This window comes from Phaseolus vulgaris, unplaced genomic scaffold, assembly GCF_000499845.2.
Source record: "Phaseolus vulgaris cultivar G19833 unplaced genomic scaffold, P. vulgaris v2.0 scaffold_88, whole genome shotgun sequence".
NCBI lineage: Eukaryota > Viridiplantae > Streptophyta > Magnoliopsida > Fabales > Fabaceae > Phaseolus > Phaseolus vulgaris.
In genome coordinates, this window is record NW_027174129.1 from 2,539 (window position 1) to 73,572 (window position 71,034).

General features: G+C 47.5%; 3 protein-coding genes across 3 annotated transcripts; all 3 read left to right on the plus strand.

Moving 5' to 3' along the window:
* Positions 1–16,802: 16,802 nt before the first annotated feature.
* On the plus strand, positions 16,803–20,979 carry LOC137817494 (uncharacterized). The gene is made up of 7 exons (XM_068620774.1): positions 16,803–17,156; positions 17,297–18,076; positions 18,189–18,356; positions 18,953–19,526; positions 19,620–19,891; positions 20,142–20,223; positions 20,834–20,979. The coding sequence occupies exons 1-7, from the start codon at positions 16,803–16,805 to the stop codon at positions 20,977–20,979; spliced, it is 2,376 nt and encodes a 791-aa protein (XP_068476875.1).
* A 5,408-nt stretch (positions 20,980–26,387) lies between these two features.
* Positions 26,388–27,869, plus strand: LOC137817495 (uncharacterized). Its single transcript, XM_068620775.1, has one exon. It carries the CDS (start codon positions 26,388–26,390, stop codon positions 27,867–27,869), a length of 1,482 nt encoding a protein of 493 aa, XP_068476876.1.
* Positions 27,870–68,103: 40,234 nt separating this feature from the next.
* LOC137817496 (uncharacterized) lies at positions 68,104–68,586 on the plus strand. The gene has a single exon (XM_068620776.1). The coding sequence runs from the start codon at positions 68,104–68,106 to the stop codon at positions 68,584–68,586; it is 483 nt and encodes a 160-aa protein (XP_068476877.1).
* Positions 68,587–71,034: the final 2,448 nt, after the last annotated feature.

Consider the following 71,034-nt stretch of genomic DNA (forward strand, 5'->3'; position numbering starts at 1 on the left):
ACCCTAACTCGCCAGTTCCAGTAGAGATCGCACTCCCAAGTTGCCTATGTACTGGGTAGTACCACGCATGGGTAACTTAGTAAAACAAGAGTAGAAGCAGCGCCCAAGTCAAGGAGGCTCCAGATGATGGCACGTGTACAGTTGGATACGAGCCACGTGTCCAAGTCTGTAACTGCCAGGAGAGAGAAAGTAACCAGGTATATAAGAGTTCTCAACGAACTTTCTAAGGTACGCACGTTCAGATTATACTCTTTACGCTTGCGAGTTATAGAGCTGACTGTGAGAGAGGATTTGCACGGTTCTCGTTCTCTTAGTATTTGGTGATTCGGTCACTGACTTGGGCGTTGGAGTGCGATCGGCCGCAGCGGCGCCGCTCTCTTTCTTTTGCAGGTTCTTGAGGTGGATCTCGAAGAGGAACGGAGGTGTGAAGCGGTGCACACGTCGATCCTTTGACGAGGCAGTTTCCAGCGTTCTGGTCAACAGGCAGGATCATCAGGCGCCCACCGTGGGGCCGTGTAAAACTTGCTCCCATCCACAGCGTGAGTTCTTGGAGGTTTTCGAAGTTTTCTGCGTCGTTGTGTGCTGGTGCAACCATCATTCGCTGTTTGCTTGAAATTTGTTCGGTGAATTCGCGTTTTACACCGTTCGCTCGGGTTTTCGATCGGTGAAGTGAGGTTTTCCTGCTGTTTTCGCGCGATTTGTTCGGTGGAGTTGAGTTCTTTCATCCGTTCGGTTGTCCGCGGGAAGAGCAGTGGTTGCTGGTGAAGTTACAAGTTTCTTTGAAGGTTTACGGTGTTCTTGAGTTTTCTCCCAGAGTTTCGCACAGTTTTTCCGATTGATCGCTGACTCAATCGTCGCTGAAGTAAGTGTTGTCCGCTTCATTCTGTGATTCGCTGAGTTTCATGAGAAAAATGAGAACCAATCGCTCAAGTCCAGTTGCGCCCGTCGCTGCCGAAGGCGCCGCTGCCATGACCATGGCGCAGATGGCAGAGATGATGCGTTCGTTGCAGGCAACTGTGGAAGCCTCACGCATAGAGCAGGCGAGAATGCATGAGGACCTGGTCGCCTCTCGCGCCAGGAATGAGGAGCTCAGCAAGGTGACTGAGGAGCTGCGTCAAGCTCTTCAGGAGCAGCAAGGGCGTTCTTCTGCTGAAGAGGTGGCGCTGTCATCGCCACCTCGCGTTTTCCCTATGCCTTTTGTTCAGGCGATTACTGACACGCCCATTCCTACAAGCGTGGTCCCTGTCAAGGCTGTCTTTACCGGCGTGGAGGATCCAGAGGCCCATCTGACCACGTTCCATACGCAGATGATGTTGTCGGGAGGGTCAGACGCCGTGTACTGCAAGATGTTCGTAAGCACGCTCCAGGGAACGGCGTTGGAATGGTTTGTGAGCCTACCTAACGGCCACATAACCAGTTTCCAGCAGTTCTCGAAGGTTTTCGTCGAGCAATACATCGTGAACAAGGCACCGCCCAGGGTGTCTTATGATCTGTTTGATATAAGGCAGTACCAGGGAGAGTCCCTCAGAGACTACCTGAATCGCTTTGGAGCGCAAATGGTCAGATCGCCGGCCAAAGATGAAGAAATGCTGGTCTACGCATTCAAGAAGGGCGTGCTGCCGGGACCATTCTGCGAGGCCTTGATCAGGGCTCACCCTGCAACGTTTGCTGAAGTCAGGCGACTTGCAGTGGCTCACATCGCCGACGAAAGTGAGGTCGCTGAGAAGAGGGGGAGCGTGGCTCCCGCTAGGCCACGCGCCCAGACCAGAATCCAGCCGCAAAGGGTGTTGGAAACAGCGGCGGAGGCCAGGAAGGACCAGAGGACTCGCCATCCTTACGATAGGAGGAACAAGGGGAGGAGCCAGGGGCGCCAGCAACCAGCACGCCGGGAATACAATCGCCCGCCTAAGCACAAGTTTGTTATGGGATTAGCGGACCTGATCGCCATTCCCAACATATCTGCCAGGTTGAAAGTGCCTGAGAAGGTGGGCGACAAGGTGCTGGGACCAAAGCCAGATGCCTGGTGTGAGTTTCACCAGGGCTTTGGCCACACTTTGGACTCGTGTTTGTCCTTAGGGTATCAGCTCGATGATCTGGTTAAGAGCGGATTCCTAAATGACTATCTGCTGGATAGGAGGACGGGGGGAGCGTCGAGTTCCCAGCCAGGAGGTGGAGAAGCCCAGCAACACGAAATGCCTATCCACGGGGAAATCCACACCATCGCAGGAGGCTTCTAAGGTGGTGGATGCACCGCATCGCAGAGGAAGAAGTACGCGCGGTCGGTGATGATAGTGGATATGTTTGAAGATCATTCGCCGGAAGTGGACATTACGTTCACCAAGAAGGATCTTCGGGACGTTGTGCCCCATGACAACGATCCCATAGTCATTTCGTTGGTTACGGCGGGAAGGAAGGTCCACCGAGTTCTGGTGGACCAGGGAAGTTCGGCAGACGTGATGTTCTGGTCGACTTTCACGCAGCTGGAGTTACCCCTTGACCAGCTAAGGCCCTATGGAGGGTGCCTATATGGGTTCGCTGGTGACCAGGTGGAGGTCAGGGGATATATTGAGCTGAGAACCACGTTTATAGATGAGGCTGGTTCGAGGACGGAGAAAATCAAGTACCTCATCGTAAACGCTCCTTCAGCATATAACATCCTGTTGGGAAGGCCCACGCTTAACAGGATAGGCGCCATTCCGTCGACTCGGCACATGAAGGTAAAGTTGTCGTCTATGGAGGGGGTGGTGATCACGATCAAGTCTGATCAGAAAGAAGCAAAAAAGTGCTATGAGAATAGCCTGAAAAACAAGAGATCAGTGAGTTATGTAACAACCACCCCACCTCCCGGTGTGAAGCCTAGATCGACGGTAGCGGACGAGACCGCCGGAAGGGACGTGGAGATGGTGGACGCTGAGCTAGTGGAGGGAGACGCTGGTTTGGAGGAGGAAGAGGCGCGGAATCGCCCTGAGGAAGCGAGAGAACAGGGAATCGCCAGGGCGGTGATCGCCCGAGAATCGAGGCCAAAACCTGTCGAGCAGTGTCTCGAGAAAGAGATCGGGGGAAAAATCTTCAAGTTGGGAAGATCTCTAGAGGTCGAGCTCCAGGACCAGATCGCCAAGGTGATTGAGCGGCATTTGGACGCGTTTGCATGGTCTGCTTCGGACATGCCCGGGATTGATCCCGACTTCCTGTGCCATCATCTGGCGATGGACAGCTTGGTGAGACCAGTGCGACAAAGAAGAAGAAAATTCAACGAAGAAAGGAGGCAGGCGATTAGAGATGAAACTCAGAAGCTCCTCGCTGCAGGCCACATCAGGGAGGTCCAGTACCCTGAATGGCTGGCGAATGTCGTGCTGGTAAAAAAGAGTAACGGGAAATGGCGCATGTGCGTCGATTTCACCGACCTGAACAAAGCTTGCCCAAAGGATTCGTATCCTTTACCAAGCATAGACGCCCTGGTGGATAGTGCTGCGGGGTGTAAGCTGTTGAGCTTCCTGGATGCCTTCTCGGGGTACAATCAGATTAAGATGCATCCCATGGACAAAAAGAAAACAGCCTTCATGATGGAGAGGTCGTGCTACTGCTACAAGGTGATGCCGTTTGGGCTGAAGAACGCGGGGGCCACGTACCAGAGGCTGATGGATCGAGTACTTGCACCGATGCTGGGAAGGAACGTGCAAGCGTACGTCGATGACATGGTCGTGACCTCGCCGGAAAAGAGCAAGCACGTTGCCGACTTAGAGGAATTGTTCACGACGATCGCCAAGTTCAGATTGAAGTTGAATCCAGAGAAATGTATTTTCGGCGTGGAGGCTGGGAAGTTTTTGGGTTTCCTCTTGACTGAAAGAGGCATAGAGGCCAACCTTGATAAGTGTGCCGCCATCTTGGCGATGAGGAGCCCAGCTACGGTGAAGGAGGTTCAGCAGCTAACAGGTCGGATGGCAGCCCTGTCCCGTTTCGTGTCCGCTAGCGGGGAGAAGGGCCATCCCTATTTTCAGTGCCTGAGGCGCAACAATAAGTTTGTTTGGACGAAAGAGTGCGAGGAAGCTTTCGTCAAGCTGAAGGAGTATCTGGCGAGCCCGCCGGTTCTGTGCAAACCGCTGGCGGGAACCCCTCTCAGGTTGTATTTTGCTGTAACTGAGAGGGCGGTGAGTGCGGTGCTCGCCCAGGATCAAGATCAGGCTCAGAAGCCTATCTATTTTGTGAGCAAGGTGTTGCAGGGCCCCGAAACGAGGTATCAGGCCCTGGAGAAGGCTGCGCTGGCTGTGGTATTTTCGGCGAGGAGGTTGCGCCACTACTTCCATAGCTTCACAATACTGGTGATGACTGACCTGCCCATCCAGAAGGTCTTGAAGAAGCGTGACGTTGCAGGAAGGATGGTGAAGTGGGCAGTAGAATTGTCAGAGTTTGATATCAAATATGAGCCCCGAGGCCCGATTAAGGGGCAAATCTTTGCAAATTTCGTGGTCGAGCTCTCATCTGAGGCAATGCGAGTTGAAGGGGACGATTTCCGTTGGGTACTTTCGGTGGATGGATCGTCGAACCAGCAGGGCAGCGGTGCTGGAGTCATATTGGAAGGACCCAACGGCGTGCTGATCGAACAATCTCTGAGGTTTGCCTTCAAAGCCAGTAACAATCAAGCGGAGTATGAGGCGCTGATCGCCAGAATTTTGCTGGCCAAAGAGATGGGAGCTAGGGTGCTGATGGCTAAGAGTGACTCGCTGCTAGTCACATGGCAAGTAACAGGCATGTTCCAGGCTAAAGATCCACAAATGGCGGCCTATCTGGAATATGTGCAGGAGTTGAAGAGTTCTTTTGCCTCCTTTGAAGTAGTGCATGTGCCCAGAGAGCAGAATGCCCGAGCTGACTTGCTAGCTAAGCTCGCCAGCTCAGGCAAGGGGGGTAGGCAGAGGACGGTGATTCAAGAAACTCTGAAGACGCCGAGAGCATTCGTGGCAGATCACCTGGTCCTTCAAATCAGCAAGTCGACGGAGAAAGCCGCGAGGAGCCATAAGTCCCTAACGCAAGAAACTCTGAGATCGCCGAGAATTAGAGCTTGCTGGGGAGAAAAGGTGAACGTGATGCAGGTCTGCGCTACCCATGAGCCAGACACTTGGATAACCCAGTACAAGCGGTGCCTGGCGGATGGCCTTCTCCCGCTGGATCCGACTGAGGCTAGGAAGGTAAAGAAGAATTCTAGCAAGTACACCCTGATGGCGATCTGTACAGGTTTGGGTTCACTCACCCGCTCCTGGAATGTATACATGGCGAGAAGTGCACGAGAATCATGGCGGAGCTCCACGAAGGTATATGCGGAAGCCACGTCGGGGGTCGAGCTCTGGCCGCGAGGACTCTCCGTGCAGGATACTACTGGCCATCCATGAGAGAAGATTGCAAGAAGTATGCCCAATGTTGCAAACAATGCCAGCAGCACGCCGATTGGCATAAGGCGCCTCCCGAGGAGTTGAAGTCGATTTATAGCCCTTGGCCGTTTCATACCTGGGGAATCGACATCCTAGGACCTTTCCCGCTGGCGATCAGGCATATGAAGTACTTGGTGGTGGCGATTGAATATTTCACCAAGTGGATCGAAGCAGAACCAGTGGCCCAGATCACCGCACACAAGATCGAAGGTTTCGTGTGGAAGAACATCGTGTGCCGGTTTGGAGTGCCTAAACGCCTGGTGTCGGATAATGGGACTCAGTTTGCAAGCCACCTGTTGAAGAAGCTCTGCGAAGGGGTGGGAATTCAACAAGTGTTTGCATCCGTCGAGCACCCTCAGACAAATGGCCAGGTGGAGTCAGCTAATCGGGTGTTGTTGAGAGGTTTGAAGAGAAGGCTAGAAAAAACCAAGGGAAGCTGGGCTGAGGAGGTGCCCCGTATAGTCTGGGCGTACCACACCACCGAGCAGTCAGGAACCCATGAGACCCCGTTCAGTTTGGTCTATGGGTGTGATGCGATGATTCCAGTAGAGATCCAGGAGAGCTCGCCGAGATTCCAGAACTTTGTAGAGGAAGATTCGAATGAAGAGAGAAGGCTGAACCTGGATCTACTAGACGAGGTCAGGGAAGAGGCGAGACTGAAGGCTGAGGCGGTAAAGAGAAGGATTGAGCGAAGGTACAACTCGAAGGTGTTGACAAGGCAATTTAGAGAAGGCGACCTGGTGATGAGAAAAGCCCACCAGTACGAGATGGAGAATAAGTTGTCGCCTAAGTGGACGGGACCGTTCAGAATAACCGAGGCGCTCGGGAATGGCGCCTACCGCTTAGAGACACTGGAAGGGGGGGCGATCCCTCGCACTTGGAACGCCACGCACTTGAAGTTGTATTACAGTTGAGAACTTTTGTAAGTAAAGACGAACACAAAAGTTATTTACGATGTTTCTGATAAAACAGTTTGGAGGGGGCACTCTTTTTTCCCTAAGGAGGGTTTTTAATGAGGCCACCCAATAAAAGAAGAGTTTATGAAGTATAAGGCGTTTTCAGATTGCATGCTTGCTGTTTTCCAGAAAAGTTTTGAAGAAGACCTTGTCACTTATACGTGATTTAAGGCGAGTTAAAGATATTTTGCATGCTTTCTAAAAAGTTTTTAAGTCCTCATCGTTTTTCGGCGATTGGAGGCATCAGTTAAAATTTTTAAGTCCTCATCGTTTTTCGGCGATTGGAGGCATCAGTTAAAATTTTTAAGTCCTCATCGTTTTTCAGCGATTGGAGGCATCAGTTAAAGTTTTTAAGTCCTCATCATTTTTCGGCGATTGGAGGCATCAGTTAAAGTTTTTTAAGTCCTCATCGTTTTTCGGCGATCGGAGGCACCAGTTAAAAGACCTCAACGCCCGCGCGCGTCCCGAGGCATGTAAAAGACCTCCTCGCCGTCGAGCGAGTGCAGGCGAGAAAGAACGAAAAGTCCTCAGTGTTTCTGGGGGCGAGAAGATGTAACCCCTGGGGCAATGTAGAGGCAAGTAAAAGTCCTCAGTGTTTCTGGGGGCGAGAAGATGTAACCCCTGGGGCAATGTAGAGGCAAGAAAAAGTCTTCAGTGCTTCTGGGGGCGAGAAGATGTAACCCCTGGGGCAATGTAGAGGCAAGTAAAAGTCCTCAGTGTTTCTGGGGGCGAGAAGATGTAACCCCTGGGGCAATGTAGAGGCATGATTTAAAGACCTTCTCGCCTATGCGCGAGTTTAGGCAAGATAAAATCCTTCTCGTCTCGAACGAGTTCAGGTATGGTGTTAAGGGTGGACGAAGTTTGGAAGGTGGCTAAGGCAGGCTCGAAGAGAGCGCCTGGCCACCCGGCCTGTGGTCCCGAAGTTCAGGAAGGTAGAGGAGGATCCGAAAGGCGCCTCTACCCCCAGATCAAAGAACAATGGCCAAGGCGTGAAGCCAGAAAGAACCTGATCACCAAGAGCCTCTGGCGACCAGGAAAAGTTCAAACGATGGCGAGAATGTTAAAGGACCCGTTCTGGTGGAGCAGATCGGGAGAAGCAGTGTTTAAACCAGCAGCTGAGTCAAAGTTTGTTGCTTAAGGAATGTTTTTACGATAAGGTTAATTGCCTTAAGTTTACGAATCGATAAAGTGATTGTTGCTTAAAGGTTGAAGTGGTTCGAAGCAGTTAAGTCAAAGATCGTGCCTACGGTTTTGCTAAGACATTTCTTTGAGATTAAACACGCAAGGAAAGTTGAAGCGATTGAAGGAGTCAAAGGAGGAAAAAACGTAGACTTTGTCATTAACAGTAAATAACAGTTCAAAACATATATACAAAAGGACATAAAGTCTATTACAAGTTATAATGCAAGGGAGAGTATGAAAGCGATGGATGAATTAAATTAATCAGTCCTCGGCGGGCACCACTTTTCCATCCACCACTTCATTATCAAGCGACACCATGCTGAGATCCAGGTCGGGGAACAAGCAGGCAAATTGTTCCCGTGCAGCTTCGAATCCTGCGGCCAGAATTTGAGCAGAGTTTAGCTTGAGTTCTTCAATCTGCTTCTGAAGTTCCTCAATCCTCTTCTTGAGATCTTCAGTTTGCTCTTTCAGCTCCTTATTCTGTCGCTCCAGCTCTTCAACTTGTTTCTTGAGTTGTTCATTGGTCTCTTGAGCCTGGAGAAGGTGTTCAGCAACCTTCTTGGATTCCGCTTGCACTTGGGCCAATTCAGCAGCTACCTTTCCCTTCTCTTCATTGGCTTTGGCGAGATCAGCTATGGCGTCGTCCCTTGCCTTTTCCACCTGCCCAAGGAGGGTCTCTCGGTCGGCTGACCTTTTCTCTAGTTTTTGCACCTTGACGGCGTCGGCCTTCATGAGAGCCTCTAGGTCAGCCACCTTGACGCGGTAAGGCACAATCTTGCTCTCTAGTTCGATCTTTTCTTGAGCAAGCTGTTGCACTTTGTGGCGGAGATCTGTGGCCTCTTTGCGCGCCAACCTGAGCTCGATGCTCATTGCGTCCTCCACTCGGGAGTGTTCAATCTCCGCCAGCGTCAAGTTGAAAGACAACTTCTCCACCTCAACCCTCATGGTGCTGTTCTCGGTCTTGAGGTTGAAGAGGTCGTCTTGGAGCCTCCTGGTAGAGCTTTCCACAGCTCTGGTGATGACGGCTGGGATATCTTCTGCTATCGTCTTTAGCTTAGCAGATAGAGGCTCCCACATACTCGTGACCTCAAGGGGGAGGTTTGCTGCTTGTAGAGGCACTAGAGGCGCTGTGGGGGCCTGTTGGGGGTTTTCGTCGCCACCTTCCTTAGCTGGTTCTTCAGTGGGCACTTCTCGGCGTGGTGACGACATCGGGGATTCAGTGATCAGAATCGGTGAGGTATGAGCGACCTCATCCCCGATTGGAGCAACCTCTGCGGCTGAGGCATTTGAAGGGGGACCCCCTCCCGCTGATACATGTGGCGTGGAGGCGCTCGGGGGGTCCTCCATGAAGTTTGGCTCTTGGGCCTCAACCGCGGGTGGCGCAGTGGCTAGCGGGATAGCTTGGAATGGTGAAACAGGAGCTTGTGGGGGTGGCGATGATGGAGGAGGAGCAGGTGTGGATGGTGGCGTTGACGAGGGAAGAGGGGGTGGTGCAGGTGGTGAAGAAGGTGCCACCCTCTTCCTCTTTGTAACGAGGCCATCCTCGGTGACCTCGTCATCTTCTTCCTCATCCTCTTGGACTATCTGGGGAGCCTTCCTCTTAGCCCTCTTAAGGACGAGTTTCTTCCGCTGGGCGGCGGGTTGGACGTCGGAGGATGCTGGTTGCTTAGGTGGCGATCGCCCGTGGACGATGGCTGTCTCCACCACCGAGTTGGGCACTGTTTGAGAACCCGTCGCCAACCCGTGGGTTCGGGCGAGCGCCCTCAGTTCAGCAAGCATACCTTTGCCCAACATGTTATCTGCATGAAATGAAAATGCATGGGTTAACTCAAGGAGAAAACAAGTGCACAAGGCAGTATGCAGCATAGCAGATAATCGGTGCAGGAAAAATAAAACCAAAGTCTTGCGCATAACGCACAAGACGCCCAGAAACAGTCAAATAGCAACAGTATTAAAACAATAGTGAATGTTCTAACCTATTCGAATTTCGAGTTGGTCCTCGTAGAATTCGAAGCAGATCAGGGTGGTGGTAAGGAAGGTGATGTTGGCATCCGCGACCCTTTTCCAGAAAAGGCAGAGATCTCGGTCCAACGCTCCCATGCTGTCAGGACTTTTGGGTCTCCTGAAGTAGCTCTTGGACTCTTTATTCCCCTTGTCCACCCAGTACAAAGGGAAGCCGTCGAGTAGGGAGGCGTCCTTGTCGTTAGGGCGCACTTGGACGAATTTCCCTTTCCAATCTTTATAGGATTGCTGGAAGATAGCAAAGATGGACCTCCCAGCAATCGCGTTCAAGCTAACCCACAGGCGGTCTCCTGGGTGCTTGGCTTCGAAGAGAAATAAAAATACGTCCACGATGCGGGCAGCCCCAGGTGGTCGCACATCACTTGGAAAGCTCGAACAAACGCCCAGCTGTTGGGGTGGAGCTGGGCGGCGGCAATGTTGAGCTCGGTAAGGAGTTCCCTCTCGAATCGGGTGAAGGGAAACTTCAGTTTCACCTTCTTGAATAGTGTTGTGTAGACGAAGCAGAAGGGCCCGTCAGCACTCACTTTGTCATCAACACAAACGGGCAGATCGGGGGAGCAAGGTAGCACTATCATTTTCTCATCGTGCTCCTTATGAAACGATTGGTTGGGCTCATCCCCCTTAGTCAGGCGCAAAACTGCTCCCGCAGTGTTCACAGAAGATGTCTCCCTCAGAAGGGTCGAGTTGGCCCAGGGATACAAGGTTTTGAAGTCTGGCAAGGGAACGGGGGCTCCTCCGGCGATAGGTGGAGTCGCCTGGGCCAGGATAGGACGGGAAGACGCAGGCCTCTCAGCCTGGGAAGATGAAGCGCCACGAACTCGTGGTGGATCGTGTGCTTGAGAAGGGGGGTTTCTTGATGAAGGAGGAGGATTCGGGGTGATCTTTGTGCGAGTCATTGTTGCAGCTGCAAAGGAAGAAGAAAAGGAAAAATGATCAGGGGTTACAAAGGCTGACTCGATCATGGAAGAAAGGTGAAAAACGAACGAACGTAGGTTCGTTGCGATGATTGACGAAGCCCTAAGTTACGTAGAAGGAGAAATGGAAAAAGCAACCCACAGCGTATGCACCAGGCAGTTACAGGATGATGCGAATCGGTTAAAATGCAAGAAAGACCAGCAGAAGAAGGAAAGTAGGTACCTTTTGATGATCAGGAGAACGATGAACGTTGATGGTGATTCAGAATGTTGGAGAGCACTGGGAGTTTTTTGCAGAAGAAGGATAGAGCGTTCGTGAATGCGAGGGAAAGTGGTGGAACAGTATTGAGTGAAAATGGGTTTAAGAGTTTTTTCGAAAATGGGTTTGGGAAGCGCAAACGATAACTGAAGGTAACCGTTGATGAAGCCACGTGTCGAGTGATGAACGAGAGGTTTGGTGGAGCGTCAGAGCAGCAGAAAGTACAACCGCTTGGAATTCTGCGTCAGTGCCATGTGGATCGGTGTTGACGTGACTCTTTCAGTCTTTTCGCTAGACAAGTCTTCGCTTAAGACTGGGGGGCTTGTGTACCGCCCTGGTAGTCGGGAGTGATGACGTGGCATCCCGCTACAGTATAGGCGTGTTGGCAAGGCGCTAGGTTGGCAGAAGGGAAGGAAGTCGAGGGGCTCGTGAAGTCGCCAGTCATTAAGTTGGCGTGTTCCGATCTCAAGCATACCAGAATAGGCGATCACCGGGTTAAAGATGAAGTCGCCAGATGTAAACTCAGGCGACCAAGCGGTTGGAGATCGCCAGAGAAAGCACATCGCCGAAGATGAAGGAGAAGCAGATTATGAAGGCGGCCGGCGAGACCACAGGGAAGGTGTATGAGGGCACCCTAACTCGCCAGTTCCAGTAGAGATCGCACTCCCAAGTTGCCTATGTACTGGGTAGTACCACGCATGGGTAACTTAGTAAAACAAGAGTAGAAGCAGCGCCCAAGTCAAGGAGGCTCCAGATGATGGCACATGTACAGTTGGATACGAGCCACGTGTCCAAGTCTGTAACTGCCAGGAGAGAGAAAGTAACCAGGTATATAAGAGTTCTCAACGAACTTTCTAAGGTACGCACGTTCAGATTATACTCTTTACGCTTGCGAGTTATAGAGCTGACTGTGAGAGAGGATTTGCACGGTTCTCGTTCTCTTAGTATTTGGTGATTCGGTCACTGACTTGGGCGTTGGAGTGCGATCGGCCGCAGCGGCGCCGCTCTGTTTCTTTGCAGGTTCTTGAGGTGGATCTCGAAGAGGAACGGAGGTGTGAAGCGGTGCACACGTCGATCCTTTGTCTTATTTTATTTATTTTATTTTCCATTTATTTTGTTTTTTGTTTATTTGCTTATTTGTTTAGTTTGTTTTTATTGCTTATTTTAAATCTTGAATTATCTTTATTGAATAAATTTCAGTTTTAATTTGTTTGTTTTCTAGTTTATTTATTTTTCAAATAAAAAAGAACTAGAATATTAATTTTGAATTGTGGAAAAAAGAATTTGTGTTTAAATATTAAATAGTGAGATGAATTAGACACATGTTAGAAAAGAAAATATGATTGAATCCCTATTCAAATGTAGTTAAAATTATGATACATGAAAATTTAATAGGATGATTGATTAGGACAGATAATGACAAGACAAAAAGGAATGAGACCATTTAAACCAAGTGAGTGTGTGAACCTTAAACAGTTTTGAGAGTTTTACTGATGAATTGGCAGTTGTGGTTGCTTAATTTTTATTTTTGTTGCATCAAAAAAGAGCATGAAGATGATTGAGGCATTTGTTTGTGTTAATTACGAGCCAAAGCCAAAAAGCCAACCTTTATATTCGAATTTCATGTTTTTTTATATCCCCTTTGGGCCAAGAAATTTTTGTTAATATTGCACCTTAACCTTTAATGATATATTTCCCTACCCTTTAGCATGTTTAAGGAAGCAGAACATAGATGCAATACATATGGAAAAGAGAATGGTTGGTTATGATTGTGAAAGCTCAAAAAGTTGAAAATAGGAATAATCTTTTCCTATTATTGAAAAAAAAAAGAAATAGAAGAAGAAAAAGAAATAGAAAAAAAAAATCATCATGAAAATCATGAAAAGTTAGAAAGAAAATGAGGAAAAATGACATGCAAAGAAAGTGGTGATTAGATAACATATATGTTCTCTATAACTGAATTGTAGGTATGTTCTTATTCTTTAAGATGTGCATTTTGTTATCTAAGAAAAACCAATATTTTTTGGAAGCCCAGCCTCATTACTACCCTGGAAAAAACCTCAAGATTCATGTTTCTAATATTTTTGTGATTTGAAGATGAAATGAAAAGCAACCGTGATTTGTTATGATTCAGTGAAAATAGAGAGAAACACTTACCTGTGAGCATATGAGAAGATATTTCTGGATGAATTGTCATTTGTTTGTTTTGATTTGATCCTGGAAGTTGACTGTGTCTATATTTTTCTATATTTGAATTTGGAAGCATCATAAGTTTCTAATTTGATCTGTTGTTTAGTGAATTAAGCTGTTTGATATTTAAATTCAAATATATTCATTTATTTTGCTTGAGGACAAGCAAGATTCTAAGTTGGGGAGAGTGATAAGTGTCTAATTTCAGTAATATTTCATATTAAAATATAGGCACTTATGAGGATTTATTGCTAATTTACATATAAAATAATCCCTAATTTATGAATTTATACCTTTTTACATTTTTATGAGCTTTATTTGAATAAGAGCATTTTATTTCCAAATTTGGTGTTAATTGAAGATTTCTAGGGAAGATTGAAGATTTGGAATAAAGGAGAATAATTTGAGCTAAAAAGATAAAGCCGTAAGGTCCCAGAATGGAAAAAGATGCAAAGAAAGATTGGGCCTCTTTTATGTTTTATCATTTAGCCCATTAGTGCGACACAGGAAGCAACCTAACCCTAGAAAACTAGGATAAATAGAGGGCTAGAGGCTCAACACTAGTGTGCCAGATTGAGAGGAAAACACCATAGAGTGAATTGTAACCCAATTGGGAGAATGGAAGGTGCTAGAAGTATGCGTGGCTAATTCTACCCTTTGGAATTGGGAGTAATCTGCTCAAACTCTTATGTATTGAGGTGATATCTTATATATTAATATTCAGTTCTTGATTGATTATTGGTATTGTTGTTTTACTTTTAATTTTTCATGACAAATTGAGAATCTTAAATCTGACCGGGAGGTATTTTTAGGGTTCGAACCTAAACAACAATACTTAACATATTTGAGTGCTAGGAATAGACTTGAAATGTTAATGGCTATTAAACGTCTGAGCTTCGTTCTAAGTTGTTCTTATAATTATGCGAGGGATCGATAGTTAGGGGACATTCTTAAGGATTTTATATGCGAGGAATCTATATAAATGATTTTTATACGGGCATCAATTTCAATCAAAGAACTTATTATTGACATGCTAATCAAAATACTTGAGAGTGAGAGAGATGATACTATTCCTTATTTTTTAATTGAAACAACTAATTCTTTGTCTGCTTTCTTATTGATCAGTGCCAACACAATTAATTCAAAACTCTTTTAATTGTTCTGTTTTTATATTTAGCGATTATTGTACTCGATAATTCACTGTTTCTTGCGGGATCGATATTTGTCCTTAGGGACAATTATTACTTCTAACAAACGCGGTGCACTTGTCGTACAAAGTCATCACTAGGGAGAAACATCAAAGAACACACCTCCGTATCGGAGAATCGTGAATAGATGCTCTAAAGGTGGTTGAATAACTGAGTAACTGATTTCTCTGTAATTGCCTATGCGTACAGTGAGTTCGCGAGCAAGCAACTAGAGTGTGTGTGTAAACTGAGTCTGGATCCTTGTCTCAAACGTCTAAAGCTTCTTTTAAACGTCTAAAGCATTCAAAGCGTCTTAAAGTGCATTTAAAGCGTCTTAAAGCGCATGTAAGGGGTTTAAAAACGTTCAACGCATTTAAAACGTTCAAAGCATTTAAAGCGCTTAAAGTGCTTTAAAGCGTTCGAAACGTAAACTGAATAAAAACGTACATTAGCAAACTTTCAGGGCAACGCGTACACCCTGATGATTCGGTACTTACTGCCACGTGTTCTTCTGTCTTGATCGCTATTCTACGTGGAGGGCCTTACAGCGCCGTAACCCAACTTAGGGATAATCCATCGTGTAAGTCCTCCTTTCTCGAAGTGCATCTGGCGCAAGGGGTGACTTTCTGGGGGCCAACTCATGCCCCCCAACCTCTAGCCACTCGCCCTGGGAGTGTATCTACCTTCCTCTCATACCACGCACATGGTTCGCCCCTGGGCGTGGCCCTCTCATGGGTCGTATCTGTCCTAGGGGTCTCCTAGAGGTGGCGTGGGTACTTCACGAGTCAGGTTACCCCTACTGGTACTAGAACTATGGCCTTGAAGCCACCTATCTCTTACTGCTCCGAGGTACTGAGGCCTCTCGTGGTGTCGCCCCCTCCACGGTCTTTCCTACCCGTGGGTATCGGAGGGTGACACCGTCGACGCCTTAACCTGGCGACGCCTCCTCCTGGCGACACCTTAACCTGGCGACGCCTACACTTGGCGACGCCTCACCCTGGCGACGCCTTAATCGGTCAACCTGTTAACTTTCCTCCATGGGCTCCCTAGATGGGTCCCACCACACATTTGACTTTGACTTTGACTTTGGTCAACGCCCGGGGACGGGACGGTACAAGTTTAGAGGTTGTTTAAGAGTAGGCTTTTTGCTGGGTAACTCACCTCTTAACCCCTGACTATGTGATAAGAGCAAGCACAAATTTTCTGAAACTGGTTTTCACATGTTTTGCAAACCCTTACTGCATAAAAATAAATTTGTTCTTTTCTAAAGGAATGGATTGTTTTTTAAACTGATGCATTGACTAAGTCTTTCGAAAATTAGGTTTTGTGCATCAAGTATTTTGACTAAGTCTTCACTCTTTCAAAACGACTGTGTTTCAATAGTTAAATCTTTTCTCTTAACGTTTTGAAAAATAAATCTGTTCATCTATAAATGAATAGATTCCTTTTTGTCTGGTGCCATGTTTATCTTAAAAGGTTTTTTTTTCGTTTTGTCCTTACACCAGAGTGGTTGACTGAGTCTCCTTCACATAACAGATTCTCTAACTGCTTTTGAAAATAAATCTGTTCATTTTATTTTCAATATGTTCTTTTTACAACAACTTTAACTATTTTTTGAAAATCTGTTATAAGTTGTTTTTCTATAAAAAGAAAAATTGTTCCTGTTTTTAAGTGTGAATCATACATTTGAGAAAACAAGTTTTACATCAGAGAATTAAGGATTTACAGAGAATTAGCATGTGTTCTTGAAAGATTTCAAAAATCAAAAGTGTGCTTGTTCTTGTTTGGTTCTAAGGCTGGGTGAGAGGTGCTGCTACTGTGTGAGCAATCTGTTCTACTGGTCTAAGGCAGATTTCTGCATCCTCTATCAGGTGTATTCGTTTCATATTTCTTTTCTTGTAAAAGTGTGATTGTAAACTCTTCTTGATAGGGTTTCTTGAAGAGTGTGTGTGCTGAAATAGTGTTTTTCAGCAAGTGTGACAAGTTTCTTGTACGGTTCAAGAACAGTGGTTGTGTAAGTGTGTTTGGTACATTTTGTTTAGTGGATTTCACCTTAGATTAGGTGAGACTGGATGTAGCTCATTTGAGTGAACCAGTATAATTGTTGTCTGTTCATTTCTCTTCATCCCTGCACTCGAATTCTTGCTTATCTGTTAATCTGCCAGAAATTGAATCTGTTCAATTAAAAATAAATTTGTTTTTTCTGGGCTTGTTCATACAGTTCTTATTTTCTAGAAAATCAGTTTGGTTCTGTGAAGAAGATATATGATCTGTTAAATACAACTGGAACAGGTTGATTGTGATAGGTTACCTAATTGATTGTCAAGCTAATAATTGAACCTTAATCACTTGCTTAAAAATTGAAGGTCACTGTTTTTGCTGTTCACAGTTTTCCCTTTAAAATCAGTGTGTGTGTGGCTTGCAAATTAATCTGTATAATCTCAAGATTAACTTGGCTGATCTAAACGTTTTCAAACATAAACAGTGTCAAAATAAATTTGTTCATTGCCAAATAAATTGATTTATTTTCTGTGTACTGTGATAAAAACTGATTCTGTGCGAAACTTTTCAAAGGTCAATTCACCCCCTTCTTGAACTTTGACACTATTGAACCCAACAATTGGTATCAAGAGCGAGGACTTGTATTTTAATCAAGTTTGTTTGCAATAATGTATGAGTTTAAAGCGCTTTTTGCTGAGGGATCTTCTGTTAGTAGACCACCTATGTTCAATGGAATGAATTATGTCTTTTGGAAAATTAGAATGAAAATTTTCATGGAATCTATTGACTCGTTTATTTGGGAGGCTGTGGTCCATGGACCCTATGTGCCAATGCAGGTTGTCAAGGATGAAGAAGTGGTAAAGCCAAGATCTGAATGGAATGAGACCGAAAGGAAGAAGGCTCAATATGATCTTGTGGCCATGAACATCATAACCTCCTCATTAACAATGGATGAGTTCTTCAAGATATCCAATGTAGTTCAGCTAAGGAGATGTGGGAGGTCTTGGAAGTCACTCACGATGGTACTGAAGATGTGAAAAGGTCAAGAAAACATTCTCTCATCCAAGAATATGAATTGTTTAGAATGCAATCCGAGGAGAGCATTGCTGATGTGCAGAAAAGGTTCACTCATATTGTGAATCACTTTACTGGTTTGGGAAAGGAATTTGACAGAAAGGAACTCAACATAAAAGTGATGAAGTGCCTCGATAAAAGCTGGCAACCCAAGGTGACTGCCATATCAAAAAGTCGTGATCTGTTAAAGCTGTCAACTGCTGCACTCTTTTGGAAATTAATGGAGCATGAGCTGGAGCTCAAGAGACTCAAAGAGCAGGAAACAGTGGAAAGAAAACCCAAAGGACTTGCACTGAAAGCAAGTGAACAAAATGAGATCAGTGAGGAAAAAGAAGATGCTGAACATGATGATACAATCAGCCTACTTACAAAGAGATTCAGGAAATTCCTGAAGAAGAAAAGCAGAGATAGGAACCAGCAGAAAAGAAGGTATCCTAAACCTAATGACTCAAATTCCTCTAACTATACTTGCTTTGGCTGTGGCAAAACAGGGGACATCAAAATGGATTGTCCAAACAATCAATCAAAGGACAAATCTGCCAGCAAGAAGGTTGAAAGGAGCAAGGGGAGAAGAGCTTACATTTCGTGGGAAGAGAATGAAGTATCTTCAACCAGCAGCTCTTCAACTGAAAGTGAGGAAAACAATATGTGCTTCATGGTGAAAGATGAAGGGTCAATCTCTGATTCAGTAAGTGAATTCTCTATGGAATCTGATAACTATGATCAATTGCTTGCTGCTTTCAAGGAAACACATGATAAAGCAAATAGGCTAGCTGTAATATGCAGTAAGTTGCAAAAGTTAAATAATGTGCTTGCACCTAAAGTAAAAACACTTGAGGAAGAACTGCATAAGGCCAAAACAAATTTGGTAAGCCTTGAACTAACATGATTGCATGCCTCTATTAAAACCTGTGAAAACTGCAAAAAAATTGGAAAAACAAGTGGAGTATTTGCTAAAATCCCTTTCCAATTTCACCAAGGGAAGAGAGAACCTTGAGTCTCTCCTTGGCTCACAAAATGTTGTTTTCAATAAGAATGGTATTGGTTATAACCCTGGAAATGTAACCAATGTCAAAAAGCTTTCAAGTTTTTTTGTTCCAGCAAAATCAGGTTTTTCAGCTTTTAACAGTGGCAAAAAGGCATCTCATGTAACCTGTTTTTACTGCATGAAATCTGGTCATACCTCTAGGTCATGCATTGTTAGAAAGCATCTTGTTCCTAAAAATTTAGCAAAATGGCTACCAAAGGGAAGGTTTTAATTTGTGTTGGACCCTATACTAAAAAGGGTACCATTTGTATCATCTTTGTTCTGTTTTGCAGAAAGGCAGCAAGAAAAATCAATGGTACTTGGACAGTGGCTGTTCCAATATGACTGGAGATCTTACAAAATTCACTAGCTTGAAGCTCAAAACATAGGGACATGTAACCTTTGGTGATACACACTAATCACTTAAATAAACTGAAATCTAAAGATCTTGTTTCTGGTTTACCTAACATTAAATTTCAAGATAACAGGCTTTGTGATGCTTGTGTGAAAGGTAAACAAATCAGATCCTCTTTCAATTCAAAAGACATTGTTTCTACAAAAAATCCATTGGATGTATTGTATATGGACTTATTTGGACCCTCTAGAGTTGCTAGCTTGGCTGGAAATTTGTATGATTTAGTTGTTGTGGATGACTACTCTAGATTTACATGGACTTTGTTTCTTGCACATAAAAATGATGCTTACAATGCTTTTTAGAAATTAGCAAAGGTTCTGCAGAATGAAAATGGTTGTTGCATAAAATCAATTCGAAGTGATCATGGCGGAAAGTTTCAGAATGCTAGATTTGAAAGGTTCTGTGAGAAGCATGGGATATCACATACCTTTCCAGCCCCTAGGACTCCCCAACAAAACGGTGTAGTTGAAAGAAAAAACAGATCACTAGAAGAACTAGCTAGAACCATGTTAAATGAATCTAAGCTTCCTAAGTATTTTTGGGCAGATGCTGTCTATACTGCATCTTATGTGTTAAACAGAACCTTAATTAGACCCATTCTTAAGAAAACTCCATATGAATTGTATAAGGGCAAGAAACCTAGTGTGAGCCACCTTAGAGTGTTTGGGTGTAAATGCTTTGTATTGAATAATGGCAAAAAGAATTTAGGTAAGTTTGATGCTCAATTTGATGAAGGTGTGCACATTGGTTATGCTTTGAATGGTCATGCATATAAAGTCTTCAATAAAAGATTGCTCATTGTAGAAGAATCAATGCATGTTGTATTTGATGAAGCAGATCATAGCATATATAAAACTGTTGTTGATGATCTTCACTGTGATGACTTTAAATCTATTTTAAATCAAAATGAATCGATTCATATTGATACTACTGACTCACTTGCTATGTAAGAACCTACTGTGTCTGCAGGTTTGCCAAAAGAATGGAAAACCCCAAGAGACCTAACCCTTGATAATGTCATTGGGAACATTGAGAAGGGAGTATCAACTAGAAAATCCTTGAATAACTTCTGTGAAACAATGGCCTTTGTATCTCAAGAGGAACCCAAAAATCTGAATGAAGCCCTCAAGGACAGTAACTGGATTCTTGCCATGCAAGAGGAGCTGAATCAATTTGCTCCTAATGAGGTCTGGACTCTTGTTCCTAGAGTACCTGAGATGAATATAATTGGAACAAAATGGGTATTCAGAAATAAGATGGATGAGCATGGGGTGATTACTAGAAATAAGGCTAGGCTAGTGGCTAAAGGGTATAATCAAGAAGAAGGAATAGACTATGATGAGACATATGCACCAGTGGCTCGGCTAGAAGCTGTTAGATTGCTGCTTGCCTTCTCCTGCATCAAAGGGTTAAAGCTATTCCAAATGGATGTGAAGAGTACCTTCTTGAATGGTTATATAAATGAAGAGGTATTTGTTTCACAACCACCAGGTTTTGAAGACCATCAGCATCCAGGACACGTGTTCAAACTCAAAAAGGCTCTCTATGGGCTTAAGCAAGCTCCTAGGCAATGGTATGAGAGGCTAAGTGATTTCCTCACGTCACAAGGCTATGACAGAGGCACATCAAATAAGACCTTGTTCATCAAGAAGAAAGGGCATAACACAATTCTAGTACAAGTATATGTGGATGACATCATTTTTGGATCAAACAATGGAGAATAATGTGAAACTTTTGTGGAAATCATGAAGAGTGAGTTTGAAATTTCAATGATGGGTGAGTTGAACTATTTTCTAGGCTTGCAGGTCAAACAACTCAAGGATGGCATTTTCTTGAATCAAGCCAAGTATTGCAAGGATCTGCTGAGAAAATTTTGAAATGGACAAGTGCAAACCAATCAGCACACCCTTCTCAACTAGCTATCACTTAGATCATGATGAAGCTGGAATTCCTGTTGATGAAACCAAATACAGAGGACTCATAGGATCTCTATTGTATCTCACTGCCAGCAGGCCTGACATAATGTTTGCAGTATGCATGTGTGCTCGGTTTCAATCTGCTCCTAAAAGAATCACACTACAATGCTGCCAAAAGGATTTTGAAATATTTGCAAGGAACTAAAGAAGTTGGCTTGTGGTATCCAGGTAACATTTCATTAAGTTTGACTGGCTATTATGATTCAGACTTTGCAGGTTGCAAAATTGATAGGAAGAGCACCAGTGGTACCTGTCACTTGCTTGGATCAAGCTTGATCTCATGGCAATGCAAAAAACAGGCATGTGTTGCTCTCTCCACTGCTGAAGCAGAGTACATTGCAGTAGGGAGTTGATGTGCTCAAACCATATGGCTAAGACAACAATTGAATGACTTTGGTATCTTACTTAACCATATACCTCTGTTGTGTGATAACACAACTGCAATCAACTTAACCAAAAATCATGTCATGCATTCAAGAACCAAACACATTGAAATTAGGCATCACTTTCTAAGGGAACACATATCTAATGGAACATGTGAGATTAAGTTCATTGGTACATATTTACAACTTGCAGATTTGTTCATAAAACCATTGGCTAAGGATAGGTTTAATTTTCTGCTAAATGAATTGGGAATTATAAATGTCAATTGTACCTCGCAGTGAAAAATTAAATATGTTTTCTCCAAGATTTATTTCAAGCTTTGGTTTGACTTGTCTAAGAGTGGAATAGGATTGTTGTGTAATTTTGAAATTCAATCTGTATCAAATATGATCAATCCTTTGTCTCTCTTGAACACTATAATTCTGTTAACTTGTTTAGTGTAGATACATAGGGTGTTCTGTGATCTGTAGAGTGTGGTTTGCCAAAGGAGGTGTGTGTTCTTGAAGAGTTCAAGATCACCTCTTTGGTATGTGGTTTGTAGTCAAAGTTGTTGATTGCTTAGTGCAATACCCAGTGGTTTCTGGTGATTGGATGTAGCTCTTGGTATAAGAGTGAACCAGTATAATCTGTTGTGTGATTCTTTATATCCTTACTCTCATTTAAATATGTTTTGACTTGTTCTCATTGAATGCTGGTAAAAACAACCGGTTGAATCACAAACAACCGATTGAATTTCTAGAAACTTAATAAAACATATTTGTTTCTTGGCTAACTTCATTCTTTTCACTTTGAGTCTTCATTGGGTTTCTCTATACCTTCAAAGGTTGCGAATTTTTTTTTAAAACAATTCACCTCCCCCTATTGTTTAAGGCCTACAATTCTAACACTGGACACGAACTTAACCAAGAGGTTAAGTAAGTGTGAAGGTTCACTTCCAAAGGCAAAAAGGAAAATCACATAATAAGGTAACAATGATGCAAAGTGTGGAAATGAAAAGACATGAAAGTAAACACAATAACATGATGGAAACCGAATTGGAGAAAAAGCAAAAAAACAAGTATAGGAAGCACAAATGAAAGTGGCGTTATGGAATGGTAGAAAGGATGAAATAAAGAATGCTTATGGTGGGAATTGAGAATGGACACGCAACTTGGAGTATGGTTTCTCCAAGATGATTGTAGGACGATCGCCACTTGTGATGGAGATCAAGTAAAAGAGGATTTCACTAATGGAGGAAGAGGCCATCCACCCAAGCATTTCAAGTTCTTCCTTCTAGTCTTCTAAAAAATTAATGAAGAATTAAATAAAGAGAGGACCAAGCCTAAAGCCAACAAGAAGACTACAAGCATTCAAGAATGGGCTCCAATTAATATCTCTCTTTATAGTTTCTTTTGTATAAATTTGTAAAAAATATAGAATAGATTTAGGATGTGCTAAAAAGGGAAACCTTAGAGACATCTCCATTGTATAGCACTTTAGGCGTTAGTTTTAGGAAAAATCTAGAAAGGTGTCTCTTCACACTCCTTTAGGGGCTAGAATAGAAGGAGTTAGAAGGCAACCTTTCAAGCTTCTCTTGTACATTTGTGACCAACCCTCTCTATTATAAAAGGGGTGCTTAGGTCTTTGAAATAATAAGATTGATTTTTTAGAGTAAAGAACCTCTACCAATTTGGTGAGTGAGTGAGAGAGACTTGTGTCTTCTTCTCTTATAGTCTTATCTTGAGTGAATTCTTGGGCTCTCAAGTGGCGGCAACAACACTCATCTTGAAGCCAACCATCCTTCAAGTGGCGTGCACATTCCAAGAGCTTCATCCACATAAGTCCATTTTCCCTTCATTCCAAATTACCCATTTTTGTTCTATTTGTTTGTTTTCACTTTCAATCGGTGCAATTTCTTCCTTATGATGTCCTCTTTCATTTGCTGCACTTACATTCAATTTTAATCGGTGAAAATTGGTTGTTCTTGCTGTTTTGGTCACGTCCTCCATGGGTATAAACGCTATATGTTGTGTTCTTGAGTTTCTATCCATGGGTTTGTTGTTCAAAATGGGTTTCTATGTGAGTTTGGCTTGGTTTTTTGTGTTTTGGTGAGTTCTTAATGTTAAGAACATTGATCCAATTCTTAAGTCTTATCTTGAGTCGTATCTATCCCAAGGGTCTCCCTGAGGTGGCCTGGGTACTTCACGAGTCAGGCTACTCCCTACTGGCGCTAGTACTATGGCCTTGAAGCCACCTTTCTCTTCTCTTTATTACTGTTCTGAGCTAGGCGGGCCCGAAGCCTCCCGTGGTGTCACTCCCTCCATGGTCTTTCCTACCCATGGGTATCGGGGAGTAACATTGCTGATGACTTGCTTGGCGACGCCTTACCTTGGCGACGCCCTTATCTTGGCGACGCCTTATGTAGTCACTCTGTTGACTACCTTCTTTGAGCCCTTCGTGTGGTCCCACCATATGTTGACCTTGGCCCTGACGTTGACTTTGACTTTGACTCTGGTCGACGCCCGGGGACGGGACGGTACAGAACACTTGTTGAAGTTCCAAAGGCTTCCTCAAGGACATAGGATGGTAGATGAATACTTTAAAGATTTTGAAACAACTTTGACTAAAATTAATATGCATGCTAATGAAGAGTCAAAGATAAAATGGTTTGTACGTGGTTTGAGAAGAGATATTAGAGAATTTGTAGAATTAAATGAGTACTCTGTTTTAAAGAAAGTGCTCCGCATAGCCATCAAGGTGGAATTATATCTTTTGAAAACAACTTTCAAAAATACTCATGATGATGGTTTCTACAACTCTTCTAGGAAGGATGCAAACAAAATTTCTACTCGAATTTCTCCTTCCAATTTTTCCAAACAAACCACTTCAAAAAAAGTTTCTACTCCAAATCCTTCTACTCCTAAGTCACCTACCAAAACTTCAAAAATGAATATTTTAAATGTTTAGGTTTTGGGCACATAGCTCTTCATTGTCCACTAAAACAAACCTTCATGATAAACAAGGTAAAACAAGACCTAACTCCACCACCTACCAAAAGAGAAAATGATAAAGACAAAAAAGGCCAAGATGACATGGGTCTTCCTTCCTTTCACCTTCAATGTGTTTTCCTTCCTTTTCTTTTTCATTACCAAAGGTTCTTACTTCACCACCATATTGGTTAAAGAATGTTAGGGATGATTTTTTTCATACCTCCTAATGGTTTTCACCATTTAAGAGGACTTTTTCCAAAAAATATCATCATTCCCAAACAATTTTTTCCAACTTGGTCTGTCTATAGGACCTCCTTTTTTGAACTCCCACTGCTTACAAATTCTAAGTCATGTTTTCCTTTTTCTTATTCACTTGTTAATTTTGATAGTAAACTGACTTTGTTATATGCAGAGATTCAGAATTCGTGGACGAATTCTCTCTAACTCGGGGAGCATGAAGGAGATCAAGTAAGAGAGGATTTCACTAATGGAGGAAGAGGCCATCCACCCAAGAATTTAAAGTTCTTCCTTCTAGTCTTCTAAAAAATTAAAGAAGAATTAAATAAAGAGAGGACCAAGCCTAAAGCCAACAAGAAGACTACAAGCATTCAAGAATGGGCTCCAATTAATATCTCTCTTTATAGTTTCTTTTGTATAAATTTGTAAATAATATAGAATAGCTTTAGGATGTGCTAAAAAGGGAAACCTTAGAGACACCTCCATTGTATAGCACTTTAGGCGTTAGTTTTAGGAAAAATCTAGAAAGGTGTCTCTTCACACTCCTTTAGGGGCTAGAATAGAAGGAGTTAGAATGCAACCTTTCATGCTTCTCTTGTACATTTGTGACCAACCCTCTCTATTATAAAAGGGGTGCTTAGGTCTTTGAAATAATAAGATTGATTTTTAGAGTAAAGAACCTCTACCAATTTGGTGAGTGAGTGAGAGAGACTTGTGTCTTCTTCTCTTATAGTCTTATCTTGAGTGAATTCTTGGGCTCTCAAGTGGCGGCAACAACACTCATCTTGAAGCCAACCATCCTTCAAGTGGCGTGCACATTCCAAGAGCTTCATCCACATAAGTCCATTTTCCCTTCATTCCAAATTACCCATTTTTGTTCTATTTGTTTGTTTTCACTTTCAATCGGTGCAATTTCTTCCTTATGATGTCCTCTTTCATTTGCTGCACTTATATTCAATTTTAATCGGTGAAAATTGGTTGTTCTTGCTGTTTTGGTCACGTCCTCCATGGGTATAAATGCTATATGTTGTGTTCTTGAGTTTCTATCTGATCCGGTCGGTCATCGGTAGTCGATGACGTCAGCAGCAGATAATCACGTGGACCACTCGTAGGGTGACACGTGGATCAGGTGGCAGAGAGATCAGGGAGGAGATCACCCTGAACGGTGATCGGTGGTCAGTAACCGAGTGGCCACCGACAGATCAGTTCCAAGATAAACACCTGGGGGGAGAACACGAGAAGCACTAGAGCACCGATCTGTCATCGGGTGCATTGTCATCGGGGTTCCGTGTTACACGCAGTTAAACTGGGACTGAGATTCCCAGCGAGAGCGTTATGCATGGACCTCGCATGATCATATCTCAGAGAAAGAGGAGCTGCTCGCCGGTAGAATCGTGCATGAGAGTGGCCTGAGGGAGTTAGTAAACCGGTCAGTGATTGGTGACTCTCTTAACCCATTACGTGCATGATTTCGCGAAGGGGAAATCGTTTAGGCAGAGATCAATGCTTGGTGAGTGTGCCTAGTACAGCCACACCTGGCGTTCTCCTGGGAGTGTGCGATTCACCCAGATGGAAGAAACGCGCTAAGTTACTCCGCAAGGGAATAACTTAGGCGCACAAAGAGATGCGCTAGAGCCCTTCAGGTAGTGGCACGTGTACGGTTAGATGTGAGTTGCATGCCTCCACGTGTCACCATCTGAGAGGGGCGCGGCCAAGATAAAGGTGCACTTCGCGTCGTGAAAGGTACACACAGAAAACACACACACCCATGATTTTACTGACTGTGGTACGTTTTCGCACAATAGCATAACAAAATTCTGACACACGCAGAGGATAGCGTAATAGAATTCTGTTAGGCACAGACACAAAGAGAGATTGAGTGAGACATTTTTGGTTGGTGGTTCTGTGACCTAACTTGAGCGTTGGAGTGCAAACGGCCGCTAGAGGCGCCGTCTGTGTGTTTTGCAGGTTGCGTTTGAAGTTCCCGGAGAAGGTTCTAAGAGCATTCTTGCAGATAGCACAGTTGCATAGGCGGGGTAAGGAAGTGACAAAGCAATTCCTCCAAGCTAAAGTTGGCTACAGGATCATTTGGCGCCCGCCGTGGGGCCTTGTGAATCGTGGTCCCATCCACACCAAAGTTTCTGAAGTTTCTCAAAGTTTTTGCTGAGAAAATGAGGAGAACAAGACAAACATCACCTGCGCCATCTGCTGAGGAAGGAGTTGTGACAATGCTGCAGGTCTTGGAGATGATGCGTGCGCTGCAGGACAATGTCGCAGCGTCGAGAGCTGAACAAGAGAAGATGCAGGTGGAGTTGGCTGCATCGCAGAGCAGGAATGATGAGCTGAATCGCGTTAATGAGGAGCTGAGAAGGACGTTACAGGCGCAGAAGGAACGGATGTCAATGCCACCATCGCCTCCGAGAGCGTTCCCTATGCCATTCTCCCCTGAAATCATGACAATCGTGGTGCCTCCCAACCTGGTGGGAGTGAAGGCGTCGTTCACGGGGGTAGAAGATCCAGAAGCGCATCTGACGGCGTTCCACACTCAGATGATGCTATCTGGGGGCTCAGATGCCGTGTATTGCAAGATGTTCATGAGCACACTGAGTGGAATCGCCATGGAATGGTTCGTGAGTCTGCCAAAGGGTCATATCACGTCCTTCCATCAGTTTTCGAAGCTTTTCACTGAGCAGTACATCGTTAACAGAGCACCTTCAGTGGTGTCGTACGATCTGTTCGTTATACGCCAATATCAAGGTGAGTCGCTGAAAGACTACCTCAACCGCTTTGGAGCACAAGTGGTTAGATTGCCCAACAAGGATGAGGACATGCTGGTGCGTGCGTTTAAGAAGGGAGTGCTGCCTGGTCCCTTCAGTGAGCCGCTCATCAGGAGCCATCCCAGCACCTTTGCGGAGATCGGGCGACGCGCGGTGGCGCACATAGTGGCAGAGGAAAGAGGAAGTGCTGCACCAACGAAGCCGCGTGGAGGACAGGGGAAGCAACAACAACAAGCGAGGGTGCATGAGGCAAAGGAGGGAAAGAAGGTGCAGGGGAAACCTCGTCCTTATGCACCCAGGAAGGACCAGGGCAGGGGGCGTGCAAGGGAGAATAATGAACCCCTAAGATACGATTTCATGGTAGAGTTGGCGGATCTGATCGCCCTTCCTGCCATAGCTGCAAGACTCCGAGTACCAGAGAAGACAGATAAGGTACTTGGGAGGAAGAAGAACGAGTGGTGTGAGTTTCACCAGGCCTTTGGCCACACAATCCACTCCTGCTTGGCGTTGGGACACCAGCTGGCGGAGTTGGTAAAGTCTGGGTTCCTGGCAGATTACCTGCGGGAGGCACAGGGTGATCGCGCATCGGGGGCCCAGGCAGGAGAACGGCAACACGAAGTCCCTGTGCACGGGAAGGTGCAAACGATTGCGGGAGGCTTCTCCGGTGGGGGGTGCACCGCATCACAAAGAAAAAGGTATGCTCGATCGGTTATGGTCGTGGACTCGGTAGACGAGGGCCATTTCCCCGAGGTAGACATCACTTTCAGGAAAGCTGATCTATGGGACGTTGTACCGCACGACAACGATCCTGTGGTCATCTCCCTCATCACAGCAGGAAGGCGAGTGCACAGAGTGCTCATAGACCAAGGGAGCTAGGCAGACGTCATGTTCTGGCCGACATTCAACAAGTTGCAGCTGTCCCCCGATCAACTAAGGCCGTATACCGGGTGTCTTTACGGCTTTGCAGGGGATCAGGTAGAGGTGCGGGGGTACATTGAGCTGAGGACGACGTTCACCGATGGAACAACAGCCCGCACCGAAAAGATAAAGTACTTGGTGGTGAACGCCCCTTCTGCGTACAACATCTTGCTGGGAAGGCTAACACTTAATAGGTTGGGTGCAGTGCCATCGACGAGGCACATGAAGCTGAAGCTGCCGTCGATGGAGGGGACCGTAATAACCATCAAGTCAGACCAGGCTGAGGCTAGACGCTGTTACGAGAACAGCCTCAGGCAGAAGAGGAGCATATGCCATGTCACCTCAACACCACCACCAGGTGTGCTAGAAGAGCGATCGGTGGTTAGGGGAACGCATGGCGATCAGGAGATGGAGGCTGCTACGCTAGGGGGCTCCCAGGTAGCTCAGGTGGAAGCGGAGGAGGAGGGCATGATCACTCCTCGAGAGTCAGGGATCGCGAGGAAGGTCATCGCCAGCGAGAGAAGACCCCACCGAGCTGAGGGGTGGGTAGAAGTAGATATAAGGGGGAAAAGGTTCAAGTTGGGAGGATCGCTCGGCGAAGAAGAACGAAAGCTGATCGTCGGGGTGATCGAGAAGCACATGGGCGCGTTCGCGTGGTCAGCATCTGACATGCCAGGAATCGACCCTGACTTCCTTTGATCCTAAAGTTCGACCTGTGCGTCAGAGGCGAAGGAAATTCAACGAAGAAAAGAGGAAAGTGATCCACGACGAAGTGCAAAAGCTCCTTGCCGCAGGGCACATCAGGGAGATCCAGTACCCTGAGTGGCTAGCGAACATGGTTCTGGTTTAGAAGCCAAACGGCAAGTGGAGGATGTGCGTGGACTTCACTGACCTCAACAAGGCATGCCCCAAAGATTCCTACCCTCTACCCAGTATAGACGCTCTAGCGGATAGCGCATCAGGGGGGAAGCTACTCAGCTTCTTGGATGCATTCTCAGGATACAACCAGATCAGAATGCACCCCAGGGATAAATGCAAGACCACATTCATGACTGAACGGTCTTGCTACTGCTACAAGGTAATGCCGTTCGGGCTGAAGAATGCGGGGGCTACCTACCAGCGACTTATGGATAGGGTGCTCTCGCCCATGCTTGGGAGGAACGTGCATGCATATGTAGATGACATGGTGGTCACATCCCGAGAAAAGGAGCATCATGTGGCCGATCTGGAGGAATTATTCACCACCGTCGCCAAGTACAGGTTGAAGCTCAACCCTGAGAAATGTATTTTTGGCGTGGAGGCTGGGAAGTTCTTGGGTTTCCTCCTGACAGAGCGTGGAATCGAAGCTAATCCAGAGAAGTGCGCAGCAATCGTGGCGATGAGGAGTCCAACGACGGTGAAGGAGGTGCAGCAACTCACCGGTCGGTTGGCAGCATTATCCCGGTTTATGTCTGCTGGAGGGGAGAAAGGTCATCCGTACTTCCAGTGTCTTAAGCGCAACAGCAGATTCCTTTGGACACAGGAGTGCGAGGAGGCCTTCATAAGGAGTACCTGGCAAGCCCACCAGTCTTGCGTAAACCATAAGTGGGCACCCCTCTTCGTCTATACTTTGCTGTGACGGAGAGGGCAGTCAGTTCAGTCCTGGTGCAAGAGCAAGATCAGGTTCAGAAGCCTGTGTACTTTGTGAGTAAGGTACTGCAAGGCCCTGAAACAAGGTACCAAGCCCTCGAGAAGGCTGCCCTGGCGGTGGTATTTTCAGCGAGAAGACTCAGACATTATTTCCACAGCTTCACAGTAGTGGTAATGACAGATTTGCCCATCCAAAAGGTGCTAAAGAAACCAGACGTAGCGGGAAGGATGGTCAAGTGGGCGGTGGAATTGTCAGAGTTCGACATTCAGTATGAGCCCCGATGACCGATAAAGGGGCAGGTGTTCGCTGACTTTGTGGTCGAGCTGACGTCGGTCGCGACACCTGCAGAAGGTTTAGACTTCCGATGGGTATTATCAGTGGATGGCTCCTCCAATCAGCAGGGGAGCGGCGCTGGGGTCATTTTGGAAGGCCCGAACGGAGTGCTGATTGAGCAATCCCTCCGCTTTGCCTTCAAGGCTAGCAACAATCAGGCGGAGTATGAAGCCCTGATCGCAGGAATGTTGCTAGCAAGAGAAATGGGAGCAAGAAGTCTGGTTGCTAAGAGTGACTCTTTGCTAGTCACCGGGCAAGTCACAGGGGAGTTCCAGGCGAAAGATCCCCAGATGGCGGCTTACCTGGGATGCGTACAGCTCCTGAAGACGTCCTTAACCGAGTTTGAACTAGTTCATGTGCTGAGAGAGCAAAATGTTAGAGCAGACCTGCTTGCCAAGCTGGCCAGCTCAGGCAAGGGGGGAAAACAAAGGACCGTCATTCAGGAGACCTTGAAGGTACCGCGAGCGTTCATGTCAGACAACCAGGTACTTCAAGTGTACAAATCGATGGAGTGTCTGGCGATCGGTCATCGTTCGCTGACTCAAGAGACGTTGAAAGCGCCGAGGGTTAGAGCGCGACAGGCAAAGACCGATGAGGCGATGGAAGTCTGCGCTGTTAGGGAGCCCGACACGTGGATAACACCGTACCAGTTGTACTTAGAAGATGATGTACTCCCACTTGACCCAACAGAGGCAAAAAGAATAAAGAGGAGCTCGAGTAAGTTTACTTTGATTGACGGGAACCTGTTTAGATTTGGGTTTTCTCATCCTGTGCAGATCTGCGTGTATGGCGAGCAATGCACTAGGCTTATGTTAGAGCTACCCGAGGGGGTGTGCGGAAGTCATGTAGGTGGTCGCGCTTTGGCAAGTAGGATCCTCCGCGCAGGGTACTACTGGCCAACGCTGAAGGAAGACTGCGTGAGGTATGCTCAACGTTGCAAACAGTGTCAACTTCACGCAAACTGGCATAAGGCACCTCCCGAGGAGTTGAAGTCCATCCATAGCCTGTGGCCATTTCACACATCGGGAATCGACATCCTAGGACCTTTTCCCTTGGCGATAAGGCAGATGAAGTTCCTCATCGTGGCCATCGAGTATTTCACCAAGTGGGTGGAGGCAGAACCAGTCGCGCACATCACCGCACAGAAAGTCGAGCACTTTGTCTGGAAGAACATTGTCTGTCGTTTCGGAGTACCCAAGAGGCTGGTCTCCGACAATGGCACCCAGTTCACAAGTCATCAGCTAAGGAAGATGTGCGAGGAGTTAAAGATACAGCAGGTTTTCGCCTCGGTGGAACACCCACAAACCAATGGGCAGGTGGAGTCAGCCAACCGAGTACTGCTCAGGGGGCTGAAGCGAAGACTAGAGAAAGCTAAAGGAAAATGGGCAGAGGAGGTCCCCAGAATCATATGGTCCTACCATACCACTCCACAGTCCAGCACCCATGAGACACCCTTTAGCCTTGTCTACGGGACAGATGCCATGATTCCCGTGGAGATACAGGAGAGCTCCCCCAGGTTTTTGAATTTCATTGCCGTAGAATCCAATGAAGAGCGAAAGGTGAATCTCGACCTACTGGACGAAGTGCGAGAAGAAGCCAGAGTTAGTGCTGAAGCCGTCAAGAGAAGAGTAGAACGGAGGCACAACTCCAAGGTGAGGCTTTGGCGTTTCCAGGAAGGTGATCTGGTGATGAGAAAGGCGCATCAGAAGGAGATGGAAAACAAGTTGTCTCCAAAGTGGACAGGTCCATACAGAGTGGTTGAGGCATTGGAGAATGGAGCTTATCGGCTGGAAACTCTGGAGGGAGGAGCAATCCCCAGAACGTGGAACGCCACCCACTTGAAATTTTATTTCAGTTAAGTTGTAAAGTAGTTGCGTTCTCGCGCTAAAGACACAGTGTATATACTGAAAACAGTTGAACAGATAAGGGGGCACTCTTTTCCCTAAGGAGGGTTTTTAACGAGGCCACCCAATGAAAAGATTATCAGCATATCAAGTGTGCGAGAGTTTTCAAGGTAAAATCCTCCTCGCCCCAGGTGCGAGCGCGGGTGATCGGTTAGGCCTTATTCGCCCTAGGCGCGAGTATGGGCGCTAATCTAAGTCCTCCTCACCCCAGGCGTGAGTGCAGGCGATTAGGGTTTGAAAAGCCAGGGGTGCTAGTAAGACCAAGAGAGGGAAAGGAAGGATTTCGACAAACGTCCTTACCCACTTGGCATATACCAATATTGGCCCAGTAAAGCTCTTAGTTTAAACCCTTCTCACCCCAGGAGTGAGGCAGGGAAAGAACGACCCGATCCGCCCAAGGTTGATGACCTTGGGGAAGAAAAGAGGGGCTATCGAGAAACACTCTTCTTCCCCCAAAACAAGGCATCACCTCTAACGGTCGATGTCAAAGTTCTCTATGCACTTAGCGCTAGAGCGACAGAGAAGCAAGGTGAAGACCGAAGAACGATGACTGATGAGTTGTTGGTGGATATGCTAGTGGGTAGTGCCTTGTTGGAGGAAGCTTTTCCAAACAAGTTCTTACACAACAAGCCGAAGCAGACAGACTATGCCTAGTCAGTCATCTAGTACGAAGCTGTGCATAAGAACTGTCAAAGACAAAGCTAAGGGAGTTGTTAGTCGTGATCAAGGTAGAGGCCAAGATCAAAGAGTACAGATCGCGCTAAACCTAAGCTAGTTAACAGTTAGTTGTGTGCAAAAAGAAAGATGAAGCTTAAGAAGATACGAGAGAAGAAACATATAGCTGAAGCAAGTATATATTCACACCAAGGTCTATACAAGTTTCAAATACAAGAATTGTGCAGAAATATGAATTTACAAGAAGAAAACTCAAGAAGGAGGAATGAGCTTGCCATCTACCACTTCGTGGTAGATTCTGAACTGCGTAAGGTCCAAATCTGGAAGAACGCAACGAATCTGCTCGAATGCCAGCTCGAACCCCTCAGCAAGGGCGTCAGCACCCACATTCATAAGTTCGGCGTTCTCAGTTTCGAGCTCTTGCTTGGAAGTCTCCAAGGCGTTCTTCTCAGTGGTGAGGGAAGCAATGGAAGAGGCAGCTTCTCCAAGTTTGCCCTTTGCTTCGGCAAGCTCGACCTTCACTGCAGAAAGCTCGCTCACTGCCTTCTCAAGTTTCTTCCCCCCATCAGTGGCCTCCTCCTTGGTAGACTTGAGATCCCCCGCTAGTTGTGAGTTTAGTTGGCGTAGGGAGGAAGTCTCAGCCTCCAGGTTGATTACCTTGCTCCTCAGCTCCACCACTTCGATGTCTAGAGTGTTGATAGCTTGCCCCATCAAGATCTTAGTCTTGATGGTCTCCTGGACTTGCGATAGGTACTCTTTCCTGGATTTTTCCACCATATCCCTCATCAGGGCTACGGACCCTTGGGCAGCCTCAAAGTCACTCTGCAGTGACTCCTTGTCGTGCTCAAGCTCCTTGACCCTCTTCTCCAGGACCAGTTGCTTGCGGTGCTGGGTGGAAAACTCTAGGGAAAGCACTATCTGCTTGGCCAAGTGCGTGTCCACCTCTTGCCCACTCCATTCGAGAAGCTCCCGGCTGCGTATGAAATGTCGAACCAAGGCAATGACTCGACTGAAATTTTCATTGCTAGCGCCAGAGCTGCTTGGCTGCGAGCTGGCCTCACCACCTTCAGCAGTAGCAGCAGAGGTTGGCGGTGGTAGTGATGCAGGAAGTCTTGAGAAACCCCCCGAGTGGGCAGAATCACTCCCAGCAGGTGGAGTGGATTGACCAATAGCTTGGCCCGCTGGGGGTGGGGGTGGAAGTGATGCTGGAGACAGAAGTTGAGGCGTTGGAGATGGTAGATGCTGAGGGGAGGGGGAGGAAGTTGGTGCTGGGGCAGGTTGAGTAGGAGGAGGTGGGGGTGAACCCTCCTCGATCTGCACCACTTCGATTTCCCCAGGCCTAAGGGATGAAGCCCCCCCAACCTCTTGGTGTTTCCTCTTGCGGTGTATAAGAGGAGAGCCAGAACTCTCCTCCTCGGTTGAGGGGGTAGGAGCAGCAGCGGCCGCAACAGTTGCGGGAAAGGCCTTTACTAGCCTTCTTCTTTTCTTCTCTGGCTCGGGGCCTTCAGCTGGCGCGACCGAGAGAGGTGGAGCCGCGATGGGCTCGGTGGTAGAGGAGGAAGAACCAGTCCCCTTGGCACCTCTGACCCGGGCAAGCTCCAGTAGTGCCCTCCTCCTATCTTTCCCTGAAGTCATGTCTACATCAAGGGTAAAAAGAAGAGTTAGATGGCATAATTGTGCAAGTGGATAAAATGTTATGCAAGTATGCATGAGAGTGTGCAAGTATTCTAAGAGGTGCAAGAAGAAGAACCTACCTATGTACTTTTTCAGAGACACCACATCAAACTCGTGTTTGATGAGAAGGGCCGAGTTATATTTTGCCCCTAGGAGCAACCTACACAGCTCGCGCTCGTAGGGAGCCATGGCTTCAAGGCCCCGGGGCTTCTTAAACTCGACTCCAGGAACCCAATAAAAGGGAAACCCCTCGAGCAGCGTTGGGCTTTGCTGGGTAGCAGATATCATGTAGAACCTGCCCTTCCAATCTTTAAACGATTGCTGGTACAGGCCCAAGATCACTCGTCCAGCAACTCCATTCAGGCTGACCCAAGACCTATCCCCAGGGTTCTTCGCCTCGAAGAAATGTAGGAAGACGTCTACAGAGGCGTTATGCCCAAAGTAGTTGCAGAGGATCTCGAATGTCCGTATGAAAGCCCAGGCATTCGGATGGAGTTGGCAAGGGGCAACGTTCAACTCCATCATCAGCTCCTTCTCAAAGAAGGTGAAGGGCAAGCGCAGCTTCAACCTTTTGAAGATGGCAGAGTATATGATGGTGAAGGGCACCCCATTGGTAGCCCTATCGTCCGCGCAGATTGGCATCTTTCGAGGAGGAATGCGTACGCGAACGTTGAAATCATTCTCCCTGTCGATGGCGCAGGAGGGCTCGTCAGGGTCGTTGCTCAGAAGGGTTTTGAGGTGGCCTTTCGGTAGTTGAGTGGAAGTTTCGGCCAGCAATGCCAGGGGAGCCCAGTCATAGACCCTGGCGTTGTCCTGATAGGAAGGTGCATCAAGTGGAGGTGACGCTGGTGCACTTGCTGAAGGCTGTGCACCAGAGGATGAGGCGACGATGCGAGCAGTTTGCTTCAAGCGAGCCATTGAAGGTAACTCCAATGGAGGAAAGCAAAAGGTCAGATGAACGGAAGAAAAGGGAATGATGAATGGTTCGGTGAAAAACAGAGGAAGGGAAGAAGGAAGAAAGGTCCAGGCGAAGAAGAGGAAGAGAGAGAAGTAGAAAGTGAAGTGAGAAACGCAAAAAACCCTAGCGCGGGTTAAGAAGAAGAAAAACAGAGAAGATGAATGCATGGTAGTGAAAAGGGTGAATGCAATCGGTGAAAAGAACCTAAATGGATCAAGGAAGAAGAAAAGTCATACCTTTAGATGATCGCGGAAGGTCTTGAGGTAGAAAGCTTGAAGAAAGTTGGGCGCGCAGAGAGGAGATTCGAAGTAAGTCTGAGAGTTGGAGTGTTGAAGAAGATGATGAAACAGTGAAGGCGCGCGCCTATTTGAATAAGGGAAGCATTAGCGACACTCCACGCTGGCCGTTGATGCGTCCACGTGTCGCGAGATTAAGGGAGGAAGTCATAACGTCAAAGGGCAACACGTGAGGTGGCACGTGATGTGGCCCCACTTGCCACGTGGACCGAGGGCGCGACCACTTAGTCTCTTCGCTGAGAACGAGTTCACAGCTCGAGACTGGGGGGCTTGTGATCCGGTCGGTCATCGGTAGTCAATGACGTCAGCAACAGATAATCACGTGGACCACTCGTAGGGTGACACGTGGATCAGGTGGCAGAGAGATCAGGGAGGAGATCACCCCGAACGGTGATCGGTGGTCAGTAACCGAGTGGCCACCGACAGATCAGTTCCAAAATAAACACCTGGGGGGAGAACACGAGAAGCACTAGAGCACCGATCAGTCATCGGGTGCATGGTCATCGGGGTTCCGTGTTACACGCAGTTAATTTGGGACTGAGATTCCTAGCGAGAGCGTTACGCATGGACCTCGCATGATCATATCTCAGAGAAAGAGGAGCTGCTCGCCGGTAGAATCGTGCACGAGAGTGGCCTGAGGGAGTTAGTAAACCGGTCAGTGATTGGTGACTCTCTTAACCCATTACGTGCATAATTTCGCGAAGGGGAAATCGTTTAGGCAGAGAGCAATGCTTGGTGAGTGTGCCTAGTCCAGCCACACCTGGCGTTCTCCTGGGAGTGTGCGATTCACCCAGATGGAAGAAACGCGCTAAGTTACTCCGCAAGGGAATAACTTAGGCGCACAAAGAGATGCGCTAGAGCCCTTCAGGTAGTGGCACGTCTACGGTTAGATGTGAGTTGCATGCCTCCACGTGTCACCATCTGAGAGGGGCGCGGCCAAGATAAAGGTGCACTCCGCGTCGTGAAAGGTACACACAGAAAACACACACCCACGATTTTACTGATTGTGGTACGTTTTCGCACAATAGCGTAACAGAATTCTGACACACGCAGAGGATAGCGTAACAGAATTCTGTTAGGCACAGACACAGAGAGAGATTGAGTGAGACATTTTTGGTTGGTGGTTTTGTGACCTAACTTGAGCGTCGGAGTGCAAACGGCCGCTAGAGGCGCCGTCTGTGTGTTTTACAGGTTGCGTTTGAAGTTCCCGGAGAAGGTTCTAAGAGCATTCTTGCAGATAGCACAGTTGCATAGGCGGGGTGAGGAAGTGACAAAGCAATTCCTCCACGCTAGAGTTGGCTACAGGATCACTATCCATGGGTTTGTTGTTCAAAATGGGTTTCTATGTGAGTTTGGCTTGGTTTTTTGTGTTTTGGTGAGTTCTTGAATGTTGAGAACATTGATCCAATTCTTAAAAAGTGCCTAATCATATTTCAACTCTTGTTGAATCCATAACATGTTCATATCATATCCATATCATGTTATCGGAATCACATAAACTTGAGAGCTCTGAAATCACTCAAGATAAGACCTAAGGCTAGAGAACCAAGCCTCACACAATTTTGTGCAGAGTTTTCCTTCTATATTCAAAATCAACATGAAAATACAAGGAGTTAGGCACCCTATTTATAGGAGATGGTGCCTTGGTAAACAAGAAGCAAGGGTAAGATGGGAAAGCACTAAAAAGCGGTGGTCTTAAGCATTGACTAAGTCAATGTCGCCCCCTAAGTCCTATTCTTCTAGAAGATAGGTCAAATTCCTACCCTAAAAGGCTATGCTCAAGCTAAAGTGATAAGCACACCCCCTATTATTCTAAAGGAAACCTATTCTATTGATATTAAAAATAAAGACACTGGCTAATGCTCAACTCCCAAGGCTTGTGCTCTACTCCTTGTGATCCTCTTGAGAAGGCTAGGCGCTGAAGCATTGGCTAGAGGTAAACTCTGACCTAGCTCTATGTCTTGAGTCATGCTCAGAGTCATCCTCCTGGAAGGTTGGGCTTGATCAGTGGCTGCACTCTTTTCTAGGTCCTCGACACGGTATCGGGCCATTGAGAAGGTTGCCTTAGCCGTGGTATTCACAGCTTAGCCACTCCGCAACTACATTCAGAGCTTCACTGTGAATGTGATGACTGATTTGCCCATTCGCAAGGTCCTCCAAAAACCCGACATAGCAGGTCGGATGGTCCGCTAGGAAGTTGAATAGTCAGAGTTTGATATACAGTATGAGCCTCAAGGACCAATTAAGGGGCAGGTGTATGATGCCTTCATGGTAGAGCTTTCATCTGAAGGTCCCCAGTCTGATCCTAATTGTAAGAATTGATGGCTTAAACAAGAGAGGGGGTGAATTGTTTTATGAAAGATTTTCGCAAAGACTTGATTTAGAATGAATCTTTATCAAACAATCCATATAAGCAATTAAGGAAAGCAATCAAACAATCATACAAAAATTGTTTATACCAGCAGCAAAAACAGAGTTATCAAACAGTTATAAAGAGAAAGAGATAGAGAGATTCACACAGCAGGAGTTACACTGGTTCACTCACACTTGAGCTACATCCAGTTCTGAGAACAACATCTGAGTTCCACTAGTAATCAAAACTAGATTAGAACAACACACCACAAAGAGGTGACCTTGAAACCCACAAGATCTACTCACCCTCTTTGCAAAACCAAACACCTCAAGACATAACACACTTTGTCTTTACAGGATTTCAAACACACACAACAGGTAAAAGAAGTATTATTACAAGAATCTACACAAGGAAAGAAAACACCTGAATTCGCACAATACAAGAAACCCTATGATCAAATCTTGTTACCACAACAAAGCTTGAACAACAATCTTGCACTTTGAAAAACTCCTTTCAAAAAACAAATCTCTTTCTTTGATCTCAAATCTGTATCAATACTTGTTGTATTTGTTGTGTAATTTTGCTTTGAAAGAAGGGCTATATTTATAGCGCTTGAAATGTAGCCGTTTAAGGCACTTTTAATCAGCTGAATCAGTTAAAACAAGTTTTCAAAAAGCTGTTGTGAAAACATACATTTAACCGGTTGAAACCACGATTTAACCGGTTGAATGAGTCAGGAAGTTGCATAACTAATTCAAAAAGCAGTTTTAAAAACTCAAGCCAGCTAAGTGACAAACAACCGATTTCAATCAACCAGTTGTTTTCCCTTTGCTTGGAAAAACACTTTCTTTTAAAACTGTTTGATCAAGCTTTGTGTAGGATTAAGAACTAATCTTAACAAAGATTCTAAAAACCTAATCTAAACCCAAACCAAAGAGCAGCATATCTTCAAGCTCCCATGTTCAACACTAATGACTTCTAGTGGCTCCTTTCGGTGGATGGATCCTCCAATCAACAAGGGAGTGGAGTTGGGGTCATTTAAGAAAGGCCAAGTGGTTTGTTAATTGAGCAAGTCTTGAGGTTCACTTTTAAAGCCAACAACAACCAAGCTGAGTACAAGTCCTTGATATAAGGGATGTTGCTAGCCAAGGAGTTGGCTGCTCAGAGTTTTTTGGTGAAGAGTGACTCATTGCTTCTTACTGGGCAAGTCAGGGTGAGTACCAGCCAAATATCTGCAGTTAGCCTCATAACTCAGGTATGTTATGCTTTTGAAAGCAACTTTCTCTATGTTTGAGCTCGTTCATGTCCCTAGAGAGCAGAACTATCGAGCAAACCTGTTATCCAAACTAGCAAGCTCGAGGAAGGAAGGTCGACAGAGGTCAGTCATTCAGGAGACCTTGAAGTCACCGAGGACCGCTGAAGGGGGACCAGCTCAGGTCAGTCATGTGGAAATCTTGGGGGTAAGCCCAAGAAAAGAAAGAAGACATTGGTCGTTGACTCAAGAGACTTTGAAAGTTCCCAGGGTAACCACCTATGGGTTGTTGGGAGATGAGTTTCTTGAGGTCTTACAGGTCGACACCACAGAGATGTGGATAACCCCTTACCAGCGTTACCTAACTGATTGGTTGCTTCCTGCAAAACCTACGGAGGCTAAGGCATTTTCGAGTAATGAGGGGAAGTATACCTTGATAGATGGCAAGTTGTTTTGTCATGGTTATACCCACCCAATCCTCACTTGCATAAGTAGGGATCAGTGCACCCGTATCGTTGAAGGTCGCCTGACCTGGGTATTATTGGCCGACTATGGAGGAGGATTGTGTGAAGTATGGTCAACATTGCGAGCAACGTCAGAAGCATGCTGATTGGCACCATGCGCCAGCTCAAGAGTTGCAATCAATTTATAGCCTATGGCCTTTCCATACCTAGGGAATAGACATCTTAGGTCTTTTCCCTTTGGTGATACGTCAGATGAAGTATCTCATAGTGGCCATCGAATACTTCACTAAGTCGATCAAAGCCAAGCCAGTCGCACAAATAACTACTCACAAGGTACAACATTTTGTGTGGAAAAACATTGTATGTCGTTTTGGGATCCCTAGACATCTGGTGTCCGACAATGGAACCCAATTTGCAAGTGAACAATTGTGTAAGTTGTGCTCGGAGCTCGAGATAAAGCAGATATTTGCCTCGGTAGAACATCCTCAGACAAATGGCCAGGTTGAGTCAACCAATAGAGTCTTGTTGAGAGGGTTGAATAGGAGATTAGAGAAGGCAAAAGGAACTTAGTTAAAAGAAGTCTCTCGAATTCTGTGGGCTTATCACACCACTCCCCAATCAACAACTAAGGAGACGCATTTCAAATTGGTATACGGGTCAGATGCCATGATACCAGTAGAGATCCAAGAGAGATCTCCTTAGTTCCATAACTTTGTTATTGAAGAGTCAAATGAAGGAAGCAAGAAGAACCTGGATCTGCTAGATGAAGTGCGTGAACAAGCCCGCATTAATTCTGAAGCTTTGAAGAGAAGGGTGATGCTGAGGCAAAAGACCAAGACCAAGCCTCGACAGTTCAGGGTTGCCGACTTGTGTAAGAATGTATGGCTTTAAACTAGAGGGGGTGAATGGTTTAAAGAGGGTTTTCGCAAACTTTTAAGTCTAGAATGAAATCACTTCGAGAAAACTTGATTAAGAAACCAGTTTTCCAAAAACACAAAGCAATTTAGCACAACACCAAAAAAACAATCGGTTGTTTCGTAGAAACAATCGGTTGTTTCGTAGAAACAATCGGTTGTTTCGTAGAAACAATCGGTTGTTTATACCAGTTCATAAATATAAACTGGATTTAAAGAGTTTAAGGGATAGAGAGATTGTACAAACAGAATTATACTGGTTCACTCTTAAACAAAGAGCTACATCCAGTCTTCCCAGAAACCATTGGGGAATCCACTAAGCAATCAACCCTAGATTACATACAACACCACCAAAGAAGTGACCTTGATCCCCTCAAGACACACGCTTCCTTTGGCTCAACACAAACACCACTAAGAATGTTGATCTTGACAACCTCAAGAACACACGACACTTCTCAGCTTTACACACAGAGTTTCTTCAAAGTACAAAAGGATTACACTTGTTACAGAAAAGATCTAAAATCAATACAAGATGAAAATCCTATATCACAGTCTCTTGATAAAAGGAATCTCAAAGCAATCTCTAACTCTTCAAAAGCAAAATCAGTGAAAAACTCAAATCTATTTTTCTTTGATTAAAACTAAGTTCTTGTTTGTTACAAAATCTGAACAAACTATTTATTACATTCAAGGACTGGTCAAAGCATTTAAAAATGGAGTGTATTCAGTTATAAAATCATTTAAAGCTCAATCAAAGCACAAAATAGTTTTCTGTTATGGTCCCAAAACAAACAATCGGTTGAATGCTCGAATCAATCGGTTGTTTTGGTTTGGCAGCAAGTCAACCATCAAAAACAGTTTTCAACCTTTCTAAAAACACCTAAGTATAAAACAATCGGTTGTTTCGACAAAACAACAGGTTGTTTTTCACTTAGTTTGAAAAACACTTTCAATTAAAAGGTTTGAGAATGCTTAAGCTTTGGATTCAATCAAGAGTGGATTTAACATAGATAATCTACCCCATATCCTATTCTAAAACACATCGGCAACATCAAGCACATCCAGCCTTCCATCAATCTTCAAAGGGTTTGGATTCTTCAAAGCTTGAACACACTTGATTGAATCTAAAGTAGTTCATGCAAGACAAAGTTTAAGCAAAGCACAATATCTCTGTTATAGGGTTAGAGCAAAAACAGAAACAATATATCAGCAGTTTTAAAACCAGCAGAAATAAGGCTTACTTAAACATTCATACACAACATAGAGTTTTGTAGAAATAAAAGATAATGAAAGACAACCCAGCAAAAATCTCCCCCTATTTGTCTTCACAAATAGACAAAAAGAAGAGATAAAAAGATAATTGTTCCAAATCATACATAAATAAAGAACAAAAGCAATAAAACTGATACAAGACCAAAAACAATCAGTTGTTTCGTCAATTCAACCGGTTTTTTTTTCCTTTAATCATATTTGCCATACTGGAGTTCAAAAATCTGATTCTGAACAGCTTCTATCTGTTCATCCAAGGTCATGAACCGTGTATCCATGTTGTTGAACCTGTTGTCTATACTCTGGAAGCTGCTTACACACAAATCATGAAGATTTCTTTGATTCTATCCATCAAGCCTATTTACCATGTATCTTTCAAAAGAAGACATGGATGACATTTCATCTCCTTGATTTCCTGCACTGGTTCCAGCACCTAGATTGGTTTCATGTTGTTCTTCATGGTGAAAATCCATGTCAGCAGCTTGATCTTCTTCATCAAAATCAGCAGCTGCAGCACTTGATGAAGCACCATGATCACCATCTTTGCTCACCCATTTCCCATTTATTTTGGTGAATCCCATCTTGCTAAGAGAGCCATTGTTCATCTCTTGTGTTGACTTAACCAACTCAGATGTCTCATCTTCAAGATTCACTTCAAAATAAAGCAAGAATTTAGAAATTAAAACAACATAGGGATAGTGATAATCACTTAACCTCATGGCTTTTAGCATGTGTTCTTTAATGATGTGGATCTAGTTGATTTTGATCTTCTTCATGATGCAGTAGATGTATACTAGGTCTTTTTTTGTAAGGACAGAATGGTTGCTCCCCCTAGGAGTAAGAATCCAAGTTACAATAAGAGCAAGCACCCTTTCATCTAGCTTTAAGCCTCTAACCGAACAAGTTCTCACTTGGGCATTGTGATTCTTCAAGCAACTCTTATAGTATTGGACTTTGTTGAAATCCTCCATGATCCTGCCTGTTGACCGGAGCGCTGGAGAATGCCTCGTCAAAGGATCGACGTGCGCACCGCTTCTCACCTCCGTTCCTCTTCGGGATCTATCTCAAGAACCTGCAAAGAAACGATACGGCGCCGCTGCGGCCGATCGCACTCCGACGCTCAAGTCAGTGACGGTATCACCAAAAACTGATAGAACTAGAACCGTGCAAATCCTCTCACAAACAGCTCTGTCACTCGCAAGCGTAAAGTGTATGAACTGAACGTGCGTACCTCAGAAAATCTGTTAAGAACTCTTATATACCTGGTGGTTTTCTCTCTCCTGGCAGTTACAGACTTGGACACGTGGCTCGCATCCAACTGTACACGTGCCATCATCTGGAGGCTCCCTGACTTGGCGCTGCTTCTACTCTCATTTTGGCTAAGTTACCTATGCATGGTACTGCCCAGTGCATAGCTAACTTAGGAGTGCGATTTATACTGGAACTGGCGAGTTAGGGCCTTCATACACCCTCCCTGTGGTCTCGCCGGCCGCCTTCATAATCTGCTTCTCCTTCATCTTCGGCGATGTGCTTGTTCTGGCGATCTCCGACTGCTTGGTCGCCTGGGTCTTCATCTGGCGACTTGATCTTTAACCTGGCGATCGCCTATTCTGGTAAACTGGAAGTCGGAACACGCCAGCTTAGCAATTGGCGACTACGCGTGCCCCCCGACTTCTTTCCCTTCTTGCCAACCTGGCGCCTTGTCAACACGCCTACACTGTAGCAGGATGCCACGTCATCATACCCGACCATCAGGGCGGTACACAAGCCCCCCAGTCTTAAGCGAAGACTTGTCTAGCGAAAAGACTGAAAGAGCCTTCGTTAACACCGATCTACGTGGCACTGACGCAGAATTCCAAGCGATTGTACTTTCTGCTGCTCTGACGCTCCACCAACCCCTTCACTCATCGTTCGACACGTGGCTTTCATCAACGGCTATCGTCATCTGCCGTTAGCGCTTCCCAAAACCATTTCGAAAACCCTTAAACCCATTACGTTCCACTGTTTCATCACTTTCCTTCGCGCTTGCAAACGCTCTAACTTCCCTCTGCGAAAACTCTCAACGCTCTTCAACGCTCCAGATCACCATCTTCCTCCATCGTCTTCCTGATCATCGAAAGGTAATTACTTTCCTTCGTCTGCTGGGTTTCCTTGCATTTTCACCGATTTGCATCATCCTGTAACTGCCTGGTGCATACGCTGTGGGTTGCTATCATGACTCGCACAAAGATCACCCCGAACCCCCCTCCTTCAGCACGAAACCCTTCTTCACAAGCACACGACTCAACGCAAGTTCGTGGCGCTTCCTCTTCGCAGGCTGAGAGGCCTGCATCTTCCCAATCTGCTCTGGCCCAGGCGACTCCACCTAATGCTGGAGGAGCCCCCGTCCCTCTGCCAGACTTCAAAACTCTATACCCCTGGGCTAACCCAACCCTTCTGAAGGACACCTCGTCGGTGAACACTGCGGGAGCAGTTTTGCGGTTGACAAAGGGGGACGAGGCCTATCAATCGTTTCACAAGGAGCACGACGAGAGGATGATGGTGCTGCCTTGCCCCGCCGCTCTGCCAGTGTGTGCCGATGACAAAGTAAGCGCCGACGGGCCCTTCTGCTTTGTCTACACAACTTTCTTCAAGAAGGTCAAACTCAGGTTCCCTCTCACCCGATTCGAGAGGGAACTCTTGACCGAGCTCAACATCGCTGCCGCCCAGCTTCACCCCAACAGCTGGGCGTTTGTTCGAGCCTTTGAAATAACGTGCGACCACCTGGGGTTGCCCGCGTCGGTGGACGTGCTTTTGTTCCTTTTTGAAGCCAAGCACCCAGGAGACCGCCTGCGGGTCAGCCTGAATGCCATTGCTGGGAGATCCATTTTTACCATCTTCCAGCAATCATACAAAGACTGGAAGGGGAAGTTCATCCAAGTACGCGCAAACGATAAAGACACTTCCCTTCTCGATGGCTTCCCCTTGTACTGGGTGGACAAGGGGAAAAAAGAGTCCAAGAGCTGCTTCAGGAGGCCCAGAAGTCCTGATAGCATGAGAGCTTTGGACCGAGACCTCTGTCTATTCTGGAAGAGGGTGGCAGATGCCAACATAACATTCCTGACCCCCACCCTGATCTCCTTCGAATTCTTTGAGGACCAGCTAGAATTCCAAATAGGTTAGGACATCCAAACTGTTGCTTTGACATTACTTCTGATACTGCTTCTGGGCGTCTTGTGCGATACGCACAAGACTTTGGTTTTACCTTTTTCTGCATATAGTACCTGTTTTGCTGTTTTATTGCCTCATACACTTATCTTTTTCTTCTCTGAGCTAACTCATGCATTTTCGCTTCATGCAGACACCATGTTGGGTAAAAACATGCTCGCCGACTTAAAGGCGCTCGCCCGAAACCACGGGTTGGCGACCGGTTCCCAAACGGTGCCCAACTCGGCGGTCGAGAAGGCCATCGTTCATGGGCGATCACCGCCCAAGGAACCCACCCAGCGCAAGAAACTGGTCCTTAAGAAGCCTAAACGAAAAGCCCCCCAAATCGTCCAAGAGGAGGAAGAAGAGGACGACGAGGTCACAGAGGATGGCCTTGTCACGAAAAGGAAGAGGGTGGCACCATCTTCTCCACCTGCTCCACCCCCTCTTCCAACCTCATCACCACCATCAACGCCTGCCCCTCCTCCCTCATCGCCAACACCACAAGCCCCTTCATCACCAGTCCAGGCGACTCCACTGGCCACTGCGCCACCAGCAGCTGAGGCTCAGGAGCCAAATTTTCTGGAGGACCCCCCAAGTGCCTCTACGCCACACATCTCAGCTGGAGGGGGCCCCCCTTCAAACACTTCAGCTACAGAAAACGTTCCAATCGGGGATGAGGTTGCTCACACCTCTCCAATTCTAATTACCGAATCCCCGATTGCGTCGCCACGCCAGGAAGCAAACACTGAAAATCCTGCTAAGGAAGGTGGCGGCGAGAACCCTCAACAAGCCCCCCTGGCGCCTCTCCAAGCATCAAACCTTTCCCTTGAAGTCACAAGGATGTGGGAACCTCTGACTGCCAAACTCAAAACCATAGCAGAGGATATCCCATCGATCATAACGAGGGCTGTGGAGAGCTCCACCAGGAGGCTTCAAGACGATCTCTACAACCTCAAGACCGAAAATAGCACTATGAAGGTTGAGGTGGAGAAGGTGTCATTCAGCCTGACGCTCGCGGAAATGGAACACTCCCGAGTGGAGGATGCCCTGAGTACCGAGCTCAGGTTGGCGCGCAAGGAAGCTGCTGACCTTCGCCGCAAAATTCATGATCTTGCCCAAGAGAAAGTCGAGCTAGAAAGCAAGATCGTGCCTCTCCGCACCAAGGCGAGCGACCTGGAGGCTCACATCCAAGCTGACGCCGCCAAGTTGCAAAGACTGGAGCAGAGGTCGATCGACCGCGAGAAGCTACTTGGGCAAGTAGAAAAAGCGAGGGACGACGCCATGGCTGATCTCGCCGAGGCAAACAAGGAGAAAGGAAAGATGGCTGCTGAGTTGGCCCAAGCTCAAACAGAATCCAAGAAGGTTACTGACGACCTTCTCCATGCTCAAGAGACCAACGAACAACTCCGAAAACAGGTTGAAGAGCAGGAGCAGCAGAACAAAGAGCTCAAGAAACAGGTTGAAGAACTTCAAGGGCAATTTGAAGAACTTAAGCTAAACTCTGCTCAGATTCTGGCTGCTGGATTCGAAGCCGCTCGGGAACAATTCGCATGCCTATTCCCCGATCTCGACCTCAGCATGGTGTCGTTGAACAACGAAGTAGTAGATGGAAAGGTCGTTCCTGCTGAAGACTAATCCATTCCACCTCATCTGCTACTTTATAATTTCCCTCGTACTATTCTGTAAAAACTCTTGTATGTGCGCTTTTATCAAATACTTATTTCAATCACAAGGCTTGGATATTCTCTCCCCTGACTCCTTTTAAGCGCTTTAACCTTCTTTGCATGTTTAACTTTGTCGGATTTAACTTAACAATTTTGCAAATACGACTTTTGACGTAACTGCCTCGAGCCAATTCAAACTTCAGCAATAATCGCTTTAAACAACTTGTACTCTTGAGGCACTAACCTGATCATAAGAATACCTTCCAAGCAACGAACTGTAACTCAATCATTGGCTCAAACAACGTCCCACTCGACCTGCTTTATCAAACAAGTCTTTCAATCTTCTCGCCGTGTTTGAACTTTTCCCGATCGCCAAGAACTCTTGGTACCATCAGCCTTTCCTAGCTTCATGCTTTGGCAATCGTTTCTTTATCTGGGGTAGAAACGCCCTTTGGGATCTTCTCTTGCCCCCCTGAACTTCAGAGCAAAAAGTTGGCTGACTAGGCGTTCTCTTCGAACCTACCTTAGCCACCTTTCAAGCTTCTTCCACCCTCTGCGCCATTCCTGAACTCGTTCGAGACGAGAAGGATTTTATCTTGCCTATGCTCGCACATAAGCGAGAAGGTCTTTTAACTCGCCTGAACTCGCTCAACGGCGAGAAGGACTTTATCTGGTGCCTCAACTTGCCCAGGGTGTACATCTCCTCCCCCCTGGATGCACTGAGGACCTTTTCTTTCTCTCGCCTGCACTCGCTCGGCGGCGAGGAGGTCTTTAACTGGCCTTAGCTCGCACAACGGCGATAAGGACTTTATCTGGTGCCTCAACTTGCCCAGGGTGTACATCTCCTCCCCCCTGGATGCACTGAGGACCTTTCTCTTTCTCGCCTGCACCCGCTCGACGGCGAGGAGGTCTTTTAACTTGCCTCTACATTGTCCCAGGAGTTACATCTTCTCGCTCCCAGAAACACGGAGGACTTTTACTCTTTCTCGCCTGCACTCGCTCGACGGCGAGGAGGTCTTTTAACTTGCCTCTACATTGTCCCAGGAGTTACATCTTCTCGCTCCCAGAAACACGGAGGACTTTTACTCTTTCTCGCCTGCACTCGCTCAACGGCGAGGAGGTCTTTTACTTGCCTCAGGACGCGCGAGGGCGTTGAGGTCTTTTATCTGGTGCCTCCGATCGCCGAAAGACGATGAGGACTTAAAAACTTAACTGGTGCCTCCAATCGCCGAAAAACGATGAGGACTTAAAACTTAACTGGTGCCTCCAATCGCCGAAAAACGATGAGGACTTAAAACTTTTTAGAAAGCACGCGATATATCTTTTCTTGCCTTAAATCATGTACAAATGACAAGGTCTTTCTTCAAAACTTTCGAAAATAGCACACATGCAATCTGAAAACACCTTATTCTTCGAAAACTCTTCTTTTATTGGGTGGCCTCATTAAAAACCCTCCTTAGGGAAAAAAGAGTGCCCCCTTGAAACTGTTTTAACAGAGACATTGTAATATAACATTTGTGTTTGTCTTTACTTACAAAGCTCTTAACTATAGTACAACTTCAGGTGTGTGGTGTTCCAGGTGCGAGGGATCGCCCCTCCTTCCAGCGTCTCTAAGCGGTAGGCCCCGTTCCCGAGCGCCTCGGTTATTCTGAACGGTCCAGTCCACTTGGGTGACAATTTATTCTCCATCTCGTACTGGTGGGCCTTCCTCATCACCAGATCGCCCTCTCTAAACTGCCTTGGCATCACCTTAGAGTTGTACCTTCGCTCGATCCTCCTCTTCATCGCCTCAGCCTTCAGCCTCGCCTCTTCCCTGACCTCATCCAGCAGATCCAGGTTCAGCCTTCTCTCTTCATTCGAGTCTTCCTCTACGAAGCTCTGGAATCTCGGCGAGCTCTCCTGGATCTCTACCGGAATCATGGCGTCACACCCATAGACCAAGCTAAACGGGGTCTCATGGGTTCCTGACTGCTCGGTGGTGTGGTACGCCCAGACTATACGGGGCACCTCCTCAGCCCAACTTCCCTTGGCTTTCTCAAGCCTTCTCTTCAAACCTCTCAACAACACCCGATTAGCTGATTCCACCTGGCCATTTGTTTGAGGGTGCTCGACGGATGCAAACACTTGTTGAATTCCTACCCCTTCGCAAAGCTTCTTCAACAGGTGGCTTGCAAACTGCGTCCCATTATCTGACACCAGGCGCTTAGGCACTCCAAACCGGCACACGATGTTCTTCCATACAAAACCTTCGATCTTGTGTGCGGTGATCTGGGCCACTGGTTCTGCTTCAATCCACTTGGTGAAATACTCAATCGCCACCACCAAGTACTTCATTTGCCTGATCGCCAGCGGGAAAGGTCCCAGGATGTCGATTCCCCAAGTATGAAACGGCCAAGGGCTATAGATCGACTTCAACTCCTCGGGAGGTGCCTTATGCCAATCGGCGTGCTGCTGGCACTGTTTACAGCATTGGGCATACTTCTTGCAATCTTCTCTCATAGATGGCCAATAGTAGCCTGCACGGAGAGTCCTCGCGGCCAGAGCTCGACCCCCGACGTGGCTTCCACATATAACTTCGTGGAGCTCTGCCATAATTCTCGTGCACTTCTCGCCGTGTATACATTCCAGGAGTGGGTGAGTGAACCCAAACCTGTACAGATCGCCATCAATCAATGTATACTTGCTGGAATTTTTCTTTACCTTCCTAGCTTCTGTTGGATCTAGCGGGAGGAGGCCATCTGCCAAGCACCGCTTGTACTGTGTTATCCAAGTGTCTGGCTCATGGGCGGCGCAGACCTGCATCACGTCCACCTTCTCTCCTCGACATGTTCTAACTCTCGGCGATCTCAGGGTTTCTTGCGTCAAAGACTTATGGCTTCTCGCTGCTCTCTCCGTCGACTTGCTTATCTGGAGGACCAGGTGATCTGCTAAAAATATTTTCTCTTTGAGTTTCATCAAAAGGTTTTAAAACCTAATGTTTACGCGCTAAGTGTGGATGATTACTTTAAACAACTAGACACGCTTTTAATTCGAGTTAATATTGATGAGAGTGAGGAAGCTAAGATAGCTAGGTTTGTGAGTGGCCTTCGAAGGGACATTCAAGACGTGGTAGAGTTACAAGCATATTCTTCTTTGGAAAATGTGGTGCACCTTGCTAGTAAAATTGAAAATCAACTTGCAAGGAAAAATGCTTTCAAAAATTCTTCTAAGGATAACTACTACCACTCTTCTTGGAAAAATAAAAATAACTCTTTTTCAACTATCCCCTCTAAGGACTCTACTTTCAAACCTAGAGAGTCTAAGCCTTCCACTTCCAATTCTAGGCCTAAATCACCACATAAATCGTCTAGTAAGAAGTGTTTTAAATGCTTAAGCTATGGACATATTGCTTCTAATTGCCCTACTAAACGAACTATGTATATGCATGATGGGGTAGATGGTAGTGAGCATGAGTCCGAATCTTCTAGACATTCCTCACCTTCTAGATCCCCAAGTGAGAGTGAGAGTGAAAGCCCACATGAGGGTGACCTATTAGTAATAAGACGCATGCTTGGACAAGTTTTAAAACCTTTTGATGAAACTCAAAGAGAAAATATTTTTCATTCAAGGTGTCTTATTAATGATAGAGTATGCTCTTTGATTGTGGATGGGGGGAGTTGTGCTAATGTGGCAAGCACAAGAGTGCTAGACAAACTTGGATTGCCTACCATCTCTCATGCCAAGCCCTACAAGTTACAATGGTTGAGTGAGGTGGGTGAGTTAGTGGTGAACAAGCAAGTCCTCGTTACATTTTCCATTGGCAAATATAAAGATGAGGTCTTGTGTGATGTTGTTCCAATGGAAGCTACTCATATACTTTTAGGTAGGCCATGGCAATTTGATAGAACAAATTTTCATGATGGCTTTACCAACAAAATTTCTTTTAACTTCCATGGGCACAAAGTCATTCTTAAGTCTCTCTCTCCAAAGGAAGTGCATGAGGACCAAGTCAAAATGAGAGAAAAGAGAGAGAAAGAAAATGATAAATGTACCGCCCTGATGGTCGGGTATGATGACGTGGCATCCTGCTACAGTGTAGGCGTGTTGACAAGGCGCCAGGTTGGCAAGAAGGGAAAGAAGTCGGGGGGCACGCGTAGTCGCCGATTGCTAAGCTGGCGTGTTCCGACTTCCAGTTTACCAGAATAGGCGATCGCCAGGTTAAAGATCAAGTCGCCAGATGAAGACCCAGGCGACCAAGCAGTCGGAGATCGCCAGAACAAGCACATCGCCGAAGATGAAGGAGAAGCAGATTATGAAGGCGGCCGGCGAGAGCACAGGGAGGGTGTATGAAGGCCCTAACTCGCCAGTTCCAGTATAGATCGCACTCCTAAGTTAGCTATGCACTGGGCAGTACCATGCATAGGTAACTTAGCCAAAATGAGAGTAGAAGCAGCGCCAAGTCAGGGAGCCTCCAGATGATGGCACGTGTACAGTTGGATGCGAGCCACGTGTCCAAGTCTGTAACTGCCAGGAGAGAGAAAACCACCAGGTATATAAGAGTTCTTAACAGATTTTCTGAGGTACGCACGTTCAGTTCATACACTTTACGCTTGCGAGTGACAGAGCTGTTTGTGAGAGGATTTGCACGGTTCTAGTTCTATCAGTTTTTGGTGATACCGTCACTGACTTGAGCGTCGGAGTGCGATCGGCCGCAGCGGCGCCGTATCGTTTCTTTGCAGGTTCTTGAAGCAGATCCCGGGAAGGAACGAAGGTGAGAGGCGGTGTGCACGTCGATCCGTTGACGAGGCATTCTCCAGCGCTCCGGTCAACAGGCAGGATCATCAGGCGCCCACCGTGGGGCCGTGTAAAACTTGCTCCCATCCACAGCGTCAGTTCGTGGAAGTTTCGAGGTTTTCTGCGCGGTTGTGTGCTGGTGCAACCGTCGTTCGCAGTTTCTTTGAGTTTCGTTCGGTGAGTTTGCGTTTTGTACCGTTTGTTTGGCTTTCAATCGGTGGAGGGAGGTCTTTTGTTGCTTGCGTGCAATCTGTTTGGTGGAAGTTCGAGTTCTTTTGTGGTTTTCTGCGAAGGTTTGCGGTGTTCTTGAGTTCTTGCGCAGTTTCTTGAGTTTTCTCCGATTGATCGCTGGGTCGATCGTGGTTGAAGTGTTGTTTGCTGTATTTCTGTGGTTCGCTGAAGTTAATGAGAAAAATGAGAAGCAATCGCTCCAGTCCCGTGGCGCTTGTCGCTGCTGAAGGCGACGCCGCCATGACCATGGCGCAGATGGCAGAGATGATGCGCTCGTTGCAGGCAACCGTGGAAGCCTCGCGCGTAGAGCAGGCAAGGATACATGAGGACCTGGTCGCCTCTCGCGCCAGGAACGAGGAGCTCAGCAAGGTAGCTGAGGAGCTGCGTCGAGCTCTTTAGGAGCAGCAGGGACGTTCTTCTACTGAAGAGGTGGCACCATCGACGCCACCTCGTGTGTTCCCAATGCCTTTCGTTCAGGCGATTACCGACACGCCAATTCCCACGAGCGTGGTTCCGGTTAAGGCTGTTTTTACCGGCGTGGAGGATCCAGAGGCTCATCTGACCACGTTCCACACGCAGATGATGCTGTCGGGAGGGTCAGACGCCGTCTACTGCAAGATGTTCGTGAGTACGCTCCAGGGAACGGCGATGGAGTGGTTTGTGAGCCTGCCTAATGGCCACATAACCAATTTTCAACAATTCTCGAAAATCTTTGTCGAGCAGTACATTGTGAATAAGGCACTGCCCAGGGTGTCCTATGATCTGTTTGATATAAGGCACTACCATGGGGAGTCCCTCAGAGACTACCTCAATCGCTTCGGAAAGCAGATGGTTAGATCGCCGGCCAAGGATGAAGAAATGCTGGTCTATGCCTTCAAGAAGGACGTGCAGCCAGGGCCATTCTGCGAGGCCTTGATCAGGGCTCATCCAGCGACGTTTGCTGAAGTCAGGCGACTTGCGGTGGCCCACATCGCCGACGAGAGTGAAGTCGCCGAGAAGAGAGGCAGCGTGGCTCCCGCCACGCCACGCGCCCAGACCAGGATCCAGCCGCAGAGGGTGCTGGAAACGGCGGCGGCGGCCAAAAAAGACCAAAGGACTCGCTATCCTTACGATAGGAGAAATAAGGGAAGAAGCCAAGCACGCCAACAACCAGCACGCCGGGAGTACAATCTCCCGCCTAAGCACAAATTCGTCATGGGACTAGCGGACCTGATCGCTATCCCTAACATATCTGCTAGGTTGAAGGCGCCTGAGAAGGTGGGCGACAAGGTGCTGGGGTCAAAGCCGGACGCCTGGTGCGAGTTCCACCAGTGTTTTGGCCACAACCTGGACTCGTGTCTGTCTTTAGGATACCAGCTCGACGATCTGGTTAAGAGCGGGTTCCTAAATGACTATCTGCTGGATAGAAGGACGGGGGGAGCATCGAGTTCCCAGCCAGCAGGAGGGGAAGCCCAGCAACACGAGATGCCTATCCATGGGGAGATCCACACCATTGCAGGGGGTTTCTCAGGTGGTGGATGCACCGCATCGCAGAGGAAAAAGTATGCGCGATCGGTGATGGCAGTGGACATGTTTGAAGATCACTCGCCGGAAGTGGACATTACGTTCACAAAGCAGGATCTTCGGGACGTTGTGCCTCACGACAACGATCCCATAGTTATTTCGTTGATCACGGCGGGAAGGAAGGTCCACAGAGTTCTGGTGGACCAAGGAAGCTCGGCAGACGTGATGTTCTGGCCGACTTTCACGCAGCTGGAATTGCCCCTTGACCAGCTAAGGCCCTATGGAGGGTGCTTATATGGGTTCGCTGGTGACCAGGTGGAGGTCAGGGGGTACATTGAGCTGAGAACCACGTTTACAGATGAGGCTGGGTCAAGGACGGAGAAAATCAAGTACCTCATCGTAAACGCCCCTTCAGCATATAACATCCTGTTGGGAAGGCCCACTCTTAACAGGATAGGCGCCATTCCGTCGACGCGGCACATGAAGGTGAAGTTGCCGTCCATGGAAGGGGTGGTGATCACGATCAAGTCTGATCAGAAAGAAGCGAAAAGGTGCTATGAGAATAGCCTGAAAAACAAAAGATCAGTGAGTTATGTAACTACCACCCCACCTCCCGGTGTGAAGCCCAGACCGCCGGTAACAGAGGAGGCCGCCGAGCTGAGCTGGGGGAGAGGAATGCTGGCCTGGAGGAGGAAGAGGCGCGGAATCGCCCCGAGGAAGCAAGGGAACAGGGGATCGCCAGGGCGGTGATCGCCAGAGAATCCAGGCCCAAACCCGTCGAGCAGTGGCTCGAGAAGGAGATCGGAGGGAAAGTTTTCAAGCTCGGAAGATCTCTGGAGGTCGATCTCCAGGACCAGATCGCCAAGGTGATTGAGCGGCATCTGGACGCGTTCGCTTGGTCCGCTTCGGACATGCCCGGGATCGATCCCGACTTCTTGTGCCATCATCTGGTGATGGACAACATGGTGAGACCGGTGCGACAAAGGAGAAGAAAATTCAATGAAGAGAGGAGGCAGGCGATTAGGGACGAAACACAGAAACTCCTCGCTGCAGGCCACATTAGGGAAGTCCAGTACCCTGAATGGTTGGCAAATGTCGTACTGGTGAAGAAGAGTAACGGGAAATGGCGCATGTGCGTCGATTTCACCGATATGAACAAAGCTTGCCCAAAGGATTCGTATCCTTTACCAAGCATTGATGCCCTGGTTGATAGTGCTGCAGGGTGCAAGCTGCTGAGTTTCCTGGATGCCTTCTCGGGCTATAATCAGATCAAGATGCATCCCATGGATGAAGAAAAAACAGCCTTCATGACGGAGAGGTCGTGCTACTGCTATAAGGTGATGCCGTTTGGGCTGAAGAACGCGGGGGCCACGTACCAGAGGTTGATGGATCGAGTACTTGCACCGATGCTGGGAAGGAACGTGCAAGCTTACGTCGATGACATGGTCGTGACCTCGCAGGAGAAAAGCAAGCACGTTGCAGACTTGGAAGAATTGTTCACGACGATCGCCAAGTTCAAGTTAAAGCTCAACCCGGAGAAATGCATTTTCGGCGTGGAGGCTGGAAAGTTTTTGGGTTTTCTCTTGACTGAAAGAGGAATAGAAGCCAACCCAGACAAGTGCACCGCCATCTTGGCGATGAGAAGCCTGGCTACGGTGAAAGAAGTCCAGCAGCTAACAGGTCGGATGGCAGCCCTATCTCGCTTCGTGTCAGCTAGCGGAGAAAAGGGGCATCCCTATTTTCAGTGTCTGCGGCGCAATAACAAGTTCGCTTGGACGAAAGAGTGTGAGGAAGCTTTCGTCAAGCTGAAGGAGTATCTGGCGAGCCCGCCGGTTCTGTGCAAACCGCTGGCGGGAATCCCTCTCAGGTTGTACTTCGCTGTGACTGAGAGGGCGGTGAGTGCGGTGCTCGCCCAGGGTCAGGATCAGGCTCAGAAGCCTATTTATTTCGTGAGCAAGGTGTTGCAGGGCCCAGAAACGAGATATCAAGCCCTGGAGAAGGCTGCGCTGGCTGTGGTGTTTTCGGCGAGGAGGTTGCGCCACTACTTCCACAGTTTCACAATACTGGTGATGACTGACCTGCCCATCCAGAAGGTCTTGAAGAAACCTGACGTTGCGGGAAGAATGGTGAAGTGGGCAATGGAGTTGTCAGAATTTGACATTAAATATGAGCCCCGAGGCCCGATCAAGGGGCAAATCTTTGCAGATTTTGTGGTCGAGCTCTCATCAGAGGCGACGCGGGTTGAAGGAGACGATTTCCGTTGGGTACTCTCGGTAGATGGATCGTCGAACCAGCAAGGCAGCGGTGCTGGAGTCATATTGGAAGGACCCAACGGCGTGCTGATCGAACAATCGTTGAGATTTGCCTTCAAAGCCAGCAACAATCAAGCAGAGTATGAGGCGCTGATCGCCGGGATTCTGCTGGCCAAGGAGATGGGAGCTAGGGTGCTGATGGCTAAGAGTGACTCGCTGCTAGTCACAGGGCAAGTAACAGGCGAGTTCCAGGCTAAAGATCCACAAATGGCGGCTTACTTGGCGTATGTGCAGGAATTGAAGAGTTCCTTTGCCTCTTTTGAAGTAGTACATGTGCCCCGAGAGCAGAATGCCCGAGCTGACTTGCTTGCTAAGCTCGCCAGCTCAGGCAAGGGGGGTAGGCAGAGGACGGTGATTCAAGAAACTCTGAAGACGCCGAGGGCATTTGTAGCAGATCACCTGGTCCTTCAGATAAGCAAGTCGACGGAGAGAGCAGCGAGAAGCCATAAGTCTTTGACGCAAGAAACCCTGAGATCGCCGAGAGTTAGAACATGTCGAGGAGAGAAGGTGGATGTGATGCAGGTCTGCGCCGCCCATGAGCCAGACACTTGGATAACACAGTACAAGCGGTGCTTGGCAGATGGCCTCCTCCCGCTAGATCCAACAGAAGCTAGGAAGGTAAAGAAAAATTCCAGCAAGTATACATTGATTGATGGCGATCTGTACAGGTTTGGGTTCACTCACCCACTCCTGGAATGTATACACGGCGAGAAGTGCACGAGAATTATGGCAGAGCTCCACGAAGGTATATGTGGAAGCCACGTCGGGGGTCGAGCTCTGGCCGCGAGGACTCTCCGTGCAGGCTACTATTGGCCATCTATGAGAGAAGATTGCAAGAAGTATGCCCAATGCTGTAAACAGTGCCAGCAGCACGCCGATTGGCATAAGGCACCTCCCGAGGAGTTGAAGTCGATCTATAGCCCTTGGCCGTTTCATACTTGGGGAATCGACATCCTGGGACCTTTCCCGCTGGCGATCAGGCAAATGAAGTACTTGGTGGTGGCGATTGAGTATTTCACCAAGTGGATTGAAGCAGAACCAGTGGCCCAGATCACCGCACACAAGATCGAAGGTTTTGTATGGAAGAACATCGTGTGCCGGTTTGGAGTGCCTAAGCGCCTGGTGTCAGATAATGGGACGCAGTTTGCAAGCCACCTGTTGAAGAAGCTTTGCGAAGGGGTAGGAATTCAACAAGTGTTTGCATCCGTCGAGCACCCTCAAACAAATGGCCAGGTGGAATCAGCTAATCGGGTGTTGTTGAGAGGTTTGAAGAGAAGGCTTGAGAAAGCCAAGGGAAGTTGGGCTGAGGAGGTGCCCCGCATAGTCTGGGCGTACCACACCACCGAGCAGTCAGGAACCCATGAGACCCCGTTTAGCTTGGTCTATGGGTGTGACGCCATGATTCCGGTGGAGATCCAGGAGAGCTCGCCGAGATTCCAGAACTTTGTAGAGGAAGACTCGAATGAAGAGAGAAGGCTGAACCTGGATCTGCTGGATGAAGTCAGGGAAGAGGCAAGGCTGAAGGCTGAGGCGGTGAAGAGGAGGATCGAGCGAAGATACAACTCAAAGGTGATGCCAAGGCAGTTTAGAGAAGGCGATCTGGTGATGAGGAAGGCCCACCAGTACGAGATGGAGAATAAACTATCACCCAAGTGGACTGGACTGTTCAGAATAACCAAGGCGCTCGGGAACGGGGCCTACCGCTTAGAGACGCTGGAAGGAGGGGCGATTCCTCGCACCTGGAACGCCACACACCTGAAGTTGTACTATAGTTAAGAGCTTTGTAAGTAAAGACAAACACAATGTTATATTACAATGTCTCTGTTAAAACAGTTTGAAGGGGGCACTCTTTTTTCCCTAAGGAGGGTTTTTAATGAGGCTACCCAATAAAAGAAGAGTTTTCGAAGTATAAGGTGTTTTCAGATTGCATGTGTGCTATTTTCAAAAGTTTTGAAGAAAGACCTTGTCATTTGTACATGATTTAAGGCAAGAAAAGATATATCGCGTGCTTTCTAAAAAGGTTTTAAGTCCTCATCGTTTTCCGGCGATTAGAGGCACCAGTTAAGTTTTAAAGTCCTCATCGTTTTTCGACGATTAGAGGCACCAGTTAAGTTTTAAAGTCCTCATCGTTTTTCGGCGATTGGAGGCACCAGTTAAGTTTTCAAAGTCCTCATCGTCTTTCGGCGATCGGAGGCACCAGATGAAAGACCTCAACGCTCTCGCGCGTCCCGAGGCAAGTAAAAGACCTCCTCGCCGTCGAGCGAGTGCAGGCGAGAAAGAGAAAAAGTCCTCCGTGTTTCTGGGAGCGAGAAGATGTAACTCCTGGGGCAACGTAGAGGCAAGTTAAAGACCTCCTCGCCGTCGAGCGAGTGCAGGCGAGAAAGAGAAAAAGTCCTCCGTGTTTCTGGGAGCGAGAAGATGTAACTCCTAGGGCAACGTAGAGGCAAGTTAAAGAACTCCTCGCCGTCGAGCGGGTGCAGGCGAGAAAGGTCCTCAGTGCATCCAGGGGGGAGGAGATGTACACCCTGGGCAAGTTGAGGCACCGGATAAAGTCCTTATCGCCGTTGTGCGAGCTAAGGCCAGTTAAAGACCTCCTCGCCGTCGAGCGGGTGCAGGCGAGAAAGGTCCTCAGTGCATCCAGGGGGGAGGAGATGTACACCCTGGGCAAGTTGAGGCACCAAATAAAGCCCTTCTCGCCGTTAAGCGAGTTCAGGCGAGTCAAAAGACCTTCTCGCCGTTGAGCGAGTTCAGGCGAGTTAAAGACCTTCTCGCTTATGTGCGAGTATAGGCAAGATAAAATCCTTCTCCTCTCAAACGAGTTCAGGTATGGCGAAGAGGGTGGAAGAAGCTTGAAAGGTGACTAAGGTAGGTTCGAAGAGAACGCCTAGTCAGCCGGTCTTTTGCTCTGAAGTTCAGGGGGGCAAAGGAAGATCCCAAAGGGCGTTTCAACCCCAGATAAAGAAACGATTGCCAAAGCATGAGGCTAGGAAAAGCTGGTGTTGCCAAGAGGTCTTGGCGATCGGGAAAAGTTCAAACACGGCGAGAAGATTGAAAGACTTGTTTGATAAAGCAGGTCGAGTGGGACGTTGTTTGAGCCAATGATTGAGTTACAGTTCGTTGCTTGGAAGGTATTCTTATGATCAGGTTAGTGCCTCAAGAGTACAAGTTGTTTAAAGCGATTATTGCTTAAGTTTGAATTGGCTCGAGGCAGTTACGTCAAAAGTCGTATTTGCAAAATTGTTAAGTTAAATCCGACAAAGTTAAACATGCAAAGAAGGTTAAAGCGCTTAAAAGGAGTCAAGGGAGAGAATATCCAAGCCTTGTGATTGAAATAAGTATTTGATAAAAGCGCACATACAAGAGTTTTTACAGAATAGTACGAGGGAAATTATAAAGTAGCAGATGAGGTGGAATGGATTAGTCTTCAGCAGGAATGACCTTTCCATCTACTACTTCGTTGTTCAACGACACCATGCTGAGGTCGAGATCGGGGAATAGGCATGCGAATTGTTCCCGAGCGGCTTCGAATCCAGCAGCCAGAATCTGAGCAGAGTTTAGCTTAAGTTCTTCAAATTGCCCTTGAAGTTCTTCAACCTGTTTCTTGAGCTCTTTGTTCTGCTGCTCCTGCTCTTCAACCTGTTTTCGGAGTTGTTCGTTGGTCTCTTGAGCATGGAGAAGGTCTTCAGTAACCTTCTTGGATTCTGTTTGAGCTTAGGCCAACTCAGCAGCCATCTTTCCTTTCTCCTTGTTTGCCTCAGCGAGATCAGCCATGGCGTCGTCCCTCGCTTTTTCTACTTGCCCAAGTAGCTTCTCGCGGTCGATCGACTTCTGCTCCAGTTTTTGCACCCTGGCGGCGTCAGCTTGAATGTGAGCCTCTAGGTCGCTCGCCTTGGTGCGCAGAGGCACGATTTTGCTTTCTAGCTCAACTTTCTCTTGGGCAAGATCATGAACTTTGCGGCGAAGGTCAGCAGCTTCCTTGCGCGCCAGCCTGAGCTCGGTATTCAGGGCATCCTCCACTCGGGAGTGTTCTATTTCTGCGAGCGTCAGGCTGAATGACATCTTCTCCACCTCAACCTTCATAGTGCTATTTTCGGTCTTGAGGTTGTAGAGATCGTCTTGAAGCCTCCTGGTGGAGCTCTCCACAGCCCTCGTTATGATCGATGGGATATCCTCTGCTATGGTTTTGAGTTTGGCAGTCAGAGGTTCCCACATCCTTGTGACTTCAAGGGAAAGATTTGATGCTTGGAGAGGCGCCAGGGGGGCTTGTTGAGGGTTCTCGCCGCCACCTTCCTTAGCAGGATTTTCAGTGTTTGCTTCCTGGCGTGGCGACGCAATCGGGGATTCGGTAATTAGAATTGGAGAGGTGTGAGCAACCTCATCCCCGATTGGAACGTTCTCTGCAGCTGAAGTGTTTGAAGGGGGGCCCCCTCCAGCTGAGATGTGTGGCGTAGAGGCACTTGGGGGGTCCTCCAGAAAATTTGGCTCTTGAGCCTCAGCTGCTGGTGGCGCAGTGGCCAGTGGAGTTGCTTGGACTGGTGATGAAGGGGCTTGTGGTGTTGGCGATGAGGGAGGAGGAGCGGGCGTTGATGGTGGTGATGAGGTTGGAAGAGGGGGTGGAGCAGGTGGAGAAGATGGTGCCACCCTCTTCCTTTTCGTGACAAGGCCATCCTCTGTGACCTCGTCGTCCTCTTCTTCCTCCTCTTGGACGACTTGGGGGGCTTTTCGCTTAGGCCTCTTAAGGACCAGTTTCTTGCGCTGGGTGGGTTCCTTAGGCGGTGATCGCCCATGAACGATGGCCTTCTCGACCGCCGAGTTGGGCACCGTCTGGGAACCGGTCGCCAACCCGTGGTTTCGGGCGAGCGCCTTTAAGTCGGCGAGCATGTTTTTACCCAACATGGTGTCTGCATGAAACGAAAGTGCATGAGTTAGCTCAGAGAAGAAAAGGATAAGTGTATGAGGCAATGAAACAGCAAAACAGGTATATGCAGAAAAGGTAAAACCAAAGTCTTGTGCGTATCACACAAGACGCCCAGAAGCAGTATCAGAAGCAATATCAAGACAAGAGTGTAGCGTCCTAACCTATTTGGAATTCTAACTGGTCCTCAAAGAATTCGAAGGAGATCAGGGTGGGGGTCAGGAATGTTATGTTGGCATCTGCCACCCTCTTCCAGAACAGACAGAGGTCTCGGTCCAATGCTCCCATGCTATCAGGACTTCTGGGCCTCCTGAAGCAGCTCTTGGACTCCTTTTTCCCCTTGTCTACCCAGTACAAGGGGAAGCCATCAAGAAGGGAGGTGTCTTTATCGTTTGCGCGTACTTGGATGAACTTCCCCTTCCAGTCCTTGTACGATTGCTGGAAGATGGTAAAAATAGATCTCCCAGCAATTGCATTCAGGCTGACCCACAGGCGGTCTCCTGGGTGCTTGGCCTCAAAAAGGAACAAAAACACGTCCACCGACGCGGGCAACCCCAGGTGGTCGCACGTTATTTCAAAGGCTCGAACAAACGCCCAGCTATTGGGGTGAAGCTGGGCGGCAGCGATGTTGAGCTCGGTCAAGAGTTCCCTCTCGAATCGGGTGAGAGGGAACCTGAGTTTGACCTTCTTGAAGAAAGTTGTGTAGACAAAGCAGAAGGGCCCGTCGGCGCTTACTTTGTCATCGGCACACACTGGCAGAGCGGCGGGGCAAGGCAGCACCATCATCCTCTCGTCGTGCTCCTTGTGAAACGATTGATAGGCCTCGTCCCCCTTAGTCAACCGCAGAACTGCTCCCGCAGTGTTCACCGACGAGGTCTCCTTTAGAAGGGTTGGGTTAGCCCAGGGGTATAGAGTTTTGAAGTCTGGCAGAGGGGCGGGGGCTCCTCCAGCGTTAGATGGAGTCGCCTGAGCCAGGGCAGTTTGGGAAGATGCAGCCCTCTCAGCCTGCGAAGAGGAAGCACCACGAACTTGTGTTGGGTCGTGTGCTTGTGAAGAAGGGTTTCGTGCTGAAGGAGGGGGGTTCGGGGTGATCTTTGTGCGAGTCATGATAGCAACTGCAAAGGAAGAAGAAAGAAAAAACGATCAGGGGATTACAGAGGCTGACTCGATCACAGAAGGAAGGTGAAAAAAACGAACGAATGTATGTTCGTCGCGACGATCGACAAAGCCCTAAGTTACGCAGAAGGAGAAATGGAAAAACAACCCACAGCGTATGCACCAGCCAGTTACAGGATGATGCAAATCGGTGAAAATGCAAGGAAACCCAGCAGACGAAGGAAAGTAATTACCTTTGATGATCAGGAAGACGATGGAGGAAGATGGTGATCTGGAGCGTTGAAGAGCGTTGAGAGTTTTCGCAGAGGGAAGTTAGAGCGTTTGCAAGCGCGAAGGAAAGTGATGAAACAGTGGAACGTAATGGGTTTAAGGGTTTTCGAAATGGTTTTGGGAAGCGCTAACGGCAGATGAAGATAGCCGTTGATGAAAGCCACGTGTCGAACGATGAGTGAAGGGGTTGGTGGAGCGTCAGAGCAGCAGAAAGTACAATCGCTTGGAATTCTGCGTCAGTGCCACGTAGATCGGTGTTAACGAAGGCTCTTTCAATCTTTTCGCTAGACAAGTCTTCGCTTAAGACTGGGGGGCTTGTGTACCGCCCTGATGGTCGGATATGATGACGTGGCATCCTGCTACAGTGTAGGCGTGTTGACAAGGCGCCAGGTTGGCAAGAAGGGAAAGAAGTCGGGGGGCACGCGTAGTCGCCGATTGCTAAGCTGGCGTGTTCCGACTTCCAGTTTACCAGAATAGGCGATCGCCAGGTTAAAGATCAAGTCGCCAGATGAAGACCCAGGCGACCAAGCAGTCGGAGATCGCCAGAACAAGCACATCGCCGAAGATGAAGGAGAAGCAGATTATGAAGGCGGCCGGCGAGAGCACAGGGAGGGTGTATGAAGGCCCTAACTCGCCAGTTCCAGTATAGATCGCACTCCTAAGTTAGCTATGCACTGGGCAGTACCATGCATAGGTAACTTAGCCAAAATGAGAGTAGAAGCAGCGCCAAGTCAGGGAGCCTCCAGATGATGGCACGTGTACAGTTGGATGCGAGCCACGTGTCCAAGTCTGTAACTGCCAGGAGAGAGAAAACCACCAGGTATATAAGAGTTCTTAACAGATTTTCTGAGGTACGCACGTTCAGTTCATACACTTTACGCTTGCGAGTGACAGAGCTGTTTGTGAGAGGATTTGCACGGTTCTAGTTCTATCAGTTTTTGGTGATACCGTCACTGACTTGAGCGTCGGAGTGCGATCGGCCGCAGCGGCGCCGTATCGTTTCTTTGCAGGTTCTTGAAGCAGATCCCGGGAAGGAACGAAGGTGAGAGGCGGTGTGCACGTCGATCCGTTGACGAGGCATTCTCCAGCGCTCCGGTCAACAGGCAGGATCAATAAACAAAGTTCCAAGAGAAGCCTTCTCATATCTACCCAACAAGTCAAAAAGGTAATAGTTACTCACAAGCCTATTTTTTTAGCTATTCCTAGACCTATTGACTGAGTCGGCTAAGGATAGTCCTACATGTTTGGACCATTTGGTAAAGGAATATGAAGATGTGTTTCAGGATCCTCCTAAAGGTTTACCACCTCTAAGAGGGATTGAACACCAAATAGACTTCATGCCCGGGGTTTCTTTACCAAATCGCCCTGCATATAGGACCAATCCCCAAGAGACCAAAGAAATTCAAACACAAGTTGAGGATTTATTAGCTAAGGGGTGGGTACAAGATAGCATGAGCCCATGTGCTATGCCTGTCATACTTGTCCCAAAAAAAGATGGGACATGGAGGATGTGTACGGATTGTCGCGCTATAAATAATATTACCATCAAATATAGGCATCCCATTCCTAGGTTAGAAGACTTGTTGGATGAATTACATGGGTCCAAAATATTTTCCAAAATTGATTGATCCTGCCTGTTGACTGGGATGCAAGAACCTTCCCTCGTCAAACCTGGATCGACTTCTGCGCCGTATTAGCCTCCGTCCTTCACCGCGATTCACCTCAAGAACCTGCAAAAGACAGAACGGCGCCGCTGCGGCCGATCACGCTCCGACGCCCAAGTCAGCGACTGAACCACCAAATACTAAGAGAAAACTCAAGAACTCTAAGGAACCGTGCAAAATTCTCTCTCAGCGTCCTCAAGACTCACAAGCGTAAAGAAACAATCTAAAGGTGCGTACCTCAGAAGTTCGTTAGAATCTCTTATATACCTGTGCACTTTCTCTCTCCTGACAGTTACACATCTCGACACGTGGCACGCATCCAGCTGTACACGTGTCACCATCTGGAGCATCCTTGACTTGGGCGCCACTTCTTACTCTTCAGGGTTTTGGCTAAGTTACTTATGCATGACACAACTCAGTGCATAGCTGCCTTGGAGCGTGATCTCTTCTGAGTGGCGAGTTCAAGTGCCTTCGTACACACCTTCCCTGTGGTCTCGCCGGCTGCCTTCATGATCTACTTTACTTGCTTCACCGTATATGTTCAGGTAAGCTGTCTCCCGACCTCATTCTCTTGCCAGCTGGGAAATGACTATCTGACTTCATCTTCGGCGATGTCCTTGTTTTGGCGACCTCTAATCACTTGGTCGCCTGGGTTCACATCTGGCGACTTCATCTTCAACCCGGTGACCGCCGGTTTTGGTATGCTGGAGATCGGAGCACGCCAACTTAACAACCGGCGACTACACGAGCCCCCCGACTTCCTTCCCTTCTGCTAGCCATGGGCCCTGCTCAATACGCCTACATAATAGCTTGATGCCACGTCATCACTTCCGACTACCAGGGCGGTACACAAGCCCCCCAGTCTTAAGCGAAGACTTGTCCAGCGAAAAGACTAAAGGAGTCACGTCAATACCGATCTACGTGGCGCTGGCGCAGAATCCCAAGCGTTCGTACTTTCTGCTTTCCTGACGCTCCATCAAACATCCTTCCAATCGCTCGACACGTGGCTTCATCAACGATTATCTTTAGCTGTCGTTTACGCTTCCAAAAATCGTTTGAAAAACCCTTAAACCCATTTCATTTCTACTGGTCCATCATCTCTTTGCTTTCTCAAACGCTCTGAGTTTTCTTCTGCAAACCCACGACGTTCTTCAACTATCTCAATCCCCAACTCCCTTCAACGTTTGCTTGATCATCGAAAGGTACCTCTTTTATTCCCTCTGTTGATATTTGCTGCATTTTAACCGATTCGCATCATCCATTAACTGCCTGGTGCATACGTTGTGGGTTGTTTCTTCTGCTTCTCCCTTCTCGTAACTTAGGGCTTCGTCTCCATCACAACGAACTTTCGTTCGTTCGTTTTTCGTCCTTCTTTCACAATCGAGTCAGCCTCTACAACCTTCGCTCACCTTTCCCTTTCTTTTTCCTTTGCAGTTTCCGCGATGGCTCGTTCAAAGATCACCGCGAATCCTCCTCCTTCGTCACGAAACCCTTCATCCCAAGTGCCCAACCCATCGCGAGCACCTGGTGCTTCTTCTTCCCAGGCTGAGAGGCCTGCAACCTCTCACCCCAACCTTGCTCAGGCAACTCCACCCGTCGCCGGAGGTGCCCCCATCGCCTCTCCAGACTACAAGAAGCTATACCCATGGGCCACCTCGACTTTGCTGAAGGAGACCTCTTCAGTAAACTCTCCCCTGGCGGTGCTTCGATTGAAGAAAGGGGACGAGCCCAACCTCTCATTCCACAAGGAGCACGATGACAAGCTGACGGTGCTACCTTGTCCCCCCGACGTGCCAGTCTACGCTGATGACAAAGGGAACAACGGCGAGTTGTTCTGCTTTGTGTACACCACCCTTTTCAAGAAGGTGAAACTTAGGTTTCCCTTTACCCGTTTCGAACGGGAACTACTAACCGAGCTCGACATCGCCGCCTTCCAGCTCCATCCCAACAACTAGGCATTCGTGCGGGCGTTTCAAATCATATGCGCACATTTGGGACTACCGACCTCGGTAGACGTGTTCCTCTTCCTGTTCGAGGCCAAGAACCCTGGAGATCCCCTTTGGGTGAGCCTGAACGGAATTGCTGGGAGGTCGATCCTCTCTATCTTCCAGCAATCTTACAAGGATTGGAAAGGCAAATTCGTCCAAGTGCGCCAGAATGACCAAGACGCTTCGCTGCTCGACGGCTTTCCCTTTTACTGGGTAAACAAGGGAAATAAAGACTCCAAGGGAAGCTTTAGGAAGCCAAGAAGCCCCGACAACATGGACGCTTTGGACAAGGACCTGTGCCTCTTCTGGAAGAGCGTGGCGTCCGCCAACATCACCTTCCTCACTTCTGCGATCATCTCCTTCGAGTTCTTCGAGGGCCAACTCGAGGCTCGCATAGGTTAGTGCTTACCTTAACATCTGTTCCGTCCGGTTGACCGGGACGTCTTCGTGTGTGACCTCAACCGTCAGCTAGGGACTCCTTCCCACTGATTGCCTGTGAATTCCTGCAAAAAAGAGGACAAAGAGGCGCCCTAGCGGCCGTTTGCACTCCGACGCTCAAGTCAGCCAGCAAGAAACACCAAAACTATTCACCTCCGTCTCTGAGCACCGCGTATGGCACTCTGAAGGTGGTAAGAAAAATAACTGTGTATATGTGTGTGTGTTGTCTCTTTCAGGCAAAAATATTTCCCAGTCACTTGTACGTAACCTTGAAGCACGAGCAAGCAACTAGAGAGTTCTCTGATAAATTTGCCAAAAGTTCCAACCCTTTTTCCAACATCCTCCGCGCTATTTAGACTACCCCAGCATTTAAAGTGCCTTAAAGCGCTTTCAATCACAAACGTAACGTACTCATTAAAGCGCTAAATTAGAAAACGTAGCGCATTTGAGACATTGAAACGTTCGGGAGCCATTATAGTACCTGAATGCTCGAAAGGGAAACTATATTGAATGACTTTTAATTACCTGGCACCTGACTGAAGGGTGTTTCCATTCTGGCATGGCTGTCGTACACGTGGAGGGCCTCACGACGCCATGACCCCATCTGGGGGCGTTTCTGCCCATCTGGGGATGTCTCTACGTGTGAGTCCTCCTGTTTGGGAGTGCTACTGCGCTAGGGGTGACTTTTTGGGTGCCAACTCATGCACCCAAGTATCTAGTCACTTACTTTGAGAGCGTATCTGCCTTCCTCTCGTATCCTGCACCCGGTTGCCCTGGGCGTGACCTTCCTCTTGGATCGTATCTGTCCCGAGGGCGTCTCTGGGGCGGCAGGGGTACCTCACGAGTCAGGCTGCCCTACACTGATGTTTTCACTATGGCCTTGAAGCCACCTTTTCCTTCTCTTTATCACTTTCCCGAGCTATCGGGACCTGAGGCCTTCCCACGGTGTCGCTCCCTCCATGGTCTTTCCTACCCATGGGTATCGGGGAACCACACTGTGATTGCCTTGTTTTACACTGTTTGTCCTGGCGACGCCCTAGTTGGGCGACGCCTTTCACCTGGGCGACGCCTTCACCTAGGCGACGCCTTGCCTTGGCGACGCTTCCACTCGGCGATGCTGGCACTTGGCGTCTCTCCACCTAGGCGACGCCTTGCGTTGACTTTGACTCTTCAGCCGTTTACTTTGACCTCGATTTAGTCAACGCCCGGATACGGGACGGTACAACATCTAAGTTATTGCCCTGTGCTGCACCTCTGTTATCTGTTGCTGGGCGTCTTGTCTGTTGCGCACAAGACTTGGTCTTTATTTCCTGCACCACTTGTTTGTCTCGTTTGCATACTTACTCATGTGTTTATCTTTGTCTTTGAGCTGACCTGTATACCTTTGCATTATGCAGATCTCATGCTGGGTAAAGGAAAGCTAGCTGAATTGAGGGCGCTCGCCCGATCTCATGGGTTGGCGTCGGGCTCCCAGACTGTGCCCAACTCAGTGGTGGAGATCGCCGCTGCCCAGGGCAGATCGCCCCCTAAAGGCCCAGCTCCTTCAGAAGCCTTGCCTGCCCAACAACGCAAGAAACTCATCCTAAGGAAGCCAAAGAGGAAAGCTCCTTAGGTGGTCCATGAGGATGAAGAAGAAGACGATGAGGCAATTGAGGATGGCCTCATCACAAAAAGAAGAAGGGTGGCACCTTCTTCACCACCTGCTCCACCTCCTCTTCCAACACCAACACCACCTTCTCCACCAGCTCCAACTCCAACACCGCCTTCTCCCCCAGCTCCCACACCGCCAGTTTAAGCAGTACCCTTGGCGGCTGCATTTCCTGTGGTTGAGGCTACTGAGCCCAACTTCATGGAGAACCCTCCGAGCGCTTCCACGCCATTCATATCCGCTGGAGAGGGTCCTCCTTCAACTGCTTCAAACGCCGAAGCCGTGCCAGGTGGGGATGAAGGCGCTCACAACTCGCCCATCATCATCACCGAGTCCCCCACGTCTCCACCGCGCCAAGAAGCTCCAATTCAACAACCAGTCCAAGAGGGCGGTGGCGAGAGCCAGCACCAGGCTCCTTCAGCGCCTCCACCACCAACGATTGCCAACCTTCCCCTTGCGGTTAAAGGGATGTGGGAACCCTTCTCAGCAAAACTCAAAATGATGGCAGAGGACCTCCCCTCCATCATATCAAAAGCTGTGGAGAGTTCCAGCAAGAAACTTCAGGGCGACATCTCCGTGCTCCAAGAGGAGAATCGCCTAATAAGGATCGAGGCGGAGAAGTTGTCCTGCAACCTTATGCTGGCAGAGATCGACCATTCGCGAGTGGAGGACGCCATGAGCACCGAACTGAGGGTGGCGCGCAAGGAAGCCACCGATCTACGCCATAGGGTGCACCTCTTAGCTCAAGAGAAAATTGAGATGGAGAGCAAACTGGTCCCCTACCGTCTCAAGGTGGCTGACCTGGAAGCGTCGATCAAAGCTGATGCAACCAAGGTAGAAAGCCTTGAGAAGAGGTCAGTAGATCGGGAGGTCCTCCCGGGCAAAGTTGAAAAAGAGAGAGACGACACCGTGGCTAAGCTCGCCGAGGCCAAAAAGGAGAATGAAAGGATCGCCGCAGAGCTGGCCCAAGCGCAGGCGGAAAACAAGAAGGTTACTGAAGACCTCCTTCAAGCTCGTGGGACAACTGAAGAACTAAAGAAACGAGCTGAAGAGTTGGAACAGCAGACCGAGGGGCTCAAAAAACAGACTGAAGAGCTCGAGCTAAGCTCTGCCCAGATCCTCGCTGCTGGGTTTGACGCCGCCCTGGAGCAATTTGCCTGCCAGTACCCTGATTTGGATCTCTCCATGGTGTCGCTAAACAATGAAGTGGTGGATGGGAAGATTGTTCCTTCTGAAGACTAGCTGCTTCCCTCCATCCCTTATTCCTCTGTTTTCTCTCTTACACATACTTGCTTGTAATAATTTTTCCCTTTTTTGGTATATGTAACTTTGAACTGATACCTCTTTGCTATAAAGCTTTCTGCCTCTTTATATAATCTCTCTGTTAGCTCTGCTTTCCTTGTATAAATCTCTTAAACGAAATTGACTTAGCAACTCCGCGAGCGCAATTGTGTACTAACTGCTTCGAACCATCAACTTTCGAATGACAACATTCTAACAACTTGTAACTTTAAGGTAATGAATCTCAGCGCAAAACCACTTTCCAAACAACGAGTCTCAACTCAACTATCAGTTTAAGACATAGCTCACCTGATCTGCCTTATCAAAACGGGCCTTAATTCTTGCCGTCGCTTGAATTTCTCCTAGTCGCCAAAGAGTCTTGGCGATACCAGCTTCCTCTTACCTTCACAACTTGGCCATTGTTCCCTCATCTGGGGGTAGAGGCGCCTTTCGGATCCTTCTCTACCTTCCCTGACCTTCAGAACAATAAGCCGGATAGCTAAGTGTTCTCTTCGAACCTACCTTAGCTATCCTTTAAACTTCTTCCACCCTCCACACCGTACCTGAACTCGCTCGAGACGAGAAGGATTTTATCTTGCCTGAACTCGCTCGATGGCGAGAAGGTCTTTAACTCGCCTGAACTCGCTCAGCGGCGAGAAGGTCTTTAACTCGCCTGAACTCGCTCATCGGCGAGAAGGTCTTTAACTCGTGCCTTTACATTGCCCCAGGGGCTACATCTTCTCTCCCCTGGAAACACTGAGGACTTTTCACTGGTGCCTCTACATTGCCCCAGAGGTTACATCTTCTCTCCCCTGGAAGCACTGAGGACTTTTTGTTGGTGCCTATAAATTGCCCCGGAGGCTACATCTTCTCCCCTCTGGAAGCACTGAGGACTTTTTACTCTAACTCGCCTGCACTCGCTCGACGGCGAGGAGGTCTTTATCTCTTTCTCGCCTAAGGACGCGCGAGGGCGTTGAGGTCTTTTAAACATCGCCGGTGCCTCCGATCGCCGATAGACGATGAGGACTTTTTAACTTTAACTGATGCCGCCAATCGCCGAAAAACGATGGGGACTTAGAAACTTTTTAGAAAGCATGCAACATAACTTCAAAGCTTGCCTTAAATCACGTTCGAGTGACAAGGTTTTTTCTTCAAAACTTTCGCAATAACGACAAGCATGCAATCTAAACAACTTTAAACTTCGAAAACTCTTCTTTATTGGGTGGCCTCATTAAAAACCCTCCTTAGGGAAAAAAGAGTGCCCCCTTCAAACTGTTTTAACAGAAAGCTTGCAAACTCTACGTGTTTGTTTTTACTTACAACGCTTTTAACTGTAATATAACTTGAGGTGCGTGGCGTTCCAAGTGCGAGGAATGACCCCTCCTTCCAACGTCTCTAAGCGGTAGGCGCCGTTCCCGAGCGCTTCGGTTATGCTGAACGGTCCCGTCCATTTAGGCGACAACTTGTTCTCCGTCTCGTACTGGTGGGCCTTCCTCATCACCAGGTCGCCTTCTTTAAACTGCCTTGGCATCACCTTCGAGTTATACCTTCGTTCAATCCTTCTTTTTACTGCCTCAGCCTTCACTCTCGCCTCCTCCCTGACCTCATCCAGCAAATCCAGATTCGGCCTTCTCTCCTCATTCGAGTCTTCCGCTACGAAATTCTGGAATCTCGGCGAGCTCTCTTGGATTTCCACTGGAATCATTGCGTCGCATCCATAGACCAGGCTAAACGGGGTCTCATGGGTTCCTGACTGCTCGGTGGTGTGGTACGCCCAAACTATACGGGTACCTCCTCAGCCCAGCTTCCTTTGGCTTTCTCTAGCCTTCTCTTCAAACCTCTTAGCAGTACCCGATTGGCTGACTCTACTTGGCCATTTGTCTGAGGGTGCTCGACGGATGCAAATACTTGTTGAATTCCCACCCCTTCGCACAGCTTCTTCAACAGGTGACTTGCAAACTGAGTTCCGTTATCTGACACCAGGCGCTTGGGCACACCAAACCGGCACACGATGTTCTTCCACACAAAACTCTCGATCTTGTGTGCAGTGATCTGGGCCACTGGTTCCGCTTCAATCCACTCGGTGAAATATTCAATTGCCACCACCAAGTACTTCATCTGTCTGATCGCCAATGGGAAAGGTCCCAGAATGTCGATCCCCCACGTATGAAACGGCCAAGGGCTGTAAATCGACCTCAATTCCTCGGGAGGCGCCTTGTGCCAGTCGGCGTGCTGCTGACATTGCTTGCAGCACTGTGCATACTTCTTGCAGTCTTCTCTCATTGTAGGCCAATAGTAACCTGCACGGAGGGTTCTTGCGGCCAGAGCTCGACCCCCGACGTGACTTCTGCAAATCCCTTCATGGAGCTCAGCCATGATTCTTGTGCATTTCTCTCCGTGCACACATTC

Coding starts and splice junctions, on each gene's coding strand:
- LOC137817494 (XM_068620774.1), top strand. CDS start 16,803: ATGTATGAGTTTAAAGCGCTTTTTGCTGAGGGATCTTCTGTTAGTAGA. Junction 17,157..17,296: donor CTTGGAAGTCACTCACGATG/GTACTGAAGATG, acceptor GGTTTGGGAAAG/GAATTTGACAGAAAGGAACT. Junction 19,892..20,141: donor ATATAATTGGAACAAAATGG/GTATTCAGAAAT, acceptor CACAACCACCAG/GTTTTGAAGACCATCAGCAT.
- LOC137817495 (XM_068620775.1), top strand. CDS start 26,388: ATGAGGAGAACAAGACAAACATCACCTGCGCCATCTGCTGAGGAAGGA.
- LOC137817496 (XM_068620776.1), top strand. CDS start 68,104: ATGGAGAGCAAACTGGTCCCCTACCGTCTCAAGGTGGCTGACCTGGAA.